General features: G+C 35.8%; 4 protein-coding genes, 1 long non-coding RNA gene and 1 other non-coding gene across 6 annotated transcripts; 3 read left to right on the top strand and 3 right to left on the bottom strand.

The window, feature by feature from the left end:
- Positions 1–32,921: 32,921 nt before the first annotated feature.
- Positions 32,922–38,472, bottom strand: LOC138896742 (uncharacterized). Its single transcript, XR_011410145.1, has 3 exons — positions 38,410–38,472; positions 37,965–38,099; positions 32,922–33,008 (listed from the first exon to the last, which is right to left on the bottom strand). It is a non-coding gene; the product is annotated as an uncharacterized lncRNA (long non-coding RNA).
- LOC117275694 (small nucleolar RNA U31b) lies at positions 37,615–37,672 on the bottom strand. The gene has a single exon (XR_004505898.1). It is a non-coding gene; the product is annotated as a small nucleolar RNA U31b (small nucleolar RNA).
- A 3,075-nt stretch (positions 38,473–41,547) lies between the features above and the next one.
- Positions 41,548–43,362, top strand: LOC104091908 (uncharacterized). Its single transcript, XM_009597347.4, has 3 exons — positions 41,548–41,681; positions 41,786–41,890; positions 42,961–43,362. Exons 2-3 carry the CDS (start codon positions 41,818–41,820, stop codon positions 43,140–43,142), a joined length of 255 nt encoding a protein of 84 aa, XP_009595642.1. The 5' UTR covers positions 41,548–41,681; positions 41,786–41,817; the 3' UTR covers positions 43,143–43,362.
- LOC104091907 (uncharacterized) lies at positions 42,809–44,686 on the bottom strand. The gene is made up of 6 exons (XM_009597346.4): positions 44,272–44,686; positions 44,075–44,189; positions 43,910–43,991; positions 43,759–43,810; positions 43,576–43,627; positions 42,809–43,485 (listed from the first exon to the last, which is right to left on the bottom strand). Exons 1-6 carry the CDS (start codon positions 44,608–44,610, stop codon positions 43,316–43,318), a joined length of 810 nt encoding a protein of 269 aa, XP_009595641.1. The 5' UTR covers positions 44,611–44,686; the 3' UTR covers positions 42,809–43,315.
- Positions 44,687–56,720: 12,034 nt separating this feature from the next.
- On the top strand, positions 56,721–61,313 carry LOC104091909 (uncharacterized). Its single transcript, XM_009597348.4, has 3 exons — positions 56,721–58,102; positions 59,550–60,092; positions 60,913–61,313. Exons 1-3 carry the CDS (start codon positions 57,203–57,205, stop codon positions 61,009–61,011), a joined length of 1,542 nt encoding a protein of 513 aa, XP_009595643.1. The 5' UTR covers positions 56,721–57,202; the 3' UTR covers positions 61,012–61,313.
- Positions 61,314–67,448: 6,135 nt separating this feature from the next.
- On the top strand, positions 67,449–69,912 carry LOC138898215 (uncharacterized). The gene is made up of 4 exons (XM_070184261.1): positions 67,449–67,836; positions 68,402–68,757; positions 69,055–69,246; positions 69,322–69,912. Exons 1-4 carry the CDS (start codon positions 67,449–67,451, stop codon positions 69,910–69,912), a joined length of 1,527 nt encoding a protein of 508 aa, XP_070040362.1.
- Positions 69,913–72,089: the final 2,177 nt, after the last annotated feature.

Raw genomic sequence — 72,089 nt, 5'->3', positions numbered from 1 at the left:
CCGAAAAATTCCAATTGCGGTCCGCACTCTTTTGCCTGAGGGCCCAGTTGCCCTGGCATTTTGCGGTCTACATAATTAGGTGTGTGGCCGCAAGTTTTGTTACGGACCGCAGAATTTGGGTTGCGGCTGCAGATTGGCCATTTCTCTGACAGACCAACTTCAGAGAGTTGATATTTTCCACGTTCAACTTGTGCGGTCCGTAATGCAATTGTGCGACCGCACAATGCCTTTTACAGTAGCAACCAAAATTGTGCGGTCCGCAATTCATTCCACACTTACCCAGATTTCTGGGCACTCTTCCTATAAAACACACTCATTCCTGCAACACACTTCAAATCCAGTTAGCACAAAAATAACACCTATCTATAAAAGAAGAAAAGAAAAGAAATGAAAATAAAAAAAAAACATGGGTTGCCTCCCAAGAAGCACGTGATTTAACATCGCAGCACGATGTAGATTACCATCATTTGAAATGAATCACTGCTACAACATGGCCATCACCAACCTTTCCTAAATAGTGCTTCACCCGGTGACCATTGACTCGGAATACCTCATTATTTTTGTTCTTCAAGTCCAATGCACCAAAAGGTGTCACACCCATAATTTCAAAGGGACCACTCCATTTAGATTTCAGCTTTCTGGGAAACATCCTCAACTATGAGTTGAACAACAAAACAAGATCACCCACCTTGAACTCTTTGTTCCAAATGTATTTGTCATGAAGGTACTTCATCTTCTCTTTGTACAAGGATGAACTTGCATAGGCATGGTACCGGAACTCATCCAATTCATTCAAATGTGCAACCCTCAAGTTAGCGGATGCATCCCAATCAAGATTCAACGTCTTTAGAGCCCACATGGCCTTGCGCTCAAGTTCCACCAGAGGATGACAAGCTTTGCCGAACACCAACTGGTATGGAGACATTTCGATAGGAGTTTTGAAATCAGTCCGATAAGCTCATAATGCATCATCAAACTTCTTTGACCAATCCGTCCGGTTAGCATTTACTATTTTGGACAAGATACTCTTTATCTCCCGGCTGGAGGCTTCCACTTGACCGCTAGCTTGTGGATGATAGGGAGTCGTAACTTTATGAGTGACACCATACTCTCTGACCAAAGTGTCAAAAGCTTTATTGCAAAAATGTCCCCCCCCCCCCATCGCTTATGATAGCCGCGCAGTACCCAACCTTGTGAAAATATTCTTCTTCAAGAATGCCACCACATTTTTCGCTTCATTGTTGGGTAGAGCAATGGCTTCAACCCATTTAGACACATAATCAACCGCGGCAAAGATGTAGGTGTTTCCACAAGAACTCACAAAAGGACCCATGAAGTCAATACCCCATACATCAAAGATATCAATCTCCAAAATGGTATTGAGAGGCATTTTATTCTTCTTCGAGATTCCACCAGCCCGTTGACATTCATCACATCTTTTCACCATATCACTTGCATCTTTGTAAAGAGTGGGCCAATAGAAACCACAACTTAGCACTTTTACCGTCGTTCTTGCTCCGCCATGGTGACCACCATAAGGCAAAGAATGGCAAGCCTCAAGAATTTCACTTTGCTCTTCTTCCGATACACATCTTCTAATTACCCCATCCGTGCAGATTCGGAAAAGGTATGGCTCATCCCAATAATAATCTTGACAATCCCGTTTGAGCTTCTTCCTTTGATTTGAAGAGAACTCATCCGAGATGATTCCACACACAAGGAAGTTTGCTAGATCCGTGAACCATGGCACTTCCTTCATTGAAATAGCCAAGAATTGCTCATCGGGGAGGGAGTCATTGAGCTCAAGGCCATCATGCGGCCTCCCCTCCTCCTCCAAATGAGACAAGTGGTCTGCCACTTGATTTTTACTCCCTTTTAGATCTTGGATGTCAATATCAAACTATTGAAACAATAGCAATCATCGTATCAACTGAGATTTTGAATCTTTATTGCTTATAAGATACAGAAGTGTCGCATGGTCCGTATGAACAATAATCTTTGCACCCATCAAGTGTGGGCGGAACTTCTCAATTGCAAACACAATGGCAAGGAGCTCTTTCTCCGTAACAATGTAGTTGACTTGGGCACCATTCATGGTCTTACTAGCATAATAGACCAAATGAAAAATCTTGTTGATGTGTTACCCCAAAACAGCCCCAACCGCTACATCGCTAGCATCGCACACGAGCTCAAAAGGGATACTCCAATTATGAGCGGTGATAATGGGAGTGGTTGTCAACTTGAACTTTAGCAATTCAAAGGCTCTCATGCAATCATCATTGAAGTGAAACTTTACATATTTCTCTAAGAGCTTGCACAACGGGTTCATCACTTTAGAGAAATCCTTTATGAAGTGCCGGTAAAACCCAGCGTGACCTAAGAAACTTCGCACGCCTTTCACCGAAGTCAGAGGTGGAAGTTTAGAAATCACCTCAATCTTTGCCTTGTCGACTTCTATTCCATTCTTTGAGATCTGTTGGCCAAGGACAATGCCTTCCTCGACCATTAAATGACAGTTCTCCCAATTTAGCACTAAGTTCGTTTCTTCACACCTTGCCAACACTCTATCCAAATTTGCCAAGCAATCATCAAAGGAATCCCCGACCACCGAGAATTCATCCATGAAAACTTCAAGGTAGTCCTCTACCATGTCCCTGAAGATCAACGTCATACACCTTTGAAAAGTCGCTGGTGCATTACATAGACCAAATGGCATCCGCTTGAAGGCGAAAGTACCATAGGAACATGTAAAAGTTATTTTCTCTTGATCCTCTAGAGCAATAAAGATTTGGTTGTAGCCCAAATATCCATCTAGAAAGCAATAGAAAGCACGACCGGTCAACCTATCAAGCATTTGGTCAAGGAAGGGAAGTGGAAAATGATCATTCCTTGTGACTTTGTTTAGCTTGCGATAGTCCATACACACTCTCCACCCGGTCACCGTTCATGTGGGAATAAACTCATTCTTGTCATTGGTGACCACCATCATGCCCCCCTTCTTTGGGACATATTGCACCGGAGAAGTCCACGAACTATCAAAAATGGGGTAGATAACCTCGGCATCCAACCACTTGATAATCTCCTTTTGACCATGTTTTGCATAGCCTCATCGAGTCTCCTTTTATGTTCAATAGATGGTTTGGCATCTTCTTCCAAGTTAATCTTATGCATGCAAAATATGGGGCTTATTCCCCGAATATCCGCCAAAGTCTACCCAAAATCCTTCTTCCTCTTGTGGAGCACCACCAATGTAGAGTCAACCTGCATGTTAGTCAAACAAGAGGAAAGAATAACTGGTAAAGTAGAACAAGGGCCAAGAAATTCATACCGAAGATATGGAGGCAATGGATTTAACTCTAAGGTAGGAGGCTCTTCAATTGAAGGCTTTGTAAGAGGAGTTTTCCTATTTTCAAGATCCAAGGAAAGTTTTCGGGGTGCATAGTTGTACGACGTCATCCCTTGCAAAGAGTTCACACATTCCATGAAGCCATCCATCTCGTCATCATCAAAGTTGAGCAAGACGGACTCCAACATATCACCCACCTTAATCGTGGCACTTGTGTCATCAACAGACACATCGGTCACCAAGTCCACTAAAGAACACACTTCATTACTATTTGGTTGTCCCATAGATTTTCACACGTGGAATACCACATTTTCATCACCCACCCGAAAAGTGAATTCTCCGGCTTCCACATCAACAAGAGCCTTCCCCTTATCAAGTAAAGGTCTTCCAAGAATAATCGACACCTCATAGTCCAATTCACAATCAAGAATGATAAAATCCGTCGGAAAGGTGAATTTATCAACACGAACCAATACATCTTCAATCACCCCCAACGGTCTCTTCATGGTACAATCGTCCATTAGTAATATCATAGATGTGGGTCTTGGTTGCCCAATTCCCAAAGTCTTGAAAATCGAATAGGGCATCAAATTGATACTTTCCCCAAGATCACAAAGAGCTTTAGCAAACTCAGTACTTCCAATGGTACAAGGGATTGTGAAAGCACCAGGATCTTCCAATTTAGGAGCCATTGAATGCACAATTGTACTCACTTGATGAGTGACTTTGATATTTTCAAAATTCATCGACCGCTTCTTTGTCACCAAATCCTTCATAAAATTTTCATAACCGGGCATTTGTTCTAAGGCTTCAACTAATGGCACATTGATTGAGAGACTCTTCATCATGTTAATGAACTTTTTGAATTGATTCTCATCATTTTACTTGGCAAGTCGTTGAGGACACGGAGGAGGAGGCTTAGGCAATGGCGCCTTAGCCATTTGCACTACCGATTCCGGTATGTCAATAACATGGTCCCTAAACGGGTTCATTTCCTCTTGAATTTCTTCCACATTGTCATCAATATCAATCCGCACTTCATCATTTGCTTGCACAACATTGTCCGGGATCTCTTCTTCTTGTACCACTTGCTCATCATCCACAAGTTGCCTTTGACTTGAAGTGGGTGCATTCCCACCTTTTCCACTTCTTGTAGTAACGGCCATGGCATGCCCCGTATTATTCCCACCCTTTGGGTTCACCACCGTGTCACTTGGTAGTGCCCCCTTAGGACGAGAATTTAGAGCTTGAGAGATTTTCCCCATTTGTACTTCTAAGTTGCAGATCAATGTGTTGTGTGAGGCAAGTTGGGCATCGAAATCGGCATTCTTCTCCATCATTTGCTTGAACATGTTCTCAATACGTCCCATTTCAGTTTTGGAAGAGCAAGGACCGTAGGAATGATAAGGATGCGGGTTGCTCGGTTGTTGATACATCGGGGGCCTTTGAAAACCCGACCCCCGATTGCCTTGATTGTTACCTCCCCAATTGCCTTGGTTATTGTTTTTATGCTAATTCCCTTGATTATTGCCACCACTCCAATTTCCTTGATTGTTGTTGTTATTCCAATTGCTTTGATAGTCTCCACCACTCCAATTACCTTGATTTTGAGAATTCCAATTTCCTTGATTGTTTTAAGGTCTCTATTATTGTTGGCCTGGGCCTTGGAAGTTGTTTCTTTGCCCTTGAAAGTTGTTCACATATTGGACCTCTTCTTCTTGGTCATTATAAGAGTCATCTTGTTCAAAACCACTATCTTCTTGCACAAAATTGTCCACTCTTTGTTGCACTTGCAAACCCTTTCTTCTCGGTTTGTTCACCATCATGCTTACTCCATCCATTGCATTGACTTGCCTCGGGTTTTTTACTTGTTGAAGTTGAGCCTTTGCCAATTGGTTCATGGTGGTGGTCAATTCAGCTATGGATTGGCCATGGTCATGCAACTCTTTGTGAAGGTGAATTACATTGGGATTACCTTGTGGAACATTAGCCCGGGATTGCCACGCCGAAGAAGTATCCGCCATTTCATCCAAAATATCACTTGCCTCCGCATAAAGCATAGTCATGAAGTTCCCATCGGCAAGTGAATTCACTACACATTGGTTGGTTGTGTTGATCCCCCGATAGAAATTTTGTTGAATCGTGTTCTCCGTCATATCATTGTTGGGACACTCTTTAACCATTGTTCTATATCGTTCCCATATCTCGTGTAGTGGTTCATTGGGCTCTTGCTTGAATTCTAGAATTTTATCCCGAAGTATAGCCATGTGCCCAGGATAGAAGTACTTAGAAATAAATTTCTCCGACAATTCATCCCAAGTATGAATGAAATGGTTTGGCAAACATTCCAACCAATCTAAGGCTTTACCCCATAGAGAGAAGGGAACAATCCTTAGCCTCAAAGAATCCTTGGAGACACTTGTTTGTTTACTCCCCCAACACGTATCCACGAACCCCTTCAAATATTTGTATGCATTTTGACCCGGGGAAGGACTATTGCACTTGCATATCCTTCATTCGGCAACACCCGGTGTGGAGTCGCTCGTGGTAGAGATGGGGGTAGAGCGGGCACATTTTCATGAGTCACTCGGCCTTATCTATTGGCTCGAGGTTCAAGAGGAACCTCATCCATTTGATCATCCTCAACATCCACATCCCCTAAAGCAATGTTTCTGAGCTCATTGTTTGCCATGGTTGCACCTACAATTTCCCAACACGTTAGTAACACGGAAGGAAAAGAAGATATTCCAAAAACACACTCAAATATATAGCTAACACCGTTTTTAACTCCCCGGCAACGGCGCCAAAAATTGACCTACCGCGCAATGCACACCTCAAAACAAGGTATGACACGGTCGATTGCAATTATAGTAACCCAATGAAGAGTAGGGATCGAATCCACATGGAGCTAGATGGGAGTTAGGAGTATATATTCTAGTACATGAATTTGAACTACATTAATTTGCACTTCCACAAATTGGTGTTGTTTCTATTTCTATTTTAAAGCTAAGGATTGCAAAGTAAAGAATTAAGACTAGGATAATTGTTTTTGATAATTTTCTAGTTTGTAAAAAGCCTAGGGCTATGGCCATCGCCTAGATGTTCACCTAATGGGATATAAACCTTCATGCTTATTTTGTTGATTGGGGTGTATTATAGCTATCAACTCTCAACTACCCACTTAATACCTCTCGGTCAAGGAGTGGTTTTGCTCAATTTGGCTTTCTCAAGTCCAAATGGGTATCACACAAAAACGTTGATAAAAGCTCAAGTCGGGTTATTACTATCTCTAGGTTGAACCCTTTAATTGGATTAATAAATCTTTCGATTGACCGAATTTCTTGTTAGCCAAATTTTCCTAGACTCGGTCTCTCTTTCTCAAGTAGAGACTAAGTCAATTAGGCATGAACTAATGTTTGCAACCATTAATTCTAAAAATTAAAGCATGAACAAGGCTAAATAATAAACACCTAATCATAAGCAAGCATTAAATTAGATAACCATAAGGTTTACACACTAGGGTTGGGTCACAACCCTAGTAAAAATCTAGCTACTCATGCTTGAAATTGAAGAAATAGAAGAAGAAATACTAATTAAACTCATATTGTAAAGTTAAAATGATAAAATCTATAGTAAAATACTCCAAAATATAGAAAATTTCCAAAAGAGGAAAAGAAAAATGGCTACAGGACTTGCTGATGTCAAAAGTTAATCTAATCTTGTGAAACTCATCTATTTATACAAGGCTGGAAATTTCGGACAAAAATACACTTCGGGAGGTTCTGCGGCCGCACAATTTCATATGCGGTCCGCAGAATTCTTCATCTTGCAGGAGGTGGGATTCTACGGCCGCACAATTCTCAACTGTGACCGCGAGGCAATGTTTCAACGGTCCTCAAATTTATCACTGCGGCCGCAATCTGGTCTTCTGCGGCCGCAAGGCACTTCTTCCGCGGCCGCAGAAGTCTTGCTTGGTTCGCAATTTTGAGGGACTTGGACTTTAAAAATTTACACACCCTCTGAAGTTACCTCCAACTCATCATTTGTGGCCGCACAATTCATGTGCGGTCCGCAGTTTGCTAGAGAGCCTATTGGGATTTTCTTCATTGTTTGCGGCTGCAGATGGAATTCTGCGGTCCGCACTTTGTAAGCTTCTGTGCCTTTTATTGCCTTGTGTTTAGATTACTCCTTTTTGAGTCAGATTTTATCTCGGGAGTCCAACTTCCAACATTCCTACAATTTTGCACATTTCATCAGTTTTGGGAACACCATTCAACGCTTTTAGACTAAAACAAAATCTAAAAGGTGCTAATAAGTAGTAAATCCCCACTTATCACAAGCATGGAAGGCCGACATATTCAGAATAGCACAAGGGGAATCAGAATTATTACGAGAGTTTGTTATCCGATTCCAGAAAGAAAGAATGTTGATTCCGGTCGTCCCTGATGAATGGGCAGCCGAAGCATTCACCAAAGGATTGAATCCGAGAAGTTCAAACGCTTTCCGAAAGCTGAAGGAGAGCCTTCTTGAGTTTCAAGCAACAACCTGGGCAGATGTTCACAACCGGTACGAGTCAATGATAAGGATTGAAGATGACCAGGTCAGTTCTACATCATCGGCCAGAGGACGGGAGAAGAACAGAGAAAAATCAAAGTATGAATACGACACGGATAGGCGGACTTCGAGGGGTCGGTTTTTGCCCTACGAGCGTACCGAAGGCCGTGGCAGAAATTTTCGAGCAACAAACAAGTTCACCGTTGATGGAGGGACTGATCGTGGTCGAAACAATAGATCACTTCAAGATAAACAAACCTTGGGGTCTCGAGATCTTTCTTACACCACGTTATCAGAACATAACTTCAACGTCAGTGTAGTGGAACTAGTGTCAGCCATGAGGAATATTAAATAAGCACGATTCCCGAGACCTATGAGGTCCAATTCCAGCTAGAGGGATCCCAATTTATGGTGCGAATACCACGTGAAGAACGGTCACCGGACAGGGGACTGTTGACATCTTCGGGAGAAGGTGGCAACACTATTGAAGAATGATCATCTCCGAGAATTCTTGAGTGATCGAGCTAAGAACAATTACGATCGCAACAGAGATAATGCAGAATCTTCGAAAGAAAGAGAAGAAACCCCACGCCAGACGATCAACATGATCTTTGGGGGGAGCGAGATTAACGGGGTCACCTTTTCGGCGGCAAAAAAGACTAAAGTATCGATGACACACCGCAAAAGACTCCGGGAGGACGATATCACTTTCACGGAGGAAGACGCGGATGGATTGCTGTTACCACACAACAATTCTCTAGTAATCTCTTTAAATATGTTAGATTTTAAAATTAAGCGTGTTCTAGTGAATCCAGGAAGTTCGGCTAATATCATACAATTGAGAGTATTGGAACTAGCTAAACTCACCGGAAGCATTATTCCGGTGATAAAACTCCTCACTGGATTCAACCTTGCGAGCGTGACGACCGGGGGGAGAGATCTTGCTGCTCACGAATGCTGAAGGAATAATGAAAACAACTCTCTTAGAAGTAGTGGATGGTGATATGGGAAACAACATCATCTTAGGAAGGCCATGGCTACACGAGATGAAAGTTGTACCTTCGACATAACACCAATTGTTGAAGTTTTCGACGCCCGCAGGAATCAAACAGATAAGAGGTGACCAACAGGCAGCGAGGGAGATGAATGCAATCTCAATTTCCAGTAGAAAACGGAAGGAGCGCACGACATAACAATTACAGGAACCGGCACCTACTCCCAAGTTAGAAGAGGTTATTCGAGGGGCAGAATCATCAGAATAATATCAGGCGCCGAGATATTTCCAAGTTCCAGAAGAAACAGAGGCAACGAAATCCACGACAGATGATCTAGAGCAAGTGTCATTGTTCGAAGAATTTTTATAAAGAAAATTTCACTTGGGAACAAGACTGCACCCCGAGCTCAGGTCTGGTTTTATTGAATTCCTTAAAATTAACGCTGATTGTTTTGCATGGTTTCACGAGGATATGACAGGTATTCCGACGGAAATAGCCATGTACAAGCTGAGTTTGGATCCCAACGTACCACCGATACGACAGAAGAAGCGCCCTATTGCCGAGGCCATGAATAAATTCATCAAAGAAAAGGTAACCCGCTTGCTTAAAATCGTATGAGAGGTAAGATATCCAGACTGGCTAGCCAATATAGTAGTAGTTCCTAAGAAGAACGATAAATTTCGTATATGTGTAGACTATAAAGATCTTAATAAGGCGTGCCCGAAAGATTCGTTTCCACTTCCAAATATCGATCAAATGATTGATTCCACGGCCTGGCACGAACTGATGAGTTTCCTTGATGCTTATTCCGGGTACAACCAAATTAAGATGAACCCGGAAGATCAGGAAAAAACTTCATTTATAAAAAAGTTTGGCACATATTGTTACAATGTAATGCCTTTCGGGTTGAAAAAAGCCGGAGCCACTTATCAACGGCTCGTAAATAAGATGTTTGAAAAGCAAATAGAAAAAATCATGAAAGTTTATATAGACGATATGCTCGTTAAGTCTTTGAATGCAGGTGAACACCTTAAGCATTTGCAAGAGACATTCGATATCCTGAGGAAGCATAACATGAAACTTAAACCCGAAAAGTGCGTGTTCGAGGTTAGTTCCGGTAAGTTCCTGGGGTTTCCAGTCTCACAAAGGGGAATTGAGGTAAACTGATGAGCGCATAACACACACTTAAATTGTGCTCGCTGGTCAAAGATAGTATAGATTAATTATCGTCTCCACATGGATTGGAATTAAACAGTGTTTGAATACTCTTTAGTTGATTACTATCCATGAAAATTAATACTTGATTGGATATCTATTACTACGATTAACTATTTAAGTTCAAGCAAATAATAATTTATCACTAAAAAGAGCAAGTGAGCACAAAGAAATATTGATGAGAAAAATAAGGGTAATTGACTAGATAGGTGCATGATAACTTACTCGGGATCCAATTCTTGAGTTAATTCACTCTAAAATATGATCGATTCTTACGAATTCAACCAATTATCAGATTACACTTGATTAATATTCCTCTTTCGATTAAATACTAGTTTCAGTAATTAACCCAATTGAAACATGGTAAATAATTGCACGAATAAAATTGATTTTTATGTTCTAAAGGGTAATTTCTCACGAATATTACCTAATTTCTCGTTCAATCAACAATTCAAGAGGCTTCTTTGATTACCTATTTGAATCATGAATTTAAACTAGACCATAAGATGTGCAGAAATTTAATATCAAACTTCTCTTTCGATTAAGCAAAATACTAAATAACTCCACAATACAAATCAAGCTCCATCAATTAATTCTAGCAGGTATCAAGAATTGAATCCCTAATCAAGTTATTGAAACACCACATCTATCAACACCCAAATGGAAATTACTCCATAACAATGTAGTATGATATCTCAAATAAGTTTAAGAACAAAGAAAACATCAATTCTAAAGATTTGATACAAACTCACGTATTGCACCGATTGTAGATTAAAATCTTGATGAATTCTTGAGTCTTCTCCCTTGGTGGCTCTCCAATCATCCCTTGGTCAAAAAATACTGAAAATGGGCATTTTTGGTGCATTTAAGCCGAACCTCCAACAACCCCCGAACGAAACTACCCTTATTTAGTGGAAATAGAAAGGACTCTAAATATTTTGGGCTACCGCGCCGCGCCATGGGGCGCGCTTATAGCAATTTCCATAACAAGTTGAAAATTCAATTTTGGGCACATTTTGCACTGCCGCGCCACGCCTTGTCGTGCCCCATGCGGCGCGACTGTGCATTTTTCTTAGAGTGATTCTGTTTTCTCCAATTTTTGACACCCGGACTTGGTCTTCGACCCCTGAACGTGATCCCGACTTAATTGCTTGGTCTTCTACTCAGAATTCAAAGCTCCAATTAGCTAGAATTAGCTCCACAACATCTACATAACCCGGAATCACTCCTATAAGGCATAAAACACACAATTAGTGCAAAAACACTACCAATTAAAGTTCAACACAAGTAAAATGCAATAAATTTGAGTACAATACTACGGCTAAAATACGAGTTTCTAGCCTACCATCATAAACCCCGACAAAATCAAGGCCATAGACGATATCCCAGATTAATTATCAAACGTGAAGGAAGTCCAAAGACTCACAGGAAGGTTAGCAGCTTTGAGCAGGTTCATTTCCCGGTCGCCAGAAAAGTGTCATCGCTTCTTTACATTGCTCAAAAAGAAGAAAAATTTCGAATAGACGCCGGAGTGCCAGCAGGATTTGAGGGACCTGAAGAAGTACTTATCATGCCATCCAATGCGCTCAAAACCAAAAGGAGGCGAAACATTGCTAGTCTACCTCGCAGTTTCAGAAGTTGCGGTAAGTGTGGTTTTAGTACGGGGGATGAAGGTACACAGTTTCCTATTTATTACGTTAGCAAAATTTTAACGGGAGCAGAAACTCGCTACCCACATTTGGAAAAACTGGCCTTAGCTCTCATAGTCGTTGCTCGGAAGCTGAGGCCCTATTTTTAATGCCACCTAATAGTTGTGGTGACCACTTTCCCTTTGCGGAACATCCTTCATAAACCCGAGCTCTAGGGCAGATTGGACAAATGGGCAGTGGAAATGAGTGAATTCGACATAGAATATAAACCGAGGACTACAATTAAGTCACAAGTCTTGGCTGACTTCGTGGACGATTTTAGTCTTAGAATGCTACCTCTGTCAACCAAGGAGGCAATCATGGTGTCGGAATCAACATCAGGGGTTTGGACCTTATTTACGGATGGAGCCTCGAACGTAAAAAGGTCCGGGCTCGGAATAGTTTTAATTACGCCTTCGGAGGAAACCTTAAGGCAAGCTATCAGAACAATCCCTTTAACTAACAATGAAGCAGAGTATGAAGCTTTGATTGCACGGCTCGAATTGGCTCGGGGACTTGATTCTGAGGTTATCAAAATCAAATGTGACTCACAGTTGGTGATAAATCAGGTTTACGGGATCTTTGATACCAAGAAGAACCTATGTAGCAATATGTGAGAAAGGTCCAGGCTCTTTTGGCACGATTCCGTGAATGGTCAATCACTCATATCCCAAGAGATGATAATACAGAAGCGGAAGCATTAGCAAACTTAGGTTCATCGACGGAAATAAAGGGATCGGAGTCCGGAATGGTGGTACAACTGATGAGCTCAGTCCTTAATACAGATGGTTACTATGAGGTGAATTCGGCTAGTCTGGTATGGGACTGGAGAAATGAAATAATCAACTACCTCGAGCACGTAAAGTTGCCCGACGATCCCAAAGCGACACGGGCATTACGCACCAAAGCTGCACGTTATAGCTTCAGGAAATGCCAATGGTATAGAAAATCTTTTCAAGGCCCGCTGGCCCGGTGTTTAGGAGCATCAGAAGATAACTATGTCATGAGAGAAATCTATAAAGGGATATGCGGCAGTCACTCAGGCGCAAAGTCTTTGGTGCTGAAATTGGTACGGGCAGGATATTATTGGCCTCGCATGGAACAAAACGCCAAAGATTTCATACGAAAATGTGATAAGTGTTAACGCTACGCATCACTAGTACATCAACCAGCAAAACCCTTAAATTTGGTTCTGTCCCCGTGGTCGTTCATGAAATGGGGGATGGACATCGCCGGTCTACTACCACCGGCTCCTGAAAAGGTAAGGTTTCTTTTAATTTTGACTGATTATTTTTCTAAATGGGTAGAAGCAGGTTCTTATCGGAAGATTGGAGAACACGAAGTGGTCAATTTCCTGTGGAAAAATATAATTTGTAGGTTCGGAATACCAGAAGAGATAGCATGCGACAATGGGCCATAGTTTATCGGTGCAAAAGTTACAAAGTTCTTCGAAGACCTAAAAATAAAGAGAATCGCATCCTCGCCTTATCACCCGAGCACAAACGTTCAAGCGGAGTCAACAAACAAAGTGATCATTCAAAACCTCAAGAAAAGGTTGGAAGAAGCAAAGGCAAATGGCCCGAAGAGCTTCCCGGAGTTCTATGGGCCTACCTAACAACGGCCATATCAAGTACAGGAGAAACTCATTTTTCCCTCGTGTACGGTGCTGAAGCCCTAATCCCGGTTGAAGTGGGCGAAACCACTTTAAGATATTCTCAGACAAATGGAAAATCGAACGATGAAGCAATGCTAATCAACTTGGAACTGATCGAGGGACGTAGGGACTTGGCGCGTGTAAGAATGGCAGCTCAAAAATAGAGGATGGAGCGATATTACAATTGAAGAGCCAATTTTGTTTTTTTTCAAAGTAGGAGACTTGGTTCTAAGGAAGATAACACAAAATACTCGGTAGCTCAACACGGGAAAACTAGGTCCAACGTAGGAAGGTCCCTATCGAATTTCAGCTGTCACTGGGAATGGTTCATATGAGTTGGAGAACCAGAATGGGGACAAGTTGCCCAGCAACTAGAACGTGGCACACCTCAAAAGATATTATTACTGATAAACAACACTCAAACAGAAAGTATGTGTTACACTCTTTTTTCCTTCGTTCAGTTTTTGTCCCAATTAGGTTTTTCTGACAAGGTTTTTAAGGAGGAAGCGACGGAAAGCATACTACGAAGACATCAGCAATAAAACCTTTGATAGCAAGGAAAACAAACAAGCTTCCACTCAGGGACGATTAAGTAATCTTTGGTTCGATAGCAAATTCCCATCGGGAAGTTAAGTTTGCTACCGAACAAAGGTGACCTGACCGTTCACGAGCACAAACTGCCAGAGGACTGTTAGGTACTCTTTCGCTCGATAGCATGGATTTTTAAGGGGAAACAAGATATGTTGTTGAGTGAAGGATTACCTAGAAATTCATTGGTGGAACCTTCGAAGATACAAGACTTCTAGTGTTCCAATTCGCATTATTCACATTCAAACACTAGGGGGGATGATATGAGGATACGGCAACAATGACTGCCATGTCAACCGGAATGAAAATCCGAAAACAAAATGCATCATCGGGATCGGGGACTGCGCAACCAGCCCCGTAGAAACAAGTTGTACAAGATGGCCACAAATAATGTCAATTGCTTTTCTGCATAGCAAAATGCTTATGTAATTTCTGAAAATAAGGAATAAAATGAAATCCTTTTGCTTGTTTCTTGTCTGAACGATGCTAACTTTGTCATTTGAAAGTTAAACAAGGACTTCAAATATTAGTGACGTAATGAACAAGAGACGTCCTCTTCAAGAGCACCGTAAACAGAAGAGGGCCCTCTGTTATAAAAACCCTCACATTAAAGGGTTGGTTCGAGAAAGAATCAATTCCCGGAATCCAAAATGCCATCAGGAAAAAATACAGCCGAAGCCGCATATGAAAAGGACGCAAAAGGCAAACTTGAGCAAATATTCATAGAAACCCTCATGTAAAAGGGAAACTTGCACAAATATTCATAGAAACTCTCACGTAAAAGGGAAAATTGTGCAAATATTCATAAAAAACATCACGTAAAGGCATCAAAATACTTCTAAGAAAAGGCATCTGAGACTACACACAGTGAAGTGCGAATTGAACAACATGCGCAGAATGCTTGAGCAAATGTAAAAGTTAAAGGCTTGCACGGATATTCAAACAAAAGTAAGATTCAAACGACACATGAACAAAAAAATGTCTTTATTTACAAGAACGGGCCAAAACGTTACAAGTACAAAATGGGAAAAGAAAAAAAAAAGCTAAACTGTAGCGCCTCCGGAATTAGGAGGAAGAGAAGTATTCGCATTGCTGGGAAGAATAGGTGGTTCCACCAATGGCTCAACACTTTGCCTAGTTTGGTCTTCGGCCTCATCGCCTTCCGATCCTTCTTCAGTTTCTGAAAACTCGAAACCGGAATCAGAAGAACCTGGAGCATCAGACTGCACCGGGAGTCCATTTTTTACATCCAACTCAAGCTCTCGGACCTTAGCAATTTAGGCATCAACGTCAATAATACCAACTTTGGCCTCTTCCAAGGTTTTTCTCCTCATTCTATACATGGAATAAGTTTTTTCAACAATGAGGGAAGTTGCTTGGTGCTTAAGTTCTTCTTTGAGTTGAGTGACCTCGGCAAAAAGGTTTTCTCAGGCGGATCTAGCAGATTGGAGGCTGACGTCGAGCTTGCAGACAGTTGAACGAAAGAGCCTATTATGCTTAATAGTTTTCATGTACTTCTCTTCTAGATGGGCATGTTTCTCCTCCACGGCAGCAAGCTCTTCACTTTTGGAGTTCAAGGTTGCTTCCAAGTTAACCATTCTTTCAACGGAGGCAGCCTCGCGGTCGGTTGCAATAAGAACGGCGTTCTGGACTTCTGCCCATTTAGACTTGGCCTCATCAAATCTAACCCTCAGCGGCCCAATTTTTTGGCTAAGGGTTACCACTTCTTGCTCGCTTTGCTGCAAACAAGCCTCCAAAATAATGGCCTCATCAGCTCTGGTTTCCAATTCCGAGAGGCGGAGAACAGTCTGGTCCCATTCCGCCAAAAGCTGATCCCGTTCAGAAGTAAGTTCTTCCTTCTCACAAATCAACCTTTGAAGGCCCTCAGAAGCAAGAAAGTTGACCTATAAAATAAGAAGAGGTAAAATTTAGAATACATTCGTTCAAAGTAGAAGAAATAACAGAGGAAGGAAGAACGTACTGCTGCGATGCTATGCATAGCATTGTTCAACAAACACTCTCCCGAGAGTGTCTGAATCTTTTCTAGTCTTTTTCTGAAGCCAAAGGCTTCAAGTAATTAGCAAGCTCCACCAGCCGTGATAGCAGGTTGCACCCAGTAGAGACCGAAAGAGTGATGTTCCTCCTTATTTGTGGATCTTCAGAAGGAGCAACATAATTTTGCCCCAAGATCCCATGAACTAGGGACTGTGGAAGAGGAACACCTTCTTCATGGTTAGGTGCGAACAATAGAGATGGTGTTGTAACAGCTGGTGAAAGAGTAAACGAAGATGGAAATGATGTAGTAGTTACTGGTGTTGGTGAAGGTGGAGATGAAGCTGATGGAGTTGAAGAGTGAGAAGCAGCTGCATTAAATGCAGTGTTGGTTGTTTGATGCTCGCCAACCAAAGACGGCAAGGACCTGGTACTCAGCCACGCAACACCGGTTGCAGCAATTGGGGCCCGAACACGGGAGTTGGAATATTCTACCAAATCACATTCTCCCGAAAGTGCCGATACATCGTCTTCAGTTGGTGTAACTATCTCAACAAGTCAAGCATCATGTTGAGATGATGAGGATCATTTCCTTCTGTGTAAAGAAGCTCCCTCATCAACAGCTTCATCATCATCATCAATCATCACGGTGTCTACGACCGGCCTAGAAGGAAGACCAGTTAACATCTCCGCCGGAGATGATTCGAGGGCATCAATCTTTGCCCTTTTATTCTTTTCCCCGGTCACGGAGGAACGTCTTCTCTTTGTTTGTTTATCCTCATATCGGGGACTCCGTAAAGAAGTATTTGCACCCAAAACAGGCCCAGAGATACCTGTTCGAGTAAGTGCTTCCTGAAGCACCCTCGCTACATCAGCAGTATCTGCCAGAACGTCCTCCACGGGGACAACAACATAGCCCGCAGATAGACCTAATTCCGTGAACAAGTCAGAAGGGTTCAACCAAGTTTTTTATATACAAAAATGGAATCAAGGTAAATTAAAGTTACTATGATTTTTGTCCTTCCACCCGTATTTAAGGGCCAGTTCTTTCCACGAACAACTTTCGGGCGTTGTGACGTCCAAGATCTTATGAACCAACCGGTTCAAACCTTTCACCACCGACGGGATCCATCGAGTTGCTGAAATATGCGAAGGGTGAAGAGATGATATGGCCATAGAAGAATGTCTAATAAGAGGAATACTATACAAAGAACTTACGAGTGTGGTTCCAAACAACCAGAAATGATGAAGTCGTTGTCGGAATGATGTCATTGTTGGTAACTGCATTGAACCGTTTCATCCACACACGATCGTTGTCATCATCCATGCTAGACAACAAAGCATGGTGGCCACGCTTTCAAAGGTTTATCATTCCCCCGCGGAAGATTTTGAGGGAATAAAGATTCATCATATGAGCTAAGATTAGCTCCTCTCCAGTTTCTTGGCACAAACGTCGGAGGCAGGCGATCGTCCTCCACACCGAAGGACCTACCTATGCCAAACACACCTGGTAGTGAAGGCAAAACTCCGCAATCATGGAATCAATCTCTCCACTCAAAGAAAATACCCCCAAAGTAAAGGGATACGTGAAAAGGTATGTAAAACCTTCCTTGGGATGGGTCACTCACTCCAATAGATCAGGAGCAATGATTTCCAACTTATTGCAGCGGCAGTCCTCCTTCATCGCAAGAATATTGGAAAGACAAATGGAAGAAGGGTACCTACTAACAGCCCATGTACGAGGGTTAGCAGTAGGAAATTTCTCTTCAAAATTCTTCGAACTACTAAGTCTTCTTGGGATGATGGAACTCACTGTTGGAGGAACGGAATCCTCAATTTTGTTTTTATTCTTTGAAGTACCAGCACATTTAGAGGAAGAAGCCATTGAGAAAGGGTGGAAAAGGTTTTATGTTTGAAGAAAATTAGAAAAGGGATTGAAAAAAGGATGAAAATCAGAAGCTCAAGCAATTGTGAAACGCAAAGGAAAAGGAAGTTGTGTATAAGTAAAATTTTGGCGGCTAAATTCATGGCCATGATTACCTTGATAATCGGCAAATGTTGTGCTGAATCGTGGGATGATGTGTGTTCGGGGCATTAAATGCGGAGAGACGTGCATCTAATCAACTGTCAGAGACCTTCAGAGGTAGTTATAGTAATTCCCGCCAAAAAGATATTTCTACCAACTTCCCGGTAACATAAAGTTATGTCACCGAATAGTAGGGGGATTATCTGTATAGGGTAAAATATGATATGACACGTGACTGACTAAAAAGAGGACATGTGGAATCCGATATAGGATGGTTGAGGACCGAGTGCAGCCACTCTGCTTGTCACTAGAAAGGATAACATTCATGAAGGTGTATTAAATGCTCTGCGCCCGGTGGCATTTACTAAGGAATATTCTACAGCATTAAGAGCGACGGTCCGTTACAGAGAATTTGGCATTTATATTCACCGTTATATCTTCATCAATGACCCTCAAAATTGGCATTAAAGGAGGGCACGATCCTAGGACCTCTTTCCCTAGGCATAGCTATAAATAGTGAGCTCAGTTACCATTGTAAAGGTCAGGAATTTTTTGGCAAAAATATATACTATATTCTATACAAAGCTTTATACAATTTTACTTTCTGCCTTTTTGATCTCATCATTGCTGTGTTCGGAAATCGTGTTCACGAAATCATCATCTTTGCTATTTTATTTACATTCTTTTTGTGGTGAAGAAAAAAATATTATTAATTATCCCAACAAAAATTGTATGAGGTATACACTTTTAAAAACTATACAAACTATGAAAGCTAGGTATTGCTACCTATAATCTTTCTATAGTTGCAAAACTGGCCTATGAATTCTTTGTGTTATGGCATTTGTCTATACAGATCTTCTATCCACTCCCTATCCCTTCTACTTCCTTTCTTACTCCCTATTCTATCATTCCTTAGCTTGCATTCCTCCTGAATTTGAGTACAAATTGTCCCGGGATTAGGAACTCTTTGGTGCCATAGTGCTTCATTACGTGCCTTCCATATAGCATATACCAACATTATTATTACTGATTTAACAAATGTTCTGCAATTTTCTCCTTTGACCACTCTTGTTACTCTTCTCCATATGCCTTGTAATATGGTATTTTGTACTCCAATATTCAACCATTTTATCATTTCCAGTATACAAGCTTCTGAGAACTGGCATTCAAAAAATAGATATTCTATCGTCTCAGGTGCACTATCACATATTGTACACTTTGTATCTTGTGTTATCCCCATTTTCTGCAATCTCACTTTTGTTAGCAATCTTCCATGTCCAGCCAGCCAGCATATGAAGCTGTGTTTGGGGACATTTCCATTGTTCCATACCCATCTACTCCAAGGCCAATTTTTCATGTTTTCTAGTCTCCATAGGTAGCCACTTTTAATGTTATATCTGCCATTACTTGCCAAACCCTTGTTCTACATACCCTGTGCAAATCTGTCCCTAACCGAACATATTTTCCTCTAATACCAGCAACAATCATTATGAGGCTTATATTGACACCAAGAACTACCCTTTAAGTATATGTGGTCTATCCATTTTACCCATAGATCATCTGCCTTGCTAGCAATATTCCATACGTACTTGCTTATTGCAGCCTCATTCCATAACACCCCATTTGTGATTCCCAAGCCTCCCATTTTCTTTGGTCTACATACCAAATCACATGCTATCAGTGGTACTTTGTTGTTCACCTCTTTCCCATCCCATAGAAAGTTCCTGCAAATTGCTGTAATTTCTTTCATCACTGCCTTTGGTAATAGGAAAATTGAAGCCCAATATGTGTGAACATACATCAGTACTGAGTTGATAAGTTGCACTTTGCCTGCATATGATAGATGCCTTGATCCCCATATTTTGATTCTTGCTGTCATCCTATCTACCAATATCTCACAGTCTATACCATTCAGCTTTTTAGTTAAAATTGGAACACCCAAATACTTAAATGGTAAAGTCCCCTTCTAGAAGCCTGTTATATCACATAGATCCATCAGACTTCGTTGCTCCATATTGGCACTGAAGATATTGGACTTCCCTGCATTTGTGTATAGTCCTGACGCCCTTGAGAATGAATGAAGCCCTCTAAGCATCAATAATACTGACTGATATGTTTCTTTACAGAACAACAAAACATCATCAGCAAAACATAAGTGATTCAGGTTCAGCCCTTTATATTTTGTGTGATATTTAAATCCTGGCATACTTGCTACCCTCTTCATTATTCTAGAGAAGTATTCCATGCATATGAAAAAGAGAAGTGGTGATATAGGATCCACCTGCCTCAATTCACATTTGCCCTGAATATTTCCATACAAGCCTCCATTCAAAGCAGTGTTGTACTGTGTTGTAGTTATATAGCTCATCACCCATTTAATGAATCTTCCAGGAAAGTTCATAGCATATAACATTTCCTCTACAAATCCCCATTCTACTGTATCAAATACTTTTTTGAGGTCAATTTTAATCAAGCAGCTCTTGGTTGTGGCTTTCCTGTTGTATAGTCTTACTATATCTTGACAAATGAGAATGTTCTGCATAATATTTCTGCCAGCTACAAATGCACTTTGGTTGTCTGATATTAGCTCAGGGAGAACTATTCTGAGCCTGTTACAAAGCATCTTTGATATGATCTTGTATATTGTATTACAACATGCTATTGGCCTGTAATCCCCTACACTATATGCATGTTCACTTTTTGGTATGAAAGTAATTACTGTGTTATTCCATACTTTAAGCATTTTTCCCTTCCTGAAGAATTCTAATACAACATCTACCACATCCTTCCCTACAATTTCCCAACCATCTTTAAAGAACTGACTGCCAAACCCATATGGTCCTGGTGCCTTGTCTCCGGCAATAGCCCATAATGCTTCTTTTTCTTCCTGCTCAGTAAATTCCTCTTCTAGTTTTATTCTCTACATAGCATAGACAGTAGGCTCCTGTCTTACCAAGCTGCTACATACATGCTCTTTATCCCTTTGATTGATTCCTCATAGGCATTCATAGAAGGTTATGAATGCTTTAGCTATCCCTTCTAGATCATTTGTGTGTTGTCCATCTGCAGTGTCAATAGAGAATATTCTATTGGAATTCTTTCTTGCCTTCATCAAGCTATGGAAAAATTTTGTGTTCATGTCTCCTTGAGTCAGCCACTGTATTTTGCATTTTTGTCTCAAGAATTGCCCTCTAGCATTATTCCATGTTCTGCATTCCTGGGATAGGATATCTTCTTCTAAGTATTGTGTATTTCTTCGATTATTATATTATTTCAGGATCAAATTAGTTCACTTGTCTAGAAATCACGTACAAATTCAATTGTGCCATTTTACGAGTAAGCATTGTTGGTATTGATTCGAGGGCTCAAGCTAAGTATTTCTTCAATGAAGAATAATATGAACCTCCTCGTGATGATATATGTATTTGATCTCCGAGAAAATCGGACAACACTTCGGAATGATCTCGAGTAAGAACTTTGGAAGGTTGAATTATTCTTATATCATTATAGAGAAAAGAAAAAAGATTTATGCGCCGCACTGAGAATTTTCTTTGTTAAAGTATATGCACTATTATAGTAATTATACCGTAAGACTGTCTAACAACTAAAATTTTTTGATGAGAAGGTAGTCACACCCTTTGGCAAATTTTAAATTTGGTTAGGAATATCAAAGATCTAATAGGACAATCATTTTCTTAACAAAAAATAAACATATTTAGTAAAGAATTACCGCTGGCACTTAAACATGTTTCATTTTTTTTTTTAATTATTTGGTCAATATTTCCTGTCAAGTGCGCTTGATACAGATATCCCAGGAGTCTAGGACGTAGGTTGAGAGTCTTGAGACTATACCTATTCAATTTACAGTCAAGTATGTTCTTTCATTGACTACAGACAGAAAAAAAAATAACTATATAAAAGTATAAAATCTAGATTCTTGAATTAGCTAAGCCAAGGAGAATGAATAGAATAATGATAATGACAAAAAAAAATGAAAATGGAAAAGCATCATTCTATTTTGGGAATATGTTAATGGAAAGTGCAGACTATGATTCAACTATTGTCAATCAAATAAAGCTTTGCTTTAATGGCTAATGGCTTAACACGTTCGCTTTTGGAAGAGCTTAAAAAAGGTCACTAATTAATGGTGTTAAATCAAGAAAAGATATTACTTAAAAATTATCAAAAAGGTGAGTAGTTATAGACTTGATTGTCAAAACATAGCAACTGGACCCAAATGGTGAATCATATTATTATTGAAAGAAGAAAAAAGGTAATTTGGAATGAACTAATTATAGTTTTGCTTAGTAAGGGAGAGTTCGGTTGGAAGGGTACTTGTAGGGTAAAGCTATTGATTTGAGGTCTACATTCATTCACATTATATTCGAAATTGTTCAATTTTGCCATTGCATTTTTAGTCTATTGAGAGCCTTGTTATTAGCAAATTATTTTCTATTTGCCTTGTCATTAACAAAGCTCTATCATAAATTATTTTCTAAATTTACTCTTTAACTTAATTCCGACTATGGTTCAAAATTACCCTTAGATTGGAGCGCGCTTTATTAGGGACAAAAATAAATCTTTTTTCTAACTAGAGGGTATTAGATCAACAGTTTTAAAAAAAGAGGGTACCCTGGTGCACAAAGTATTTTGTATTCACGTCAGGGTTCGAGGAAGCCTACCATAATGCAAGCATTAATGGCTGCTTCCACGGTTCGAATCGGTAACCTATAGGTCACACAGAGACAACTTTATCCACTACAAAAAAACCTTAAATTACATGGAGATTTTACCTGAGATTTTTTTCCGCAGATAATTCCTGCAAATTTTCATGCGAAAATCTAATAATTCCTAGATTCTAAAATATTTACCTGCCAATTCGATTTTTTCAGGTAAATCCGCAAATAAATTTGGCGCCATGTAGTGCCAAAATATTACTTGGAGATTTATTTGGGAAAATAATCTCCAAGTATCATTTTTGTGGGTAATTTCGTAGGTAAATAATGAAAAATATAAAAAAAATATTTCCTTTGTGATTTCGTAGGAACTTCCCTAGGTAATGTTACTTACGGATTTAGTTAGGGATTATTGCTTGGGGATTTACATGGGAATTATATTACCTAGAGAATTACCTGGGGATATGTCTTGGGGATTTACCTAGGGATGTTATTACCCATGAGATTACCTGGGAATGTTTTTATGATATATTAGTTGGGGATTTACGTGAAGAATTATTATATAGGGATTAACTTGGAGATTTTATCGCTGCAATTTTAGCTGGAAATTATTCTTGAGGATTTACATGGGTATTTTATTAGTTAGAAAATTACCTAGAAACTTTGTTGCTGCAATATTAGCTTGAATTATTTCTTAAAAGTTTACTTGAGAATTTTATTATCTTGAAGTTTATTATTGCAAGTTTAGCTGGAAATATTTTTGTGGAATTTACCTAGAAAATCTATTACCTAAGAAATTAATTGAAGATTATTTGTGTGATTTTGGCTGAAAACTTATTATTGTGAATTTATCTGGGTATTTCATTGATATGATTTTGATTGGGTATTTGTTCTTGAAATTTATATGGGAATTTTATAAATGTTGATTTAGTTGGATATATATTAACTTGAAAATTTATCTGAAAATTTTATAGCCACTTATTTAACTTTGAAATTCTTTCAATACAGATTAAAAATATCAATACAAGAAAAAATAATTTTTAATTTAAAAGTTATATTTTTTTAAACGTTATAAAAATATGATATGTAAAATTCATCATTCAGTATTGATTATATCTATTTTATATTTTATCGATTTATTTATAGGTAAATAGTTAAAATGTTGATCCTATATGAAACTTAATTGTGTGAGATAGGTTGGATTGAATATTACAAGTCATTAAGTATAATATAGCCGGTTATTATTTCTTTTGAACAAATTTAATATCAAAATAATTATCATAACTCTAGTTATTTTAAGAATTAAAAATTTGATATGGTTAATATAAAGGGATTTAATAATCGAATATCTTCAGAAAATATACTAAATTATGAATAAGTTAATAATTTAAGTTCAATCCAAAATAGAGAAATATTAAGTTACATTTATAAAATATAACTAATTTTTATTAACTTTCTAACTAATTATATCATATACGCATGATTGAATATTACAAGTTATTGAGCATAATATAACTGGTTATTATTTTTTGAACAAATTTATAAAAAAATAATTATCATAAATCTAGTTATTTTAAGAATTACGGTGATATGATTGATATAAAGGATGTAATAAATCTAATATCATAAAAAAAATATACTAAATTGCGTATAAGTGAACAATTTAAGTTTAATCCTTGTTAGTTAGTGTATTTTTTATATACAAAAATGAATGTGTTATTTCAGGATTATAAATAAAATTTTAGAAAAATATAACTAAGAATATATTTAAATTAAAAATGTAATCATAATTTTATTCACTTGTTTTTACTTGAAAATATTTTTTTTTATAATTTATGGAATCTTTATTTGATGCGCTCTTAAAAAACAAATAATAAAAAGGATAAATTAGTAGTAAATAAATACACCATGGGAAGAGAAGTAACAGTTGGATATCCTCTTGTCCCATATCGGCTGAAAAGTATGAGTTTTACCACGTTATAACTTGAGCTTGGTGCCAAAGAGTCCAGCAGTTGTGGATTGTGGAAGTGTTTGATAACCAAAAAAAGTTAAAATCTGCTTAAAATAAGCCAAAACCATAAGTAGAAAACTCAACTTTTTTAAAATTGGCTTAGTTGCGATCTGTTCTTAAATTTTTTATTTTTGGGTGGTCGGTTTATTAGTTTAAAGAAAGGGTAGATTTATTAGAAAGAGGAAACTTTTTACAAATAATTGGCTCAATAGCTCATCTGTCTTCCCATTTACCAACCCACAAAAAAATAGCAAACACACAAAACAAAAATATAACAATCATCTGTTTGAAGTTATGAACGGAAAATATAATATTATAGTAATCATCTTTTTTATAATGTTAATAACTTTAAGGATATTTCAGTCATTTTAACAAGAAAAAGTGCTTGCGAGCACTTCTTTACCAAACACTTCATCAGTTTTTTTTAGTTACAACACTTTTATCCAAACACGTAACTGGTTATTTATAAAACAAGTTTAAGCACTTAACTTAAAATCCACTTACAATCCAAACGGGCTCTATGTCAGGGACTACAAAATATTGGTTAAGAGGGTACTAGTAACTTTCTTCTACTTAACAGAAGATTTAATAATGTTAATATTTAGAATTTACTGATACTAATTAGTAATAGTTATAAGAATTCTTTTATTGCGGAGTATAAATTTATGTGTAAAAATTTATTAAAATTACAATAAATAATAAATATGAACTCATAACTTTAAAAATATAATGATGTAATGCTAAAAACCTTAATGGTTGAACCCATAGAATTTAAATCTTGGATCCGTCTCTGCCTATGCGACACAAAAATATATATGTAGAAGGGTTGCCTTAATAAATATAATAATTCTGAAAATAAAAATATTATCACAAAATAAGTTTTTGTCTATATATTTCTAAAGAATTCATTTGGGAATTTATGAAGATTTACTTGCAGATATTTCCGTAGGAAATTCCGCAACAAAACTCCTTTCTTTCGTGAACTTCTACCAAAAGTTTCATGTCATTTTTTGATATTTCTTACCAAAAAATCCGCAACTAATTTACGTGGGAATCTAAAATCCCCGGCTAATATACATGCGGATTCACAATTCCCAGGTAACTTACCTAGAGATTTCTAAAATCCGCAAGTAATAATTACCTACGAAGATTTTTCCATCGGATTCTTTTTGGAAGGAAAATCCGCAAGAAACAAAATTACCTGCGAATTTTCTTTTATAATTCCCAGGAAAATCTCTATGTAATAGGTTATTTTCTTGTAGTGATCGTTACTCGAAAACTCCCCTTCAACAGTTTAATAGAGCTAGGATAAAGTTGCTAATTACATACAGTATATGGGCAAATTTTACTTATGCATAGTCAAACCATCTTAGGTGATATGTCTAATTTTATCTTCAAAGTGTGCTACATGCACCCTCTATTAGGTATGAGTATTCTTGATCTTGCTAGATCTTAATATGAACCGCATCTGATTTAACATTCGTATTTCTACAACAATCATCATACATATGGATATATGTTGGGTCTTAGAAGTCAACATTTTTTTAGTTTTCTGCCCGATGTCTGTTACCAGCTTTGCGCCACGACTATCCCGAAACTCATTAAAAAAAAGTGTTCCCTATTCCATAAGCTCAAATCCGAAACCTCTTATTAATGGTGAGGGAATTCTATCCAATTATCACTCTCGTGTTAGATAATTGGTCTTACTATATATAGGAGTTTTGTTTTTCACTTTATTAAATATATATATCTTCTTATCACATAGACGGCTATATATAACTCTCGCGTCCTATATATAACTCTCCTTCAAATGAACCTTCTTAAATTAATTACATGTGTTATATCTCCGTCTGTCACGGCTGGTAAATTTATATATCTGAATTGTATACATTTAAATATCATAATCCTATTTAATCTCACTTTTCTCTTTCAATATTCTTAAAAGGACTAGACTTACTGTGCATTTAACATATCTTTAATTTCTCGTATATTAATTCTTATGATCTATCGGGTTTCTATAGTTCAAAAACTGTTTAAAAATGTGATGCCTAGGACCCTGGAAAGACATCTTACACTGTGGATGTTGAGGATGGCATAACCTAATTAGCTAGCTGTAATCCATGGTTTAGACAATAACATCTCAGTGCTTTGCTAAATATTTCTAGCAGTTGATCTTTAAGAATGATTTGACTTATACACTAATTACAACGTAATATATTTGCGCCATGGTAATTTATCATGTCATGAAAAGTTACTTATCATTTATTCTCAGTTACAAATTAATATTTATTATATCAAATTTAAACTCTCTTAAGAATAGGCATAAATTCACTATCAGATGGCAGCTGGTTTAGTGACTAATTGGACCTAGTGGGTTCCAATTGTTGAGTTGTGTGTTTTATGAGTTGTAATCAACTACTAATTAAGATGCTGGGTGTAATTTAGTTGAGACATGTACGGAACTCTTTAACCTTGTTAATTGATGTTTGGACTTTGGATGTCACTTCTTCTCCTTGGATATAGACCTTTCAAATGATCTAAGCTTTACATTGCTTTTCTTTTGAAGAATTAATTGTTTTGTATAACATATACTATACAAACTTTAAAAGAAAGATTTGAGTTTATAAACAAAATTAAAAGGACAAGATTTTTGGCTAAGAAACAACGGAAAATTTTGAATTTACGGTCACTTGGTTAAAGATGATTACGATCTTATTATATGTATACTATTTAATGCATAGTTCAAACCAAAAATTATATTGAACCTAGAGAACTCACGCTAAAATCTGCTTGTACCATCTGTTTGGATGGTTGTTACCTAATGTATTGTATTGTATTATTACTTTAAATACAATGTTTGTTTTGATTGTTACTTAAATTTTATTGTATCGTATTGTTAAATCCGTCGTTACGTAACGACGAAAAGTGTCACTTTATGTAACGGCGAATTTGGTGTGGTGGCATCGTTACCTTATTTTTTTCCACTCATTTTGCCCTTCTTTATTATTAAATAAACATACTTTATTCTTTACCCTACTTTTTATATAATTATTTTACACTATATCCTATTTTTTCTTAATAATATTACAAGTTTATTCTTCATATTTTTGGTGCGCGGCATCATGATACGACGGTTGTCACGACCCAAAATCTCAACCTGTCGTTATGGCGCCTATCTCGCTACTAGGCAAGCCATAATCTCAATAAACCATAATTTCTCTTAAGTTTGAAAATATAATATTTAAATACAATACAAAATCCCACAAATAATGATATGAACACTCCCCAAAATTCGGTGTCACTGAGTACATGAGCATCTAATATGGATACAAGTCTGGAACATAAGGTATATAATAGTCTAAGACCAAAATACAGTAAACAAGAAGGTAGGGAAAGAGAGACAAGGTCTGCGAAACACGGCAGCTACCTCTGAATCTCCGGAAGATCAACTGCACGAGAGAATCAACAATCATAAAATCAGCCCAATACAACAATGATATGATACATCAATAATGAACAAATAGAGACTGAGATAAAATAATCAAGTAAGTTGTGGCTGAGTACAAAATACCAATTTAAGCAGATAACTCCATATGTATACGACCTTTGTGAGTCCCAACAATACCAACATATAGCCTAAGCATGGTTTCTAGCATGACTTATAGTCATATTTCTACGGGACGGACCAAGTCTCAATCCCCTCGGTGCACGCCTACACACCCGTCATCTAGCATGTGCGTCACCTCCAAAGAAATCACATGATATCAAATTCCGGGGTTTCATACCCACAGAACCAGATTTAAAACTGTTACTTACCTCAAACCATGAAATTCCTATTCCGCTAAGCCCTTGCCTCGTGAATTGGCCTCCAAACGCCTCGAATCTAGTCACAATTAATTCGTTTCACTCAATAAAATTTATTGAAATTAATTCCATAAGAAAATATAATTTTTCCATAAAAATTTGAATTTTAGCTCAAATATCACCTGTGGGGCCCACGTCTCGAACCTAACAAAAGTTACAAAATTCGAAAGCCCATTCAACCATGAGTCTACCCATACTAATTTTACCAAAATCTGACCTCAACTCGACCCTCAAATCTATAAATTTTATTTTTAAATTTCTAAGTTCCAATCTCCGATTTACACCTCAAAATCATGTAATCTAGTCGGATTATTCGATGATAATTCAATAATATGGAGTAGAAATGATCACAAGGGACTTACCTCAAGTTTTTCTTGAAAATCTATCAAAAATCGCCTCTTTTCAAGCTCCAATTTGTCAAAAATGGAGAATGGGAGGAAGTCCCTGCTTTATAATTCTGCCTAGACAACCCCGATCATGGGCGTTCGGTCGTGTTCCTCGATCCTGGGCCTCGATCGTGCTCCTCGATCCTGGGCCTCGATTCTAACCCTCGATCCTGGCCCTCGGTCATGACCCTCGACCCTGCCCTTCGATCTTGCCTTCAATCGTAGCTTCGATCCTGGACCCTCGATCATGGCCCTCGATCCGGGCCTTCGATCCTGCCTTCGATCATGGCCCTATCCTGGGCACGATTCAGGGCTCGATTCTGAGAGATTATGGGCTCGATTCTGGGCGAAGGAATTTGCAGCAGAAGGATATTGCAACAGCTATTTTAGTCCATTCTTTGATCCGTTAACCATCTGAAACTCACCCGAAACCCTCGGGACCTCAACCAAATATACCAACAAGTTCTAAAATATCATACGAACTTAGTCGAACCCTCAAATCACCTCAAACAATGCTAAAACCATGAATTACACCCCAATTCAAGCCTAATGAATTTTGAAAATTTTAATTTCTACAAACGACTCCGGAACCTATCAAATCACGTCTGATTGACCTCAAATTTTGCACACAAGTCATAAATGACATAACGGAGGTATTTTAAATTTTCAGAATCGGATTCCAAACCCGATATCAAAAATTCAACCCCCCGGTCAAACTTCCCAAAAATTCAACTTTCGGCATTTCAAGCCTAATTTCGCCACGGACCTCCAAATAATTTTCCGGACACGCTCCTAGGTCCAAAATCACCATACGGAGCTATTGGAATCATCAAAATTCAAATCCGAGATCGTTTACACATAGGTCCATATCCGGTCAACTTTTCTAACTTAAATTTTCAATTATGAGACTAAGTGTCTCATTTCACTCTGAATTCCTTCCGGACCCGAACCAACTAACCCAGTAAGTCATAAAACAACTATAAAGAATAAATTGAACAATAAATGGGGGAACATGGTTATAATACTCAAAACGACCGGCCGGGTCGTTACAGCGGCAAACGATACAATCTATCCAAACATTGTATTCATCAAACAATATAATACGATACAGTACAATACAATATGATACATTATGAAATGACATGTAACAACCATTCAAAGAAATTGTACAAGTAAAATCCTTTTTAAAATAACGATACGATACAATGCAATAGGTAATAGCTATCCCAACAAGCGGTTAATTGTTTGACTTCTACTTACAACTTGTTTGGATGCTTGTTACTTAGTATTATATTGTATCGTATCGTTACTTTAAATATAATGTTTGTTTTGCTTGTTACTTAAATTTTGTTGTATTGTATCGTTAAACTCGTCGTTATATACCGACAAAAAATGTCACTTTATGAAACGACGGATTTAGTGTGGTGACGTCATTTTCTTACTTTTTTCTCTCATCTTGTCCTTTTTTATTATATTAAATAATCATATTTTATCATTTGCCCTACTTTTTTATATAATAATTCTACTTTGTAATGTTGTAAGTTTATTTTTTATATTGTTAGTGCGTGACTTCATGATACGACGGCAAGCAATATAATTTATTTTAAATATTATATTCATTAAAAAATACAATACAGTACTATATAATACGATACATTATAAAACGACATGTAACAACAATCCAAATTCAAGTTATTAGGTAGCGTTTAATGAGTAAATATATTAGTTTTTTTGTGTGCTCGTAACACTCCAATATCTGAACCAAAAAACTAAGAAAAGAAGAAATCTGCCGTCCTTGTGGATGAAACAAAACTTAGGCATTGAAACTTTTTGGATATGTTTTGGTACTCCAATCTTGCTACGCTTCTTTAGCTAAGATAAGATATACTCCATGATAGTAAAAGGGAAAGAACTACTACAACGTCCAGATTAGGGGTGGGTATCGATCGGTTCGGTTTGATTTTATAAAAGTTCGATTTAGTATTTTTGATTTTTGGTTTGCGATTTTAATAACCAAAATCGAACCAAAGTATTTTCGGTGAGATTCAGTTTTTTTGCGATTTGGTGCGGTTATTTTCGATTTTAGGCTTATCAAATTGGACTTCTTTCTTGAGCAATAAATGAATCGCAGAATTAAATTCTTACCAAGTTTACGAGGCTCAATGCATGTGCTAGCACATTGTCCTACTGTAATATGCTAAAACATAAAATTTAGCTAGAAAATAATAAAATATGCACTAAAAATATATGCTTATTGTATTTGCTAAGAATCTATAGTAATGAGTATTTTTTTATTGTTGAATTTGCAATTCAATATTTTCTTAATAATAGCAGTTATGATTTGCACATTAATTGAAAGTAACAGAAGAGATTTATGTTATCATCGGGGAACCAATAAATATCATAATTTATTGAATAATAATCATGGTGGTTATTAATTTTTAGGTAGCGTGACTTTGGGGTTGGGTGAGTTTCTAAAAAGTGTAGTATTTTGGGGTTTGGGCTTCAATATTCACTAACAATTAATAAATGATTGGCCCCATATTTAACATGTTAGACCTAAGAGTTAAGATGAGCCCAGAGGCTATAGGACCCGTACTTAAAAAATCTATTTTTCGGTTAACTTGATGGTAGTCTAGGAACTCACATTTTTAGTTATATTTTGCACTCTAATTACTATACTTTGATTATATTTGAGCCTAATTACTAGTACGTTGTACTCATTACGTGTGTTATACCGTGTAGGGTATGATTTCGAATGGAGAAACAAGTTTGGAGCTAAAATGGATGAATTTGAGCTTTGAAATCTGAGTAGAAGCTCAAAAAATTAAACTGGTATCGCGTTCGGAGGTCGATGACCGAATATGCATAGAAAAATGAGAAAAAATTATTAAGGGAAGAAAACAATGATGCCATGTCTTAATTGGCGTGCAAAAGTTTGGTAGAAGCAAAGAGTTTACATTCTATATTCATAACTAGTCAATCTGCCCGCGCTTCGTGCGGTCTTAAAGTCTTAAAAAATAATATAAGAATGAAAATTTATTTTTAAAATTTTAATAGTTAAGAAATGAATGTTTACTCTTTGTTGAATTTATCTTCTCTGTAATCTTTGACCATAAACCATAATAGTGATCTAATTATATTTTCAAAGTTGATTTGAAGGTTTAAATTGCAAGACCAAATCTTCTTTTTTCAATAAAAATAAAATTGAATAATTTATTAAGGTAATATATTTGAATGAACATTAACTATTGACATTGGTACCTTTTTATGGATAAGGACATTGGTACCTTATCGTGATATTTGCCGTATTTTGATGATATTCTACATCATGCCACAAGATACTATTAAATAACTAAAATTTTAAAACAAAAAATCTACAAAAAAAATATTATATACAATGATATTTACAATTCAACACAACAATTAGTTCTTGTATGTGTTACAGTAATATTTATGATATAATAAGGTAATAAATAAATAAAAATTCAATACAAGGAAAGAGAGAAAACATAACTTTTAAAAAAATTAATGAAAATTGAGAAAATATCACTTTTACAATATTTAATCAAAAGTGGACATGCGTTAGTCGTCATGATATACTTATTAAGTAGTACTATTTTATCGCACGAGGCAAAGCAATAAAAATATTTTTAAAAATGGGTATGTTGGCAAACATATTAAGCAAGATCATTCTCATGATAATTGACAAATATAATGTATCTCTCAATGACGGCTTTCAACTCCGGATTGTTTACCATGTTAAGAGACTTTTGCTTGTCTCAACAGATATCGCACTAGTTTGCTACATAGTTCTGTAATCCAAACTCTTCACCTATTTTGTTATAAAAACCAATTTAGTGACTCATGAAAAAATTAACTGATCAGGAGCTAAAAATTAACGAACAGCAGTAAGATTCTTTAACCTTGAGTAGGCATTCCCCAGAGCAGTCGTCATGGCAGTAATTTGTCGCCCTCTTAAGGAATTGTAGGCTCGCTATCGATAGCAGAAGCTAATAAGATATTAAAATCTTACCTATAAATATATAGGCCGAAGAAAAAAGCTAAAAGATTGAAAGCACCTATAGAAATATTATAGAATGAACAGAGTGCAGAACTCGTTACAAGCCTGTAAAAGTTCCCTTTTTTTTTTCCAGTGATTATGTTATATCTCCTACTATGAACAGTATTGTTATTGTGTTATATTTCTATCCACACTATCATTGTATGTTGTACAGTCATCACAGTTTATACTCTTAGCTAATTCCCACAAGTAGCTCAAACGATGATACACATTGAGTGAACATCCAAAAAGCTAAAAAAACGGTTCCCCGTAGAAAACTTTCTTAATAATATACTGAAGGAACTGCCAAGAATAATAGAAGGGTACAAATTAAAGACTTAAGACTACAGTTTTGTGAAAGTTCTTCGGAAGAATACAAGTAATTTTGCCTTTACCGGCCTAGGGGTGGTATGTGGGCCGGGTCCGGTCCTAAGTGGGTTTCGCGGGCCAGGTCCTAAGTGGGCCGGTCTAAGCGGTCCCGGGCTTTGCGTGCTTCTTGTTGGAACCGGCCCGGGATCACGAACTAACGGTCCCGGGTTAAGTGGGCCGGTCCCTGACCTAAGCAGGCCCAAGCGGACCTAAATGGGCCCAACGGATACTTTTTATTTTTTATTTTTTTTTTATACAAGTTAGAGAAAAAAATGATAATAAAAATATCTAAGGCAATTTATAAATTATATTATAGAATTGTCACCTATATATATATATATATATATATATCTTAAGATGTATACTATCGAATATGGCTTATATACTATGTCTATATAGTATAGTATATACTATATTATATTATATATACACCTTAAGATATATAAAAAGACAAAAATATTTTAAAGAGATATTCAAAACAATGCGTTATAATTTTATTATAGCATTAAAAAATTATGGCAATATCTTTCTTAGTCTTCCTCCCCCCTATGGAATGAGCACAACAAGTTGCTAATACCACCACTGAGAAGAAAAAGAAACTAATCAAGATGTGCCAAAATACAAGTTACATATTAATTTACATGGTATCTCTTACAAATTTCATAAATCCTTCAAGGTCTGGAGGAATTTCCGTTGGTGGTGGCGGAAAAGAAGCTTCGTCATCACCGCTTCCAGGCGAAGCATCATCGTCCGCAAGTTCAGCTAGCATTTCTTCGTAAGTTTCGTCTACCTCTGGTTGTGATTTAGCAAGTCCAAAATTTCTTCTTTCCGAACGGATCCAATCTCTGAAAAGTACTGATTTTTTCAAGCTCTCCCTCATAGACGCTCTATAATCACCGAGTTGAAGTCTTGTTTGACTGAAAGCGCTCTCTGATGCCACTATTGAAGCTTGAATAGTTAAAATGTCTCGGGCCATCCTTGAAAGAATCGAAAAGTATTTTTCTTTGTCCTTCCACCATTTCAAAATATTAAAGGAGCCGTCGGGTTCACTTCCTTAATTCCCTGTGACAAATAAACTTCAAGCTCATTTAGTTGTGAAAAATCACTAGTACTAGAACCTTGAGAACCCCTGAACCCTGCCCAAACACTAAGTGCTCTTATTCCCGCAGTTCTTTTAGATGATTGAGAACTAGAAGAAGAAGGAGTTGGAACGTTTGGTCTAGCATGATCTAATGCAACTTGATAAGCATTATAAATTGTTTGAACATTTATTTTAATTGAGGCTATTGCGTCCGGAAGTTTAAACAACTCCTCATCTTCAAGTGCTAAACCATTATAAACAGTTTCATACCAAAATTGAGGACCTCCTAATTTCATAGTAGGATTTAACAATGCAGTAACACCGTAAATAGGGAGAATAGGAAAAAAATATTTTTTAAACTTTTTTCTCATAGAATCAATAGCAAGTTGATAAATTTTCCCACCCTCTGAAAAATGATCAAATAAATTTGCAAGTTTTGCAATATAAACTAAACAGTTAGAAATAGTAGGATAATATTGCCCAAAAAATTCATTTATAGCAATATAAAATTTTTCTAAAAAATCTACAAGCATTTTAATATTAGCCCAATCCACATTCGTAAGGTGCTCATCACCATCACTTACATGAGCATTAAACGTTGAGTTTATGGGGTTTCTATATTCATATGCAACAACCAAACTTTCATACATGTAATTCCATCTAGTCGGACAAGGTTTAGGAACCTTTCTTTCTCTTAGGCCAAATTCATCGTATCTTTTAAAATATTCTCTAACTCTACTTTTACGGTTTGAATAAAAAAGCCAATTAAGAGCTATTTTAACCTTTTCAATTTCAACATTTAAAATTCGCATACCATCACCCACAATTAAATGATAAATATGACAAATACATCTAACATGAAAAATGTTACTAAATGCAGGACTTAGTGTAGTGGTAAGCAAGGCTACAACATTTATGTTACTAGTAGCATTATCCATTGAAACTGATATTATTTTATCATTAATGCAAAAATATCTACAAATATCCGTAATCGTGCTAGAAATAAACTGCCATGTGTGATGTGAAATAATTATTCTATAAGTAATAATGCGCTTTTGCATTATCCAATCCTCATCAATCCAATGACTAGTAACAGTAAGTTAATCACAGTCATTACCATTTCTACCAATATCAGTTGTAATAACAACACGACAATTTATATGAGTAAATAAATAGCACAAATATTGTTCATATTCATGTTTATATTTATAAATATCGCTCTTTACGGTTGTGCGAGGAAAAAACCTTTATAAGTAAGATTATAAACTTTTCTAATATAATGCACAAAGTGAGGGTTAGAAGGAAAACTATAGGGTAAGTACATAACAGTAATTATTTTTGCCAATTCTTCCCGATCTTTTTTTGGATCATAATATAAAATACCACCGGTAATAGTGTTAATTCCCAGTTGAAATTGATTTGACCCGGTACTAAGGTCAGCCTGACTAGGTGCACTTGTCCCCTCGGCTAAAGCTTTCATACGAAAATATCTAGCTTTATCTTGAGGGTGTAGCAATATGTGTCTAGTCAAACTTCCCCTCCCCCCCCGACTTCCAACATATTTAAAAACTAACTCTTTACCACAAGTTTTACATTTAGTCCTATTTTTTTCTCTTAGTTAAGTAAAAAAGGGCCAAACAAGAGATGTTTCTGCCCGTTTAGAAGGCTGTCTAGAAAAAGTAGGGGCAGTAATAGGAGGGTCAGACGGGGCATCATTTGGATTATTAGTTCGGTTAACTTCAGGAGCAGGACTAGTGGGTGTATCGTCATCCGATTGCGTTTCATCAAAATCTATTTCTTCATCATCATTTTCATCAATAGTTGGATTAACATAAAGAGCATTCATATATTCATGGTTTAATTGTTCCGGGTGCAATATTATGGCAAAATTGACTCTCGATAAATTGTAATAAACTATTAGCGCTATTAAAAATAGGAGGTGTAGGACGGGTAACAGGTTTGGGTCGAGGAGCCGGGGGAAGTGGAGGAGGAACAGATTGGCCACTAGATTCACCACTATTGGATTTTTCCTTATTTTTACTAAATATTTTTTTTTAAGGAATAAGCCATCTTAATTAATCAAGCAAAGTAAATAAAATAAACAAAACTATAATATTAAAACTTAAGAGTTGGAACGAGTTTACCGAATTGATGAACAACTTGTTAAAAATTAATTATCGTTGAAGATTTGAATACTTCAATTCACCAACTTCACAATTTTGCATAAAATGTAACAATTAAGTAAGCAATTATAGAAGAATATTAGAGAGAGATTAATGATTTTATGAGAAAAATAAAAGAATGAGGGGGTATTATAGTTGAAAATAGGGAAAAAGTATAATTATAAAAAGTTTGTGGTTAAAACAAAGTTTCGGGGGTTAAATGGCTATTTTGCAAATAGCCAACGGCTATTTTGGCAGACCAAAGGGCTAGTTTTTAAATGGCCAAACGGTCAATTTTTTTTAAAATAGAATTATCCGTTGGGCCCCGATAGGCCCGTTTAGGACCGCTTGAACCGGCCCACTTCTCAACCGGTCCCGATCCCAAACGGTCCCGGTCTCGCGGGCCTCCCCTATAGGACCGGTCCACTACCCAGCCCACCTCCCCACGGTCCCGGTCCTATTCGGTTAGGACCGTATAGGCCCACCGCCCATTTGGGCTTGCGATCCTGGGTCGGTCCCGGTCCTAACCGGCCCACATGCCACCCCTAACTGGCCCCCTCTTTCTTTCCAAGATAATAGACCTGTTAGTTAAATCTTTATTCTTTCCAAACATAGCAAAATGATAATCAACAACTAAATATACCCATAAGTTTCCCATTTCACTTTTGTATTTATTCTATTGAAATGTTTTCAACAAACAAAATATTTAGAAGAGTAGGTACATATCTTTAATAAAAGAGATGTAAGCAGGTAAAGTATCAGAAAGCTTATTGATGGAGAAGTCAATTGTGTTGCAAGACCTATTCTCTAGTTTACTTTTTTCCTCTTTGTCGTGCTTTTTTACTTGGTTTAAGTTCTTAAAGTGATCTTTAATGTAGTACTAATGCAGTCAATAATAAAATTTTCAAACAATTGTTGATCGACCAGTGACTAACATCTTAGAAGAATCTGATTTTTCAGATGCAACTCAAGACTGGGGCGACAATAACTATCATCAACTTCCCTTTCCAGACACAAAAGAATCTAGCAGATAGTTATAACAAATAAGGTAAACTAATTTTTATCCTAATCTTACACTTATGAAATGAAAATTTTACGTTATTACTGAACAGAAAGATCCAGATCAAACTTAAAGTAAACTTGAATTGTTCAAAACAACAGAATAATACCTTTACAGAGATTTTAATGTGCCGCAAAAACCAATCTTATTTTATGATATTTTATGATTAGCAGAACAAAAAGATAAAAATGGAGCTTAAATAAAAATATGATTGCTAAAAAGACTGAATAATACCTTCACAATCAAATATTTTCCTATCACTCTGATGTCTCTTAAACTTCTTCACCTTTTTGTTCATGCATTATCTTCCTTTTCAATGAAGTAACCGGAATATTATTCTTTTTTGCCTATAGTTTCACCACAACACAACTAAAGAAAATAACGTCAGCTTCAAAACTAATATGAAACAATTACATTGAAAATAAGGGGAAAAGCATGTTCATAGAACAGAAACCACAACCAGCAAGGGAAAGCATAGAAATTTTGAAGAGAATTAAAATATAGTACTAGTAAGTTCTAGTTTAACATGTATTTCTTGGGCAAACAAAGTAATCAATTGTATTTTTCCTTAACTCTTCTTCTTACCTGTTTCTATTTCTCACCTCCTATTCAGCATGTCTATTCTCTTTAGCAAAATTTTATCAAAAACAAAAGGACAAAAAAACTCTCTCCCGTTTACCTAACTCTCCTTTCCAGGCTAGTCAAATGTCCAGTATTCCTCCTCCAATCACTTCTACAAAATAACAAAATAAAAAAAACATATTTTTTTTATTTGATTAGCTCCTTTACTATACATATAAGTAGAAAGAATAAGAAACCAAAATTAAACTACATAATCACAGGCAAGAATATTTTACCTGCAGTTCCTAATGATAGTAGCTTGGAAACAGAGTGCTTGAATTAATACATTGAAAAATAGTACTTAATAAAAATAATATGGGTTGATTAACTCAAAATCTCAACAATAATCATCAATTTATAAAGGAAAAGATATCAGCAATTGGGCAATCACTTTAGAAGGAGGAAAAACGGAGAAGAGATGGAGGCGTTTTATCCCAGTAATACAACAACCATGATAAGGGAGAGAGTGTTTCGGTTACTACTAAGAGAAGTAAATAAGCGAATGTTAGGCGAGGGAAAAATAGGAGGAGCGACTATTGAGTTTTTTTATTCAAAGCACGTAAATGTAAAAAATAGAAGACAAAAAAGAATAGAACTGAAAATTATCAAAAATAGGAGAAAATAGATAAATACAAATGCTGGTCACAAGAGGTGCCACATCACCTTTCTTATTCCCAACTTTATATATGTATATATATATATATATATATATATATATAGAGAGAGAGAGATAGAGAGATAGAGAGAGAGAGATTGGACATGTCAGCCTATGTGGGGGGAAAAGATTTTGCCTATTTTGTTCATTAAAATTGAACGTATCGGAAAGAGTCCATAAGTGCGACGCGCAGTGCGGCGCGCCAGTGCAAATTTTTGCACAGTTAATCCTTTCGGCTCAGAGAGGATATTTTAGTGCATGTCTGCCCATACTCGGTATAAATACACTATAAACATAATTTCTGAAGGGGATTCGACCTAGGAGAGTTTTAGAGAGCTACCGCGACATGAAGACACAAGAAGACACAAGATTTTATCAATTCTCTTGCCAACAATCAGTGCAAAATGAGAGTTTGTATTATAAAGTTGTCTTTGATGTTTTCTATGTTCTTAAACTTATTTGTGATGACTTTCTGCATATCTATGGAGTAGTTCTTCCCTAAGATTTTGACAGGTATGGTGTTTTGAGTGTTGTTTGTAGATTTAACTCTAGTTTAATTGTATGAATTCGTTTATGGTACTTTGAATTGATTGCTAATTTGTTTACCAGTTTATTTAATCGATAGAGGAATATTTTGGTGATTAATCCTGCATTATTTGGTTTGGTTTAATTTAGTGATTCTTCTAAGTAATCGAGAGAGCTTTTTGAATTGTTGATTAAACTAAGTTAGGAGAATATTCGAGAGACGTTTTCCTAAAGACTAGCCCATTAACGTGTTCTTGCATATCTTAACAGTGCTTCATATTAGTTTATTTTGTAGAGTTCATATTTAATCGAGAGAGGAATCTTAACCTTATGTTTAAGCTCATTATCGAATAAATTCATGAGAATCATTAGAACATTAGAAATGAATTTAAACAGGGTTAAATTCTGAATAACTATCTTACATGTATCATATCATGGCCCTTATTTCTAATATTATTTACAAACTGTTTTAGTTCATCTCCCATTCTGTGTGATTGGGTCTAATTAATAGTAGTCTTAATTTAGTAGTTAATGGTAGTAATAATCACTCCAACTCAAGTGTTGATACTCCTGAATAGCAATTAAGCCAGAAATTACTAGAACATTGTTTAAATCCAATCCATGTGGAGACGATATTTTTCTATACTATCTTTGATTAGCGAGCATCAATTTCATGTTGTGTTTTGCGCTCGTCAAATTTTGGCATCGTTGCCGGGGATTACCAACCGAAATACTAAAACCGAACATCGAACCGATTACCAAACTTTTAAAAAATATAAATCGCAAACCGACTGAATAAACCAAAATTAACGGTTCGGTCGGTATTATGCCCACCCCTAATCCAGGTAAAGAAAAGACACAAAAATAGACTCAATGCGAGAAAATGGATGGTCTTGATTTTTTGAACCCGCTTGCCCTATGAGCAAACCTTTAAGGTCAAAAGTCAAAAGTGTTGCCCATGGGGCAAACGAGAGGCAGCACTTGATAAATTTAAAGTTCTGTCGATGAGGCAAGTGAGGACAAAAACTCAAAATTACCCACTTTCAAGGCCATTCTTGCAAATCTCTCGACTAAAATGGGACTATTAGCAATTTTCATTCCTATACACTATTTGGAACCTTATTACGTAAAATGTTCATGTTTTGGTATTTACCCGACCTAAACATATTTTAGTTACAAAATATATACAATCCACCTTAAAAGCCTCAAAATTCATTATTTGTGCCTTCAATCAAGAGAATTAGTTACACCATTTTCCTTTTTTCTCCCCTCTCTCCCCTATTCTCTCCAGATTTAACTTATATTTAGGGATTTACGTATAGGAAAACCAAACAATTAAAGCTGCAAAAGTTTCACGAGTAAAACTGTACCTTGATACAAGAAAGTAGACAATACAGAAGCCATTGCTGATGACCTCCGCACATCGCACTATACAAAAGTGAACTAGTCCAATATTAGTTATATACCCCTAACCTCAATTATAGATTTTATACTAAATACAGAACCCAAATTGCCATAACAATATGCTCATCAAAACTGGAAGCAAGAAAATCATAAACCAAAGATATGGATGGAGGGAAAGGGGTTACATCAAGATATTCTTTAGCATCGAGAGGAGGAGCAAGCTCGCAATAGGAGACGAGCCCAGATATAATCTCAGCATCTAAATCAAGATCCGTCTCTATCTTGTTACATAGCTCAAGTATTGCTCTTTCCAGCCATTGCCCTGATGATTCCATTCTTTCACTTTCTCGATGTTAGAGTGATTTTAGAATTTAATTATTATCATTAAATGCCTAAAAATGTACATAATTGGTAATTTTTTTTATATATTATGTAATTAGATTAAAACTTGAGTAGGGAGGATAATAAAGTTTGAAATAGTGTATAGGAATATAAAAATTTTATCTTAGTACTACGTAGGCCCAAGTATCTTAATTACAACGAGGCCCATATAGAGACCCATTATAATCAGGGCCGTCGGCAAACAACAGCTAGGCCCGCTTGAACTTTCAAGAACATTCTCCAACGCTCTTGTTCCTAAAATATCTGACCACCTTCGAACTGCTGACATAACATTTCTCTCTTCTACTAAGGCGAAAGATCAGTTTTTGGGAAGTTTTAAGGACAAAAGAATTTAAGATTTTCTGGTACAGTTTCTACAATTTCATCAATCTTGTAATCATGGGGTTTCCTGTTGGATCTGCAATTCAACATTATGTTTATTTTTCACACCTTTTTCTATGATTTGCAGGATTTGGTGAAAGGGTAAGAAGAATTGCACCTATGATTCGAACTGAAACTTTAGTTCCTGCTCTAACCAAATTCAAAACCATGGTTCCAGCCGGAGGAAAATTGGGTAATTTCTCAATGTTATGCTTTCTTTATGTACGAGCACTAATTATATAATTACAAAGAACCTTGGTGCAAGGTAAAGTTATCTCCGTGTTATATATATGTCACGGGTTCGAGCCGTAAAGCACTGTTTGGCACCGAAAAAAATGCTTAAAAGCACAAAAGTTGGGTATTACCAACTTATGACTTTTGGTTTTTTTAGCTTAAAAGCTAATTTTTAAAAGCCAATACAGACACCCTCTTACCTTATTTTTGTATTTTTCATGCCTAAAAGTAAGTGCTTTTAAGCACTTTTATCATTGCCAAACACTACATTAGTGTAGTCTGTCTATGTCATACCCCTTGGGGTGCGTCACTTTCACGAACCCTGCGCGGATGCGAGATGCTTTGTGTATTAGGCTGCCATTTTTTGACTAATATATGATTACGTACATAACAAATATACACTCCACTTTATTTAGATTTTTGTCTAGATACAAGTTTATATGTTAATTTGACTTATATTATATTAGTGTTTGTAGAGAATATAACTAACTAATGTTCTCTACTTCCAATTTATGTGACACTATTTTTCCTATTAGTCCATTCTAGGAAAATGACATATTTCTCTATTTGGATGTAATTTAATCATTTAACTTTAAAATATTATTAAACCCTCAATGAGTGGCTTTTATCTACACAAATATTATGGCTTGATTAGGATTACAAGTTTCGAAGTCTTTATTTCTTTATTAAACCCGTTACGGAATCAAACGGTGTCACATAAATCGGAACAGAGTGAGTATGAAAAGTCAGTGGGATAGAAAAATTGACACGGAAATGTTTAAAATATGAAATTTTAAATGAATTTGAATTCTTGAATCGTTTGAAAATTGTATAAAAAAAATATTGTCACTGGAATTGTGTGAGTATATTAGGAACGTTCCAAAACAAAGAGTGTCTAATTAATTCGGATAAAGATAGAATTGTTATTACAAATGTACAAGAAAATTGTAGTTAAGGATATTAATGTTGACTACTTGATTTACTGTTGTATTCGTTTTGATAAACTGAATAATGGCAACATTGATGTAGTTGGAACAATGATCCCTAAGAAGCAAGCAAATGATGATGCTGGAGAAGCCCAGATGAAGACGGAGAACATTGAACCCCTTGTTGCTTTTAGCAGGCCGCCTCCAATTCCTCCTTTCCTTGGACCTCTAGTTGCTCTTTCATTGCTTGAATCATGGTCGAGACGAGATAGCAACGATGATTGACAACTGACATGGTTAATGGCATATGCCTTCTTCTGCCTATAGAAGTAAGAAACTTTTGAAGGTTTTAGAGTCTTGTTAAATGTGAAATCTATCTTGTCTACTATCTTTAGGTAGGAAAAATAAGTCGTTGAAATGTTGTCCGATGTCTTGAATTGGCAAGGTGTGCATATCTTCTACTTGTGGAACATCTCTATAATGTAAAGGAATAGCTTGTAAATAAGTGTAAGAACGGTGACTGTGATACTCCATAGCTTGCGGTACCAGGCAATAATTGGACCTATGCTTGGCTTGAGTGTCATGTCGTAGATAGTTTGTACCACTTGGGGATTCATCAAGAACAACCCTGCATAGGAAATGTTTTTTGTCCCTTTGAGAATATTTTCTTCTCTTGTTGGTGAAAGTATAAAGAAAAATATTAAAGAAATCAACATACGTGATGCCTCAGGGAAAGTATCAAATACTGAAATGACCGTGTGGAACACGTCCTGCTTTTTGTCAAGAGCATGAACACCACGTGTGTTAATGAAATAGGAACTGAACAAAGACATCTTGTTGATGAATTAGATTGTATAATTTGCGCTTTTTCTGAAATATAGAAAATTGGTGGTGTTCATACCAAAGCAAAGCTTCCTGGTTTGATTGGCGATTCAATGATTACCTGAGCTTTCCTGTATAAAATTTCCATTTCTGGAACTTTTAGTACTTGTGCGGAGGACAAAGTAATAGTCTTAAAAGTTAGCATGGCTTCAGAAAAGTTTGAAATTTACTTTATAATTAGTTGTTCACCATCTCTTGATAACTCGTAGCAGCTGCAGCCTCTTGTGAAAGGAACCTGTTTCTTCTTCCACTCTGCATTTACCAAAATATAGTTTCTCAAGTTTCAACTTATATGCATTTTCGCTAAATGTGAGAAATAGGTGATTTGGCCTTACCTAAGTGCCAGTTTACCACAGTTGTAAGATCAACTCCTTCGTAAATTTGTTCAATGTAGAACTTTGTGTTCTCACCCATGCATGTGGTTAGTTTCTCCAGAAATTTCAAAGCTTCCTGCATATATTTGCAAATAGGAGCTTCAAGAATTAGACAAAGTTACTATACTTTCATATTTCTGAGAGAAGATTGAGGTTACCTTTCTCCCTTTGAATGGTCGAGTATAGGAGAAATCATCAAAGAAACAATCTTCAGATATGAGTAGTGCTAGTTGGTTCAGGTTGTTGTTGTTGATGCTAGAGTAGAATTTCTTGATTGTTTCGGATGGAGAAGATGGACTCGTGCCATTATCGGGATGTGACATTGAAAATGTGACCAAACAATTTGATTTTCTCTTGATGCTTTGTATATCAAGTTTTCGTTGTGATAGTATTTTGACTGGTTCATAGTTAGCCTTTAACGGAAGGATGCTCCGGCTATGCCTAAACTCTGGTTTGGACCATAAAATATGTGGGAGAAGTTGGCCTGAAAATGCCATTTTTAATTGATATAGCAGCACTATAGAAACTGTAATAATCTATTTATTAACCCATGATTGAGAAAGTGTAAAGACTTTGGTTTATGCCTTGGCATTGAGGAAAGGAATTGCTGGTTGTCCGATTCTTTCCCTAAAATTGTTGCCTTGATGTTCTCTGCCTTGCTCTGTAATTGGGGAAAGGAATTGCACAAGATAACACGAGGTTTACTTATTTCTTATATCCTATTCTTTATTATTTTCTTTTTCCTTTTCTTTTTTTTTTGAATTTTAGCCGTTTGCCATTTCCTTTTAAAGTATTTTAATTTAATTTTTTTCTAAAAACAATGGATGACTAAAGAAACCAAAAGAAATGTTGGTGTCATAGGGGTTGCTTGGCAGGAGGATGTTAAGCAAATGATAGACAAGCATCAAAAATAAAAAAATAAAATTTTATAAGACAAGGCCATATTCCGTTACATACTTTGATCTTAATATTTGAACCTTGCATTGTAGGTGAAAATCTGCTCTGGACAGTGGAAAATTGTCACAAGATGGGGAGGAAAAGAGGTCTAAATACAAGAACTCAATGAAAATGACACTATTACAAAACTCTCTAAAACCCCTGAGGTCACTCGACAATCGACTCTAACTTGTCAATCTCCTGCAAGATAGGGAGGAAAAAGATGTCTAAATACAAGAAATCAATGAAATTGACACTACACAAAACTATCTAAAACTCTTGAGGTCACTCGACTCGTCAATCTCCTGTCATTGTTATCTCGCACATAAAGGATCATTCATGCTTTCCCTACATCACAATTTTTTTTTAAAGTCATGACCATCTTTATCTCCTGAGGACTAGGATTTGGGGGCGGAATTTGAAGGTGGAGTGGCGAATATGGCCGCCAGCGAATGCAACGCCATGGCTGCTATCCTTGTTTTAACTTGTCCTCTCTTAGGAAGTGGCCTTCGACCTTTTATCTTCTTGTCAAATAACAAAGAAGTTGTTGCTACATCATTTATTTTAGGCGCCATTTGACAGGATTTGATTCTACAAGCGGTTCAGTACAAACAAAAAAATTCTAATGAAAGGATTAGACTGAACGCCTTCTTTGGCAAGAAACAAGTGATTATTACTAGTGTTTTGACAAATCCAATTGCATGAATTAGGCGTATATATATATATATATATATATATATATATATAAACCACAAACATTGCTTACTCATTCAAGAAACAGCGGCCTTTTTCATTGTAGCTACGTTATTAGGGTAGCTAATAAGTAATGACAAAAGGACAATTTGTTAGCAACCTTTTGTAGTAGGTTCATCACACTAGGTAAGGCAGTGGGGAAGCATGACAGCTAAATTTTTCTTGACCAGAAAGATTCCCTTGGAGGATTCTCTAGTGTTATTTTCAAATCATTAGTTGACTATATATGAAGTTAACAATTCCGATCATTTTATTTGTCAACCAATTAGTTGAGTGTACAATATTTGGCAATTTATTAATCATTTCTTAAATACAATAGAGTAGATTGTTTGTTAGCTAACGGAGATGAAGATTAGGATGGACTTATCATGGCTTGCTTGTAAGGTGACCTTATCCTATAAAGTGATACAACAAAAAAGTTAATTTTATGCTCATTAAAATAAAATAAAAAATTATTTTAAGTCTTTCTCAGCTCATAAAGTGGATAACGATACTTCAATCACAATCATAGGTAAAAAGTTTTACAACCATAAAAAATAGTCTTTCTACTAATACTATAAAGAATTAATTACCAGTTAAGTGTTAACACTTGGTATTGCATTTTGGGAGAATGGAAAATAGTGCAAAATCAGTGCACTGACTCTAGTCTTTCCACTAATATACTGTAAAGAATTACCACTTGCCACTTGGTATTGCATTTAGGTGAAAATTGGATAATGGTCAAGAATTATTATATTTTTTTAAACAAAGTTGCACTATAATTGGCCTTTTTCAGGGCGTATCTAGGTTAAGGGAGGTGGTTCATGTGAACTCATGTTTCTATTTTTTAATCATATATAATAATATTATATCTTCTTAAAATTATTAAATACATGTGTGTTCGCACATGGTGGAAAGCGGGTTCAACTGAACCCACTTCGTCAAAAAATAATATTGTGTATATGTATAAATTACGATTAAAACTGCATAAATTTTGTATAAATATTTTATTTGAACTCACTTGACAACTACTATTTTACGACTAAAGTTATGTACTTATAAGATTGAACCCGCTTGCACAAAATACTGGGTCCGCCACTGGTTCACCCAAACTCAAAGACTCCTAACGTACACTAATTATTGGGTGAATCTTTTACAAGTGAAATTGGCCGTTCAAATTTTACTCGGGACAGTCTTGTTTTGAACGTGGATTGTATATATGTGTGTGTGTAAGAAAATTACTAAAAATTTTAAAAGGAATATAATTTTGAACCTATATGTACAGAAGTGTTATGGTATGCCTAAAGTTAAACCCGTCAAATTAAATTTTAGATTCACCTCTTTACAATAATGTATCATTTTCTTGAAATTTTGAATCGTGTCTCCTTTGATGTTAGGCATACGCTATTACTCCTCAATCCACCTCAAATTCCCATGAGCATAGGAAACGGAATTTTTTTTCTGTGACTATAATATTTTACAATTCTCTGTTGGTAACAGGGGACAAGCTTTTTGACCATGTGTACAGAATCAAGTCATGACTAGGCTGTTTCAATTTCAATTGTAACACTTAAAAAATGAAGAATAGTTTCTCAAGATAACCAAAATTTGTATATCCATTGAATTTTGTATATTTTGAAAATCAAAACCAGCAAAAAATCTTAGACGATAGATTTCTATTTCAATTGTCCGCCGCATGCTTTCTGTCTAATGTAGCAAATGAAAACCAGACAACCCAGAATGTACCCTAAAAACAGCCTCGTACATCTGTCAAATCCACACGAGTTCTTCTCGGTCAGACCGGTCATATTAATTATTTATTTTTTCTAGTCGTATACATAGATTATATATTAATTATAAATAACTATACATATTTAATACATAAATTATACATTTAATATATATTCACTAATTATTTTTAATTTAAATTGTAGGGTAGGCGTCTATTTGGGTTAATTTTTAAAAAAATATTGTCACCTATTACGTCAATGAGTAAATAAATAATTTGACAATTTCTAGATGCCACCAGTTGGGGAGAAAGGAATCTTGATGGCCAGACAATCCTTCTGGCATGCCACCCAACCCCCTACCTATAGTGTAGCTATATTTGATGGTTTAATTGAATTTAATATTTTAAACACGAAATATATATATATATATATATATATATATAATTATTAAAATTATATTAAAATATTATATTTAGAACTCATAATTTTAAAAATATAAAGGTTTGAACCCATCAAGTTTAAATTCTGAATTCGCCGCCCTTCCAAAATCATTTGAAGATTAAAAGCGGATAAAAAATTTAAAATTTATGAATTTCTACACCGAACTTAAATTAATATATGATTATAAAAATCCCACGGTCAAATAAATATACGGAGTTTGAAGGAAGATATTGGATTTACGTGAACAAGTAGCTGACATAATGGATGAGAATAAACCTCTCCCAGACAAGACTTTCTCTTTCCTGGTCTGGATTAAGTTACTACACAACTATATAAGGATCCCAACTGGCTCAAACAAAAGCAAACCATCTCATAACTATCTTATCCCAATTCAGAACTTGCAACATTTTCAGTCATACTCCACTAAATTATTTGAGCTTCAAAATCATGAATCACAAGATTGATAGAGATTCTGAAGCAGCAATTGAAGGTTTTAGGGGTACAAGGCCTTTACCAAGAAGGGGTCAAATAAAATCAAGAATTGCAGCAAATGCTTTTCATTCCATCATTTCTGTGCTGTCAAAAGCCTCTTCACATCATCACCATTCTATCACGAAAAGCTAAGAATAGTGAATTGGAGAAATAGAAATCTTGAAAATATCTAAACAAATGGTAGTATTTATTTCATTTCTTATTTTCCTTTTCTATGCCATGTAACTTATTAGAGATATGAAATAATTTTCTGTTAGGAATGTTGATATATTATGTAGAAAGATATCTTTGATACCAACAACAAAAAAAAGAATCTTGATTTCTGCAAATTAACAATTGCATACACCCTTCTTCGTGTGTTGTCAGTTCTCATATTGGATAGTAAAATATAGGATAAATATGCTGGCTATAGATAATATTAACAAGGAAAGAAAAAAACCTGCTGGACCAAAAGTAAGCTGAAACTATAAATTACTTGTTCCAAATTAATCAGTTAATTTTTAAAAAATAGGGTGAGATTGAGAAAGCAATAGTGAAATTTATGTAAGCTGAAACTATAAATTACTTGTTCCAAATTAATCAATTAATTTAAAAAAAAGGTGAGATTGAGAAAGCAATAGTGAAATTTATGTGCAGGCTCTCTTAAGACAGTGAAATTAATATTTAGTGTTATACATATTTGAAAATATGTTTCAATCAAGTGCTGTCATTCAACAGACCAAATGTGATATACTATATCAACGGTACTTACATAAAATTCTGCGTACGTCAACTATAATGATTATCATTATTGGGCTCAAAATTACATCAAGAAAGCTAGCTAGAGTACATTTTTGGGGGTATTTATCACTTTTAATCCGCGCTATAAATTATTTATATCTGGTAATCGAAAAAGTGTATAAAACTTATATAATTTTTGTATATAACATACATAATATATATATATATAAATTTTATATTTTTTCGACTATTATTTTTACAGCGGCTATACAATGTCATTTTTTCCTACATTTTTATTGCAATATCATGCATCTAACAAGCCCACTTCAACATATATCCTGCAATCAAAGAAGCCCAGCTCTTGAAAAGTCAATTTATCAAACATAGCATTATATAACATGGGAATTCAAGCAAAATTTTGAGTCACCTTTGCCGCTATACTAGAAACTTCTTCATATCATGGGAATTCAATAATTTTTTATACACATTTTTTTCGACAAAAGAGATTCAATTAGATGCCATTCAAACTATATAGCCCCCGCCTTAATTGCAGCACAAACCTTAAAATCCAAATCCGAACAAGGTGAGAACTCATCTTAGCATGGCCCAAAAGCCCAATTTCAAATAGTTTGAACAACAAGCCTTTCAAGCACTGTTTTGGTAATCACTATCCCATTTATCATGATCTTATGCAAAGGGAGACATATATGATTAAATTAGTTGCACATGATAATAAGAACTTCGTTGAGGTCCCATACTATATATACATGATGTGATAATTGTTTTTTTGTCGCCAAATAATAATAGAAAAAGATCTAGTAATAAAAAAGGTATGAAGTTTGTGAGGGCATTCTCGTAACTATTACCATTAGTACATAATCATTTATCTTCTTCTTCTTCAAGTAGCCATAAAATATATTTAAATCCTAAATTATTTTAGGGAGTTAATTTGACTGATGGTCATCTAACTAATGTTAATTTCATAAAAGTCAAGCATCTATTTTTGTTATTTAAAAGTCGCTAAACTTTACCATTTTCACTTAAAAGTCATTCTGGCTCAAACCCGAGAGAATTCCTACAAGAAATCTGATATGGCACAAAATTTAATTAGTGACGAGTGCAAAACACAATACGAAATTGATGATCGCTAGCCAAAGATAGTATAGTTTAATTATCATCTTCACATGAATTAGATTTAAACAATGCTCAAATAATTTCTAACTTAACGCTATTTAGGATGATTAACACTTTGGTTGGGATGATTAATAACTAAAATTAACTATGAAACTAAAACAATTAACAATTGATCACAAAAAGACAAGAGTTGAGCAACACCGAAATATCAATGGAGAAATAAGAGTCATGATAGGATAGGTGTAAGATAGCTATTTGGGATCTAACTCCAGTTCAACTCACTATGAAATTCTAACAATTCTCACGAATTAACTAGATGATTAGTTCAAACGTGTAGTCAAGTCTCCTCTCTCGATTAAATCTTAACTTTACGAGGTGAACTAATATAAGCACTGTGAACATATGCAACCCTGCGTTAATGGATTAGTCTTCAGGAAAACGTCTCTCGAATATTCTCCTAACTTGATTTAATCAACAATTCAACAAGCTGTTTTGATTATTTAAAAGAATCACTAAATTAAACCAAACAAAATAATACAACGATAATCACCAAAAAAAATCCTCTTTCGATTAAATAAACTGGTGAATAAAGTTGCAATCAATTCAAAGCTCCATAAACGAATTCAAGCAAATAACTAAAGTTAAAATCCACAAATATCAATCAAAACACCGCATCCGTCAAACCTTAAGGTAAACTACTCCATATTCATGGAGAAATTCATCAAAAATAAAGTTGAATAATAAGAAAACATGAATTCAAGCCAAACTCGGGTGTTGAGTCGAGGAAATAATAATGGATCCTTGTGCTTTGAGTCTCCAATGCTCTTCCAGTCTTCCGTAGGTCAAAAGTTTTCTTCAAAAAACATGTTTCCACTGTATATATACCAAGTAGGAATGATTCCGGATGAAACTACCCTCTTTGACCCGAAGTGGGAAAACCTGCAAACTTTTTACACTTCATGCGTCACATTAGTGTAATGTACTTAGTTGCAAACTCTCTAATAGACGTTTGTACTAATGTGTCACACTATGCCACGCACCCTGCATCGCATTAGTGTATTTTTTTGTGAGACCCAAAAACTCAAAGTCTCTGAACTTCTCAAACTCCTGACAAACTTTTGTACTAATGCGACACTTAATGCCACACTTTATGTGACGCACTAACACATTTTGCTCCAACCCATGCGCTTTCTTCCACCTTTCATATGCAACGCCAGTCCACGAGTCCCGGATGCAATCCCGATTTAATTCTTTGGTTTTTACTCAAATTTCAAAGCTCCAAATTATTCGATTTAACTCAAATTTATCTTTTTAACTCGGAATCATTTCCTGCAAGGCATAAAACACGTAAAATGTGCAAATTACTATTATTTAAGCTCGAACACACGTAAAATACAGTAATTAGAGTGTAAACTACGGCTAAAACACGGGTTTCTAGCCTACTATCAATTAGTAAATCTAAAAATTGATGACCTTTAGTTTAATTCGATCATGACCTTTACCATGCAACTAACCTTCTTTATGAACCTTCCAACAAACAAAATAGAAATTGACCATAAAGTTATCTGTTTCTAAGGCTGCTATCTATAATGCTATATGGGAAAGAAATGTGGTGGACAACTGACTTAATTAGTAAAGCTAAACAACATGAGGATGAGTTTACGAATCGACAAATAACTTCACTTCATTAAAGATTATAGATGTACGATCTCTCTCTCAAAAAAAGAAAAAAACATACCCCGTTGAAGACGAGAATGAGGTACAAGTTTTAAGTTTTCAACTCATGTTTAGCATAAACACCTGCAATTAGTTTTTGGTCTATTTGATTAATTATACATATTTTTAACCATCTATTTATGAATATCTGTGAAAGAATAGAATTTGGAGAAAAAAGAAACAAGGAGGGGAAAAGAAAAGGTAAAGACCGACAAAAAATGTATACTTAAAAATAAGAGGCTAGCTCCTTAATTCCTGGCCGTTCTTGTTTCTTGATATGACCAATCATATATTTATAATCCAAGCAATGATATTTTTATGCCTAGAATGAATCTAATAAGGTTTGGCACTTAGATTTGATCTCAATAGTATTATGTCGAATTACTGTTTGTCCAGCACATTTCTGGACAGAGTATTGTTTTTTTTTTTTTAAATTATTGAATTAAGGTAGTCAGAAATTCATGTGCTTTTCCCACGATTTAGACGAAGATGCCAAGAGAAAAAAAGGTTTAAAGTTCCAAGAAATTTTCAACTTTAACAAATAAGTTGGTCTCTTGTTTGTGGCATAATGATCTTCTGATAATTATATTGTATTGAAACATATTCATGTTATAAGCAGTTGACCGTGACACGTATCAAATTCATAATTCCAAAAGAGGGTTGATAAACCTTGTGATAAATAAAGGAAGCAACTACTCCTAAGAGAGTCAAATGAAAAGGAGAAACAGGAGAGTTGGTCAATACATTTTTTTACTACAATAATTGTCGTATTCGGGGTAATTTATTCGCAAGCTGAAGCTAATTATAATTCTCAAATGCTAAATATTACGGTTTCTAGTCATCAAGAGAGTAAAGTTAGGAGCTCCTCGGAAGGGTTAAAAAAATGGATGAAGATAACTTTATTTTCTTTAAGTGGTTTATATGAAGAAAAATATTAGACCTTTCTTATTAGTGTATCTATATATATTTGTAAGTGTAACGGAACAATTAACCCATCTCTCTTATTAATTTCCATCTATTTTCTAGTCATATTGGGAAATTTTTTGAACGTTCCCTTTTTCATTTTTATTAAAATCTATTGTATAGTTTACGCAGAAAATAGCAGAATTGATAGAGACAACAACGAAAATGAAAACCCACCAATTTTGGCAGTCTTTATGGTTACTGTCAACACACACAACACATATAAGACGCACTGAACCGACCCATCTGCTGAGCTAATTATTCAAATCTATCCATTTTTAATCTTCTTAATTTTCCTGAAACTAAAATTTTAGATTAAAATATTTAGAAAAGTGTGGTGTATTGTTTGGATTGTTGGATAGATATAAAAGCAAACGGTAGTGACCAATTTCTTTAGTTGGAATTAAAATAAAATAATTTATTTATAGTGATGAATTTGCATTTACAGACACAATGAGGTAATAATAAATACAGTGTTCTTTAATTTAATATTTCTCCAAAAGGAACGTGCAAATGCTTCTCTGAATTTAATTCTGATCTCAAAAAGCCAGGCGTTAATGCTTTCTCTAGTTCAATGTAGCTTGAAGCAAAGTTCAATAACCTTGCCTGCCAAAGTTTTATTAATTAACAGATTGTGAATTTCAAAATTAATTATCACAAATCAAACACTATATAACTAACTATATTAGTTATACTATATCAATTCACAAAATGCTAAAATAGAATCATAAAAGTTGCAAAATTGAACTCTTAAAGGTGTGTTACTGTGTTTGTAAGAATTAAATCTTTCTGGACAATGTTTTTCATAAACAAGTTAATTTTTAGTACGAATGTTTTTTCACGAAAAATATTTTATTAAAATGAGGAAAATGACTTATACCTCACTCACAGACCAAAGTCATTTTCCTTACCATTATCATAATATTTTAACTTCATATTACTTATTCCAACTTAGCTTATAATAAGTTATTCTAATTAATATTTTGTACTTAAACTTTTCATCAAAACATACTCTCCGATTAGTTAATATTATTAATCCTTTAATATATATATTTTTTAAATAATATTTTCATCTCGCCAACTAAATACATGTGAAAATATTTTTCCAAAAATCATTTTCTATGTAAACATAAAAAAAAAAAAAAAAAAAAATCTTCATACCACGTACAGTCACACACTCTATTTTTTAATTTTATTTTATTTTATTTATAACGTTCATGTGGGGGAAAAAACGAAACCGAACTATATGGCAGATTGGCAGTCTAAACTGGAAGAAAATTAATGGAGAGTAATTTATGGGTTGTAGTTGGCGTATTAAAAGAGTGGCGACATTTATTTATTTGCCAAACCCAAAGGTCAGCCGTATTCAAAGTGCGGTGCCATTGATTTGTTGCTCTTTGCAGTAAAAAGAAGGCAAAACGTTACTAGTATAGTAATTATTTGTTCACACGTAAACCCTCCTACAAATTACAATGCATTTGCAGTTCCTATGCATTAATTAGTAGAGATTTATTTATTTATTTAATTTATTGGGTTTCATATTAATTCATCTTAAAGAAGTAGATGCATGATTGAAAGTTTGGTTGGTCTGAAATACCATTATATTTACTATCTTCTTATAATAATAATAATAATAAATAGGGAATTAGAAAAAATATTAATACTACTTAGTTACAACTCTCTATGTTATCAGCAAAAAAAAAAAAAAAAGGACTCTCTATGTATAGTTCAAGCATAGGTCTAAGTCTAACTGGCAAGTGCACATTCGCTAATTATGCTTTTGATAAAAATGTGATGCGCTAATCATTTTATTTTATATGATGATAATAGCTTCAAAAATTAGAAATAGGAGTATTAGCTAATCCTTTCAACGATAATAACAATATAATTTCATAATTGAAGTTTGGGGAGGTAGTAAGTATACAGCCTTACCCTTTGTTGTTTGTTTTTTATATGTGTGAATGAAAAATGAAGGGAAACGAAAAGTTTGAAGTGTTCCTTTTACTAATGCATTTTCTTTCATTCGAAAATGGAAGAAAATCCAATAATCTTGAGCAACAGTAAGTGAGTTAAAATTCTTAAGGAAACAAAGTTTTCTGTTAGGCTCAGAACTTTTAATTCTTATGTTTACGTTTCTGTTTTTACTTTATTTTGCAGAAATTATTTTTCGAACACAGATAACTAACACCCTTATCTTGTATGAATAAAGAGGTTGTTTCCTATAAATCATAGCTTATCCTTGCTTGTCAATTTATATGAGTTTTTATATATAACCCAGATTTACCATTTTCCCAAAAGTATCACCACTCTTTGTATCTTTTACCATCTCAAAACAAAATTTTCCAAATGAATATTTAAACTGGAAATTACGTTATTTTCCCACAAAATTTCCTATTTAAATAAAGTTTATTTCCGACATTTGGCAGGTCCATAGATTTAATTTTTCTCCTGGTACATGGATTAAGTGGGTTCACAAGGGGATCAAATCCCACCGACCCCAGTAGCCAATACTCAAAATACAGCATTGTCTTTTTCCCCCTCAATTTATTAATTTGATGACACGCGTCACCTTGAAACTTCCTCTTTCTGCCCACACAAAGTACACTACTTACTGTGTGAGAGAGAATGAAAGAGATACCGACCCGACAAAAAAAGTACGTAATACTCGATGATATTATTTGTTTTTGGGGTTTTTACGAAGCCTGACTATATCGAATTCGCATTGAGTAGAGTCTCATTCGGGATAAGCGTTTCCTATCAAGTATTTTTTCATACACAGAATTCGAATTCGAAATCTCTCATTGACAGGAGCAGCCCTAAGTTTTTAATAAGGAATAAAAAAGATAATTTATTATATAAAGTATTTTATATTTATACAAAATTTATGAAAGAATATATTATTAAGCGTGTAATATGAATAACTTATTTTAATATAAACATTAATTATGTTTCTGTAGTTCGAATCCGTCACTTGCAAATTAGACCAAGATAACTTCACTGTATCTCCAAACTCCATATGTTTTCAATAGGGAACTATTTTTCCTTACACGAGTCATATAAGTGACCCAAATCTAAATTAATTGAATTCGTAAGTTTTAAATATAGAAATTAGCGGTTGTGAGTCAAATTGTCTTTTAGTATGTACACTTATCGTAAAAGTTTTGACTATAGAAATTATAATATATAAAATGAAAATTTCCCTTTTGACATAGTTTACTTATGTTTTAAATTGACTTCTAAATGCACCATTCAAGGTATAATAAGTGACAGTTAAAAGTACTAAATGAAAGTAAGCAAGGATTTAAATCATATAAATAAAATTTATCTCAAAAGATTTTAAGATGTATATTATATGGCAGAATGTTTTCTCAAGAGATCCAACGTTTCTCAAAATTAATTTAAATCTACTTTTATAACATACTATGGAAGTAAAAGGATATAAGTAAGTGATATTAAAAGTTAGATTTGTCATAGCTCGACTTGCCTCTTCGTGCAGTTTACGTGTGCCACGAAGTTTGCGAGCAGCTGTATAATGAGTATGTTACCCAATATAAACTTGAAAGTTAGTGGTGAATTTTCCCGAAAATTTTCTAAAAAAATTAATTAGTTGGTTATGAAAATTACTGTTAAATAGTGCTTTTCATATAGTTAAATTTTAAGATATTTGTATTTTATAACCAAACAAATTACTCCAGGGATAGTAACATCTAAACATTGAAAAAATAGGAGTACTATGTTTTACCTCTCTTATTACGATTTTAACTATTTTTGGTGACATTAAGCTAAACAAGAAAACAAAAATAAAAAACTAAAAAGATGACACTTTAGCTAAAGGACTCTCCTTTTCTTCTCTCTTCCCTCTTAGCTGTAGCCTGTAGCTGAGAAAAATCAGAAAGAGTGCGGCCTCTTCTCTTCTTTCTTCTTGATATCAGCAATTCCCCAATGCATGTTGTTTTGCTTTTTCTCTGAAACCCGTTATGTATTTTTCAGTCTTATCTCTTTAGTTCCTACCCACATATTCATAACCCCCTCTTCTTCTGTTTTTTTTAAACCAGATCCAACAGCCACCTTCTCAAAATTTCAGAAAAATACTGATACCGAAATACTAAAATTTTGGCTAAACAAATACCCATATGGTTTTTTTTTTGAAACATACTGGTAAAGCTTGAGGAATTATTGTTAGTTTGAGGAATTATTGTTTTTGGGTTTTGTAAAGGGAGCGAGAATGAAAGTGACCCAGAAAGAAAAAGATTCAGAAAAAATCATCTGTTGGGATCATCAGATGAGAAGTTCTTCTTCTGGGTCACCATTTGGTTTACAAAATCGAGCTTTGCCTAAATTAATGGTGTCGCTTATCCTCTTTGTTTCTGCCACTTATATTGTTTACACTCTCAAGCTTGTTGATGTTTCCTCTAAACCCTGCAACAGCAACGACATCGTTTTCACTCGTAACAGTCTACTCCTTCATTCCTCTTCCTTTAATTCCACTAAGTCGATCCAGCCCTTAATTGTTAACGATGAAGAAAAAACGGGGCTTGAACATATAGTTTTCGGCATTGCAGCGTCAGCAAAGTTGTGGGAAAAAAGAAAAGATTATATAAAGCTATGGTGGAAACCGGAGGAAAAAATGAGAGGTATTGTTTGGTTAGATAAACCGGTAAAAACGGTAAAAGATGACGCGTTGCCGGAGCTGAGAATCTCCGGCGATACTTCCCGGTTTTCGTACACGAACCGACAAGGTCACCGGTCGGCGATACGAATATCGAGAATTGTTTCGGAGACTTTAAGGTTAGGGATGGAAAATGTGAGGTGGTTTGTAATGGGAGATGATGATACAGTTTTTGTAACCGATAATTTAGTGAGGATTTTGAATAAGTATGATCATAATCAGTATTATTATATTGGGAGTTTAAGTGAGAGTCATTTGCAGAATATTTATTTTTCTTATAGTATGGCATATGGGGGTGGTGGATTTGCTATTAGTTATCCTTTAGCTAAAGCTCTTGAGAAAATGCAAGATAAGTGTATTCAAAGGTATCCTGGACTTTATGGTTCTGATGATAGAATGCAAGCTTGTATGGCTGAACTTGGTGTTCCTCTCACTAAAGAAATCGGTTTTCACCAGGTTAGTTTGGTTTCCTATTTTTTTTTTTTTTTTAAATTTTTTACTTTTCTTTTTTGGGTTCTTGCTCTTTTTGCCGACAATGCATTTACTTAGGGATGAATCTTGAATATATGTTTTTGTGAGTTTAAGTTTTATGTACTGTCAGTTTATTAATTATTTACACCACCGGGTTAAATTGATTTACTGGTAAATCTTCATAGTAAATCTGATATGACTACCTAGAAAATAGATTAATAACCTACTATAGCTTGTTGCTGTTATCTTTGGTCTCTGTTGTTGTTGTTACTTATCTACCTAGAAAATAGATTAATAACCTACTATAGCTTCTTGTTGTTATCTTTTTGGTCTCTGTTGCCGTTACTGATCCATTGTCTCTTTTCGTATTCTTGAGCCGAGGGTCTATCGGAAACAACCTCTCTACCCGGGTAGAGGTAAGGTATGCATGCACACTAACCTCCCCAGACCTCACTTGTGAGATTTTAATGTGTTGTTGTTGTAACCTACTATAGCTTGTTAAATTGAGATGATGGTGTAAAATTGTTTACACTATCAGTGCATATATCTTAAATTGAATTTTTATTTGTATGAATTTTTTTTACCATTTTCACATTGCAATGTTCTCTTGAAATAGTTATCAATGTGGGAGAAAAACCTGATAACATCTCACATTGTGGAGTACTTTTCACTGCATTTTCACTATTGGTAGTGGGGTTTTCTTAATGAGTCTTAAAAGACATCACATGTGTATCTGGTCACTAAAAGTCACTAGAGGAGTCTGTTAATTTTGTGAATTCTGGGACAAGTCAGTATCAATTGTCACATGTGCGCCAAACTCACAGAAGAAGAATGCAAGAGTGGTAGTAGAAGTTTGGAGACTTCTATACTAACTTAAAGATGACATTTTTATGTGAATTCCCCAAATAATAGAAAGAAAAAGGAAAGAAAAAAGAGGTTCCTTTAATTTGCAGATTTGAGCTAAATCCGTTTTCTCGGAAGAATGTGGTTGCTTGTATTGTTTTTCTCCTTGTTACTCTTTTGATATTCTGCTTGAGTTGTCAATGAGAAGATATTTTTATGTTAATGACAAGTCTGAGTAATTAGGGGCGGAATGCAGTACTTGTGCTGGTGAATGCAGGATTTTGCTTTTTTTAATTGAGGGCGTAAAGAAGTTTAATCAGTCGCCATGTTCGGATCTTATCATGTCCTAGATGGGGTCGTTTGTATTTTGTCACTATAAGCAGAAATACCTTGTAATCTGTGTATTCTTGTTTCAGTTTGTGGCTTGTGCATCTATGAATTTATTGACAATACAGTAGCTTTTAGTTCTTCTGTTTACTGCATCGTGGAAATTGCTGGTCCAGATGTAATTGTGCCTGTGCTTTGTACCTTGTTAATGATTTAAATAAAAGCCTATCTGACTATGACTTTCTTTATTATGGCAACACAGTATGATGTGTACGGGAACTTATTCGGGCTTCTAGCATCACATCCAATAGCACCATTAGTGACATTGCACCATCTTGACGTGGTGGAGCCAATCTTTCCCAATGTGACTCGAGTGCAAGCTTTACAGCGTCTTACAGTTCCAATGAAGCTTGATTCGGCTGGTCTTATGCAACAATCCATTTGCTACGACAGAGCTAATGGTTGGACAGTGTCAGTATCATGGGGATTTGCAGTTCAAATATTCCGTGGCATTTTGTCTCCCCGGGAAATAGAAATGCCGTCAAGGACCTTCCTGAATTGGTATAAAAGAGCAGATTATACTGCATATGCTTTTAACACGAGGCCAGTTGCGAGGAACCCATGTCAAAAACCTTTTGTGTTTTATTTATCCCATGCCAAAATGGATCCTTACAACAACCAAACAGTGAGCCAGTATACTCGTCATCGAGTTCCTCATCCAGCATGCAAGTGGAAGATGGCAGACCCTGCTGATGTTGATCGCATTCAGGTTCATAAGAAGCCTGACCCACATCTATGGGATCGGGTAAGTTCCTTTGGTTTATTCACTTATTTTTGCTTCATAATCATCAAGGGAAGTATGTTACCGTAGTGTATTTTGATGGTGTTCTTGGGTTGGCATACCTGTACTTTGTATGATATCAGATAGGAAAAAAGGTATATAACAGTAAAGGATTGTCTTAAACTGAAACATATATATTAGGCGGAATACATTGATAGACCTTTAAACTTGCCAGCATATTTCACGTAGACACTCTTAGAATTGTTCCAATCGAGCGCCCGAACACATGATAAAGTATTCCTATTGGACACTTGGTTTTCATTTGTTGGGGATATTTTGGAAAAATGGCTCTTGATTTTCTTTTTTTAACGGAGCAGGTCTTTTGTTTAATGGAGCGGTTCATATTTTTAATTAATTGGGTTCTTTTTTCGGATTTTATTTTTGTTTGTTATAACTTATAACAAAGGCTTATATATATGATATGAATAATTAAAGGAGGTGGCATATTTTTAAGTTTTTAGCTTATCCGCATAATGGGCACTTGAGAACATGCACAAAAGCTTTTCATAGGTTTGAGCCCATATAAGTGTTTAATAGGAACACTTTATCATATGCTCAGGTGCTCCATTGGAACACGGCTGAGTTCGAGTGTTTAAATAAAATATACTGACAAGTTTTAAGGGGCTGTCGATGTATTCCGCCTATATCTTATTAGCTGACTGAACAACAAGATGGGAGCAGGTTAATGCATTTGCAAATAGCAAGAAGTTACATTCTTGTTCTTTTATTTAGATAGTCACTTCGTGTCTTCATATTATGACTGGTGTATATTGATTTTGGCCAGTCTCAAAGGAGGAACTGCTGCAGAGTCTTACGCTCAAAGGCGAAAAGCATGGTGGTGGATGTCGGTGTCTGTAGGGAAGGTGAAGTCAGTGAAGTATGACAATGTATGCCTCTCGAGCCTTTCCTCTACACATTCTCTCCGTGTATTTTTCTCGCGACTGATTCTCGAATGCATTTCTTCATTTGTTGAATTCACGTTAAATTTTCTTCGATCCATCCAAATTTAACTTATAGCCACTACATTTAGAAAAAAAAGATGAGCTGATGTAAAATATCCCAAAGTATATACTAGATGTCCTTATATGACGACTAGTGTAGCATAGTTCTTTCTCCCTTTCTGGGTTCCAAAAGTCTTGTCAGTTTAATTTTCTGCAATTTAATTTAAAGGCCTCATTTTTCTTCCTTCCTAGTGGCTCCCTCTTCCTTTTGTGGTATCTTTATATGCATGTGCTGTATAACTTGGATTCTTCAAGACATGTTTAGGGAACAAGTGCCTTTTCAGCGTGGCGTATGCCCGACACCAGTTCAGGTGCCACACCTATGTCGGCACAATACTAGTATGGGTGTGAGTATGTGATTCATACCGGATCTGGTCAAATAATTTTGGGTACTTTGACCATGACGGGCAAAAAAATTTGAGATGAAATATAATTTGATTCCCGAAATCAGAGCCAAAACTATGGTAAATTTGAAGAAAATAGCATACCTTATCTGGGAAATCAATCTTTTAATAATAATAAAAAAATTCTTCACACTTTACGAGTTATACATGGGTATTCTACAATTTTTTTTATAATTTAGAGATAATTTTATATTTTAAATTTTTTGAATTATTTTAGTATGATCTCCGCACCCGTATCCATATCCCTGAATTTCTTGTGGTATGTGACAATGTAACGAAGGTACAAGATGTAGTTGATGCTAAAGTCTTTGTTACAGTAAAGTAGAGACTATTTATTTATTTGAATATGAAACACTTACAAATTGGAAATCATTAATTAACAGTAAAAGAAGCTTCCATGTGCTCTTTAATATTGCTAGTGCTACCTCCATAGTCATCATTAATTAATTTTTCAAAGATATCATAAAAACTTTTTCCATGTGGAGTGGAGAGGTAATAGATCTTCAATGTACTAAAGGAACTAGAAACTAATACTATATTATTGTATGTTTTATAATGAGTTTGTCAAAGTAAACTGGACTTTGCAATATTGGACCCTAGTCTTTTGGATGCTTATTTTTCCCCTTAGAAACAACTTTTTCTCCTTTTGAGTCAAAGTCGGTTCTTGATTCCCACCTATAACATCAATGATTTTGTTTTAAAAAAAAAATAGAATATGAAGCATATTGTTTAGTAAAATAATGTCTCAATCGAATAAAGTGAATCTTGAATTCATTAATATTAAGAAACATATAATATGTCTGGGTCTGGATCAAAATGAAGATGTGGGGACACTCACCTACTCTTGACACTACTTTGAATTTTATGGCCTTTTGATTAGTGGCTGTTCCCTTTGGTACAATATATTTATTAATTTTACAATAGGAAAGGATGGTTCTTGTGCTTTTTCCAATTGTCAAAGGCAGTGGAGGGGGAATGGCATTGACATTCTATTCAAACTTGGATCCAATAAGCGTGTGTTTGGTGATTATTTTGTTGATTAAAAAACAGTTTTGTTTTCTGTATTGTGTGAAGTGGTATAAAGTCAAAGGTAGTGGTTTGTGTTTGGTTAAATTAGTGGAAAGGGAAAGTGGGGGTGTTGTTTTGTCACTTAACTTGGAGAGTGACAACTATAGCTGCAAAAACACAACATAGGGACAGGATCCCATGATTCGGTCCAACTGCATTCACATTAATAATTTTAATCTGGCAAAACATGATCTAAGATTTGTGCTAGGAAAATGTGATCTTAGGTGCGACCTAGGTTTCAACTAGTCTCATTTTTTTTCTTTTATGTTAACGTTGCTTGAAAGACAAAATATAATAAGTTATGCCACCTACAGCTTTGCAAATGTAGCAGAGAAAGCACAACTAGACTTTATTAAATAGAGAAAAATTATTTACACACCTTAAAAGTAGTTATAAAAGTAACTATATAAATTTATTATTACACACACACATAAATTGTTATTCATCACTATTTGAGTCAATTATCATCAATATATCTTGGTAAATGATAAATTTCTCAAAGAGCAATTAGTTTGATAGTGTTACGTTGAAAATGTAGTCGCCGGAATATGCGTTTGGTAGTGTATGTCTCATATTTTAAAAAAACCCGATAAATAACTGAAAAAATAAAAAACTGACAAAAACCGAATCAATAAAAAACCAACTTAGTTGGTTTGGTTTGGTTCAAATATTTGAAAAACTGACTTACTTGATTTGATTTCTTTTTAAGAACAAACCGACCCAAACCGAACCATGAACACCCTTACCCAAGTTGGCGTGCAAATAGGACATAGTGACAATCCATAATAAAAAGATTCAATTTTTCTCTCTTTAAGATTGTAAGTCCCCATATCTCTTCCGCCACTGCCACCTTCACAATACCTATATAGATTTTTACCTTCTTATACACTATTTGAAACCTTATTACCCTCCCTACTCAAGTTTCAATTTAATTACATTGTCATATACAATTTATCAATTATATACAAATAAGTTTTAAATGAGTATCCCTTTATATTAGGAATTGAATAAGGAATGTCAGTTATTTCCTTATCCCTTTATACTTGACCACTCTCTCTCTGTCTCTGTCTCTCTTTTTTCGCCTCTCTACTCTTCTTTTATGTTTTTCCCCAATTTTTCTTCTTTTGATGTTCTCTGTTTTTTTATGCTTTCTTGTTGTATAGAGTTTTAATGGAATTCCTCAATGGATTTCAATCGTTTTAACTTAGCAATTTCTTTCATGTTACACAATTGGTGTTCAAATTGAAATTGCCAATCAATAAATTTTGAAGGTGTGTTGACTCTCCACCGTTGACAACCATTAAAAAGTTTTGAAACTTTAAAATCAAATTTGAGTTTTCAAAAATCATTATTTATTTGGATTGGGTATTGTTTCAAACAATTGAGAATATTGTTTGGAGTTTATATCTCAATTTTTGAGGGTGTTTGGTGAAGATTAGACTTGATTTTGGTTGAATTTCAGATTGAAACTCATAAAGGAAGAAGAAGAACACATGACATACAATATACTTACGAAATTGTAGTAAAGTTGTATTATAATTGCATGTAAATTGTATTATGTTGTAGTTATATATATATATATATATATATATATATATATTTTATTTGAATATTGTATGAAAGTTAAAAAATAGTTGTATAATGTATGAATCGTTGTATAAAATTTGTATTTAAGTTATCAATACTATCTTTTTACATAAACTTGTTAATATGTATCAAAATTGTATTAAGAGAGAAAGTTTTGATTGAAATTTCAAAGAGGAAGAAGAACACACCACTTACAAAATATATACAAATTATATATAAAATACATACAAAAGGCATATTGTATACAATTTGTATTAAAATTGTATTTAAGTTGTATGATATTATAGTTATATTTAACTGGGTAGAGATAATGTAGGAAAATTATAAATAAGTTGTAAATAAGTTGTATACTATATAATTAATTGTATAAAATTTATTTTTAGTATGTATATTGTTGTAGATATTCAAATTTGCATTAAATTTGTATGAACTTTGTTTTTAATTTATACATTGTTGTACCATACATTATTCTTTTCTCAGCTAAAAGAAGTATACGTCTTTTCAAAGAATCCAATGTTAGAACCCCTCAAAAGACCAAAATTGGATTCGATGCTTATTCAGCACTAAAATCTGCACTCCAATTTCCATGTTTGAAACTCTTTTTCTTGCATCTTAAAAGTTTTGACGTAAAATAAATTTATTGTCATGGACAAGCAATAGTATGAATGATATGCTGATATATGCCAAATATTGCTTTGATACATGAGTTGTATTTACAAATAACTTGCCTTGAATCTGTAGCTATTTGCAAGATTCCATATATTTTGAAAATAAATTCTAATTAAAAAGAAAGTGTGAAAGTATAAGAAAAAATATTTGAGAATCAGGCATATGTGGTGAATCAGACAAATAATGCCTTGAATCTCATTATCAAATGGCCAGTGCTTAATGTGGAAGTTCTTTCGTAAAGGAATAACTACAAATACTAGTAGAAAAATAGTTTAATACTTTTAAGCTAATCCTACTTTAATTCTTAGAGGACCGGCAAAGAAATTCCAATTTAGAAAAGCAATATCACTAGTAAGAAGAATATGAGAAATAGTTTTTTTCTTGGGATGTAGACAACAGGAGCATCTGAAAATTATATTATGACCAAATCTCTTTGTGGTTTCATCCACATGCAATTTACCCTTAATAGCTCTCCAAGAAAGAAAGACATTTTAAATTGGACATTCTTCTTCCAGACATCTTTCCACATATTATCCATATCCCTTCTTTTCATAATGCTATTAAAAGTAGAAGAATAAGTAAAGGTCCCATTAGAAGTCTCAGTCCAGACAGGAGTTTCATTAATCTGTCTATCACCAATAGGAATATGTTTAATATGATTCAACAGATTATTAGGAACCAGACTAGTAATAGTGTTTATATCCCATGCCTCATCCTTGATACAATCCCTGATCTTCATATTACCAGATTTTCTGTTACCATTGATATAAGCACCTAGTGGTTCAATATCTTTTTTGAAGGTTCAATATCACCATCATTGATCTTCCATAAGATATAAGGTTCAATATCTTTTTTGATATGCATCATTTCCTTCCAGGCAGCAGAATGTTTAGATTCCAAGACCTTTGCAACAGGGTGACTTATAGGAGAGGTTTTAGCTCTCATAAAATTTACCCATAGGTTGTTTGCAACTCTGAACCTCTACCATCTTTTGGTAGAGAAAGTCTTGCATAAGTCAGTCAGACTTTTAAAACCAACACTACTATTTATCCAAAAAATCAGATAGAGTTAAATTTGTACGTAGTTCTAAGGGTATGTGTTGACTATAAGAACGAAAGATAAAAACTGTTGAAAAGAAGAAATAAATGGACCAGATAAGATGAAGTAAGAGAGCTCAAAGGATTGATCTTTCAATATAAGGAATAATATTTTGTTACAATGTCTGAATGTCCCCTCACAGAAACAACAATCAACCCCTTTATAGTGGAGGGATCCTACTTTAGATATAATAAAAAATACATATTGGGGAACCCATGAAGAACTAACTTTTCCCTAACTCCTGCCAAGATTCTCTCTCCTAGTGTAGTTGCAACGGCTCTTGTATGTGAGCTCGTTATTGACTCGAGCTCGATTCTGACTCGGAGTTTGGTATTGATTCGGGATCGGTGTCGGTCGGTCTATGCATCTTAGGCTCGATAATTTTGCCTCGCCCCGTAGTTCGATTTGGATACGAGCTCGATAATGATACTGAGCTTGTCATTGATTGGTCCTAGAACTCGAAGCTTGATGACCTGACTTCGGACCTTGACCTGGTATTACGAAGCCGCCCTTCGATCAAAGTATTATCATACCGACCAGTCCGTACGACGGACTAATCGATTTTGACCGTATACAGATAGTCCCCGCGTTTTTCGGGAAGAATGTAACGAGAAACGATATGATTTTCTAACGGTACGATTAGATATATACTGACGTGCATTGAATCCGATCGTGACGTACACGATAGCTGTTAGGGGTGGGCATATTTCGGTCTGAACCGAAGAAACCGACCGAACCGAAAATATTTTTATTTCGGTTTCGGTTATTCGATTTTTTCGGTCGGCTTCAGTTTAAAATTTTAAAATTTTAATTTTTCGGTTCGGTTTTCAGTTATTAATTTATTTGGTTCGATTAACCGAAAAACCGAATTATTAGCATACAGATTCTTTAATTTATATATAGGCTAAGCCCATAGGTAATATATAGGCCCAATTTTGAAGTCCATCAAAAACCCAATCCAAACTTACCATTTTATTCTAACTTACCGAAATTTTGAAAGAAAACCAACAAATTCGTCAGTCCAATTATTACATAGAGAAAGCCCAATATGATAATGTTCAAACCAAAAACCGATTAGAAATAAACCGAACCGAAATTAGAAAACCGAACTGAACCGAACTTATTTCAGTTCGGTTTCGGTTACTACTTTTACAAAATCGAAAACTAAATAACCGAACCGAATTTTTTCAAACTGAACCGAACCGACCGAACGCCCACCCCTAATAGCTGTCCCATCGGTTCAGTTTACCGAGGCATTTAATGCGCGTCAAACGGTGGTCGGTCATTAACGATATTGGACCGCCACTGCTCACCCTATAAATATCCACTTCTTTCACCATAAATCACTTTTACATCTTCTAATCTCAAAAATTTCCTAAGCATTTTCTCATACCTTCTGAATTAAGTGCGAAATTTCCCTTCTGTGATTTTTACTGCAAAATCTTTCTTTGAAACACCACATCTTCTTTACTTCTTTCTTCTAAATTCAAAAAATGGTGAAAACATCAAAAATCGTCCCTAAAAAAGAAAAGGCTTCTTCTTCACATCCCGCCGCCGATAAAACACCGGCGGAGCCACGGCCTGAGGAGTTTGTTCCTGGAATGTGTCTTATCACCTCCAATTTTAAGGCCGATAAGGGCTCGTTGGTTCCCGATCGGTGTGAGACGGTATCGAGATATTTGTGCTCGATAACCAAAAAGCAACTTGCACAGTTAAAGACAGATTGCAACTGGGATAATAAGGAAGTGGTAATTCTGGCTCCCGATGAAGATATTACCACCCACGTGGAAGGGTTCCTTAGTGTGTATACTTACCCTTTTACGTTAGGACCTTTCGACCCTGTTATCATTGATTTTTGTCGTCAATACCGAATAACTCTAGGTCAGATTCATCCTTCCTTTTGGCGGATCGTTATCTTGACCCATTTCTTTGCAATCAAGATTGAGGGGATGCTTTTCACCCTCGATCATCTTATTATATTGTATAGTCCCCGCCTCTTTCGAGGTGGATTAATAAATCATCAACGCCGGGCTACCAAGGTATTGTTCTCGAGCATAGATGAGGACAAGGATCGAGGTTCGATGGGCAAGTTCGTTCGAGAGAAGACTTCGGACCTGATCTCAGCTGAAAATATGACATTCCTCAAAGAATAGAATATGAAGCGTAAGTGTAATTCTGCTGCTTATTCCCTATCGCCTTATCTCTTTGTTTCTTTCTTGCTGATATCTCTTTTGTAATGCAGCGGTTCCTTGGATGCTCGGTGCCGTTCCCGATCTTAAGAGCTAGGTACGGGCCCTGGCTTCGACTTCTACATACGCCGAACGTTCGTGGCGTGATTTGGCAAAGGGCCGATGAGAGGCCAAAAATCATGGTAAGCCTATTTCTCATATTTTGAGAGTTCGAACGAAATATTTTCCACATATTCAACTGATTTTCTTGTGCGTAGGCCAGGGCAGAGATGCGGTTTTGAGGCCCCTACCCGGCGAGGAAGAAGCCTCGGACCCGGTTTCTAAACCGGCGGAGGGAAAAAAGAGAAAAAGGGCCTCTACTTCCAAAAATCCAAAACCAAAGGCAAGGTCGACTCGTAAGTCGAGGAAAAATACCATCCATTTGACCTTAGAATCGGTTCAGCGTCTAAGGTATGAAGATGAGGAAGAGGAAGATGACAGGCCCGTACTGGTGGCCCGATCGAAGAAGAACACCGACGTTCCACATGCAGCTGGATCGATGGCGATTTATAAGGCTTCGCCTCGAACTGAGGATATATCGGAGAAAGATTCGGGCAGAGTCCCCGAGTCCCAGGTGACTCACTTGGGGCAGTAACAATCGAAGACTTGCCCACCTTCCCTGCTTTTTTCGAAGGGGCGATTAGGGAAGCCCAAACTTTGGGGGCCCTCAAACTAGACAGGCCTCATGAGGGAGGGGATCCTTTTTGTGACTTGTTTACCGGTGTTGAGGACGCAATCGGTACTAGTGATGCATCGAATCCTTTTCACGGAGTGCAGCAGGCTTTGAATCAAGTAAGCCTTAAATTATTTTGTTGGTATTATCTCTTATGTCTGTTTTTCTTTTCTTACTTTGTTTCTTCTTTCTTCGTAGGTCGTGGTAGCTCATCGAGAAGCATGTTCTCGATCTCGAGCTGAGCTGCGTCAATACGAGGCCGATCTCCAACGGGCCACGGATGAGAGGAAGGCCCTTAAACTCCTCTTAGGGCAAAGGGGAAAAGAAATCAAAGACCTCCGAGCTGAGTTGGCCAAAGCTCACCAAGATCAGACCGATCTATCCGAGCAGGTAATGACACTATTAAAAGCCTATGGACTCGATACATGAACGATGGCTAATCTTTCGGTCTCACAGCTGTAGTAGAAGCTTGAGATGATCGGGAAGCTCCGTGAGGAGGTCGATGTGATAAAGGCAGAGTCCTTGAAATGGAAAGGAAATATGGACCGCTTTGCTGCAGAGAAAGAGGCTGCTCGAGCCCAATTATCATCGGCCGAAAATCAACTTCAAAGTCTGAAGGAGAAAAGTTTGGTTCAAGCAAGGAAAACAGAGGAGCTCGAGGCTCGGTTGGCTTTTGAACTTGCCAAGGCTGAAAAGACAAAGGTCGATGTAGACGCATTTGTGGCTGTTTATCGAGCCGATGCTGAGGCCGCTCAGTCGCATGCAAGAGAAGTAGCCGAGACCGCTCGAACTCGAGCACATTGGATTGCCGAATTTGCCAAATGCCAATCTCGGAGGGAAACCCTCAAGGAGATCCATACTCGAGGCTTCGATCTTACTGAAGAGATAACAAAGGCAAAAGAGCTTGAAGCCGATGCTGGGGCCTTGGCCTCTGATGATGATGATGATGATGATGATGACGATGATAGTGATGACAATGACGAGGATGGGAGCAAGAACGGATCTCAGAGTGGGGAGGATCCCGATGGAGAAAAGACTGCTCCCGTAGACAATTAGGGTTTTTCTTATTTTGATCTTTTCGTGTAAGGTCCTGATCGGACGTTTTGTAAACATATATATAAAGGTATTTTCTTTTCTCAACTTGTCTCTGTTTTCTTTTATGCCTAGTGAAGATTTTTTTTACTTGTGTCTTATGAAAATGTTCATAAGTTTGAGGATTTAGTTGAGTGAGTATTTGCTCGTAGTAAAGTAGCCCTTAGGCTTAATAGTCGAGTGAGGGATTGCTCGAACTCGAAGTAATATAGCCCTTAGGCTCAATAGTTGAGTGAGTGATTGCTCGAACTCTAAGTAAGATAGCCCTTAGGCTTAATAGTCGAGTGAGTGATTGCTTGAACTCGAACTCTAAGTATTGCATCTCGTAGGCTTTATGGTCGAGTGAGTGATTGCTCAAACTCAAAGTAAGATAACCCTTAGGCTTAATAGTCGAGTGAGTGATTGCTTGAACTCGAACTCAAAGTATTGCAGCCTGTAGGCTTTATGGTCGAGTGAGTGATTGCTCGAACTCGAAGTAAGATAGCCCTTAGGCTTAATAGTCGAGTGAGTGATTGCTTGAACTCGAACTCGAACTTGAAGTATTGCAACCCATAGGCTTTATGGTCGAGTGTGTGATTGATCGAACTCGAAGTAAGATAGCCCTTAGGCTTAATAGTCGAGTGAGTGATTGCTCGAACTTGATAGTGGTCGGCCCTTAAGCCTGTTTGAATCATGAAGTAGAACAAACTTTTCAAAGTATGAGATATCGGTAAATAAAAAGTTTTTCCTTTATAAGTCATTATACATGTGTTCGTATTTTGCGTCAGGCTCGAGCAAAACTATGCGGACATGGTTCGTTTTGACCATTCGACCCTTACACTTTTCTCTATCGAGACCCTGTCTGACATAAATTTGATATGAAATAACTTTATTGTATCGAACTTGATTTATTTGATGGTGAAGCCACCCAGTATTCGAGGTTGACTATAAGGAGGCCTTGGATACTGTTGAATTGTCCTCAGGTAGCACATAGTTGTTGCATCATTAAAAACCTCGTCGGAAAAACCCAGTTGGGAAAAAATCGATCTAAGGAAAAAAGAGTGGAATACGTACTTTAAAACCTGAGGTCTCGATGTCTTTGGTCGAACTCCTGCAATGTGTTAGCGTCGAACATGTATGGATGAAAGGAGGGAGAAAATCATACCTTAATAATAATATCGTTTGAGAAGTGATATGTTCCAGTTGTTTGGTAATGGTTTGCCATCCATCGTTCCGTGTTTATAAGACCCTTTTACGACTATATCGAGGACTTGATAGGGTCCTTCCCAATTCGGGCCGAGCTTTCCTTCACTAGGATTTCGAGTGTTGATGGTGACCTTCCTTAGGACTAAGTTTCCTACCCTGAAGTTGTGGAGGTTGGTTCTACTATTGTAGTACCTTTTGATTCGTTGCTTTTGTGCAGCCATTCGAACAAGTATTGTTTCTCGTTTTTCATCCAATATTCGAGGCTAGTATTCATAGCCTCGTGGTTCGATTCCTTTGATGTATGTCGAAACCTTGGGCTGGGTTCTCCGACTTCGACTGGAATTAGGGCCTCAGAGCCATACACTAAGGAAAACGGAGTTGCCCCCGTACTGGACTTCGATGTTTTTCGATATGCCCAAAGGACCTCGGGCAGAATTTCTCTCCATTTCCCTTTAGCTTCGTTCAACATTTTCTTCAAGTTTTGGATGATAGTCTTGTTCGTCGATTCGGCCTGTCCATTCCTACTAGGATGGTACGGTGTTGACAATATACTTTTTATTTTATGGTCTTCGAGAAATTTTGTTACTTTACTGCCAATAAATTGCTTACCATTGTCGTATGCTATTTCTGCGGGTATCCCAAATCGACACACGATGTGATCCCAGATGAAGTCTATAACCTCTTTTTCTCTCACTTTCTCGAAAGCCTGTGCTTCAACCCATTTAGAGAAATAGTCAGTCATAAATAAAATTAACTTAGCTTTACCTGGGGCCGATGGTAGGGGGATGACGATATCCATCCCCCATTTCATGAATGGCCATGGGGATAGTACTAAATGAAGTTGCTCTCCGGGTTGATGGATCATCGGTGCAAACCTTTGATATTTATCACATTTTCGAACAAAATCCTTAGTGTCCTTTTCCATACTATTCCAGTAGTATCCTGCCCTGATGATT

This window comes from Nicotiana tomentosiformis, chromosome 8, assembly GCF_000390325.3.
Source record: "Nicotiana tomentosiformis chromosome 8, ASM39032v3, whole genome shotgun sequence".
In the NCBI taxonomy this organism is placed as follows: domain Eukaryota; kingdom Viridiplantae; phylum Streptophyta; class Magnoliopsida; order Solanales; family Solanaceae; genus Nicotiana; species Nicotiana tomentosiformis.
This window is presented reverse-complemented; position numbering and strand designations above follow the sequence as displayed.

Coding starts and splice junctions, on each gene's coding strand:
- LOC138898215 (XM_070184261.1), top strand. CDS start 67,449: ATGGTGAAAACATCAAAAATCGTCCCTAAAAAAGAAAAGGCTTCTTCT. Junction 67,837..68,401: donor TCAATACCGAATAACTCTAG/GTCAGATTCATC, acceptor TCTTGTGCGTAG/GCCAGGGCAGAGATGCGGTT. Junction 68,758..69,054: donor GCAGAGTCCCCGAGTCCCAG/GTGACTCACTTG, acceptor CTTTCTTCGTAG/GTCGTGGTAGCTCATCGAGA.
- LOC104091907 (XM_009597346.4), bottom strand. CDS start 44,610: ATGGCATTTTCAGGCCAACTTCTCCCACATATTTTATGGTCCAAACCA. Junction 43,992..44,074: donor TGTGGTAAACTGGCACTTAG/GTAAGGCCAAAT, acceptor TGGTAAATGCAG/AGTGGAAGAAGAAACAGGTT. Junction 43,811..43,909: donor GGTGAACAACTAATTATAAA/GTAAATTTCAAA, acceptor AATTTTATACAG/GAAAGCTCAGGTAATCATTG.
- LOC104091908 (XM_009597347.4), top strand. CDS start 41,818: ATGATTCGAACTGAAACTTTAGTTCCTGCTCTAACCAAATTCAAAACC. Junction 41,891..42,960: donor TCCAGCCGGAGGAAAATTGG/GTAATTTCTCAA, acceptor ACATTGATGTAG/TTGGAACAATGATCCCTAAG.
- LOC104091909 (XM_009597348.4), top strand. CDS start 57,203: ATGAAAGTGACCCAGAAAGAAAAAGATTCAGAAAAAATCATCTGTTGG. Junction 58,103..59,549: donor AAGAAATCGGTTTTCACCAG/GTTAGTTTGGTT, acceptor ATGGCAACACAG/TATGATGTGTACGGGAACTT. Junction 60,093..60,912: donor ACCCACATCTATGGGATCGG/GTAAGTTCCTTT, acceptor GATTTTGGCCAG/TCTCAAAGGAGGAACTGCTG.